The sequence below is a fragment of the Ostrea edulis genome, chromosome 9, assembly GCF_947568905.1.
Source record: "Ostrea edulis chromosome 9, xbOstEdul1.1, whole genome shotgun sequence".
NCBI lineage: Eukaryota > Metazoa > Mollusca > Bivalvia > Ostreida > Ostreidae > Ostrea > Ostrea edulis.
Genome location: NC_079172.1, coordinates 64,727,414 through 64,799,502, shown reverse-complemented (window position 1 = coordinate 64,799,502; position 72,089 = coordinate 64,727,414). Strand labels below are relative to the sequence as shown.

General features: G+C 36.0%; 2 protein-coding genes and 1 non-coding gene across 11 annotated transcripts in view; all 3 read right to left on the bottom strand.

Annotated features, from left to right (window-relative positions):
* The window catches only part of LOC125657524 (attractin-like protein 1), a 60,316-nt gene extending 47,381 nt beyond the window's left edge, over window positions 1-12,935 (bottom strand). For both annotated transcript variants that reach the window (XM_056149920.1, XM_056149921.1), the window contains exons 1-3: window positions 12,713-12,935; window positions 7,300-7,503; window positions 3,361-3,489 (exon numbers count right to left, since the gene is read on the bottom strand). In XM_056149920.1, the coding sequence (XP_056005895.1) occupies window positions 3,361-3,489; window positions 7,300-7,503; window positions 12,713-12,915 (536 nt within the window). In that variant the 5' untranslated portion in view covers window positions 12,916-12,935. The remainder of the gene's footprint in view (window positions 1-3,360; window positions 3,490-7,299; window positions 7,504-12,712) is intronic.
* An 8,466-nt stretch (window positions 12,936-21,401) lies between these two features.
* Trnaf-aaa (transfer RNA phenylalanine (anticodon AAA)) lies at window positions 21,402-21,474 on the bottom strand. The gene has a single exon. It is a non-coding gene; the product is annotated as a tRNA-Phe (tRNA).
* A 5,638-nt stretch (window positions 21,475-27,112) lies between these two features.
* LOC125657722 (uncharacterized protein ZK1073.1-like) lies at window positions 27,113-69,291 on the bottom strand. Of its 8 annotated transcripts, XM_056149917.1 has the most exons (16): window positions 69,198-69,232; window positions 68,993-69,043; window positions 67,810-67,867; window positions 62,693-62,810; window positions 58,324-58,359; window positions 53,199-53,261; window positions 52,888-52,948; window positions 48,540-48,626; window positions 46,137-46,214; window positions 37,316-37,431; window positions 36,808-36,843; window positions 35,577-35,641; window positions 35,415-35,494; window positions 34,455-34,506; window positions 32,464-32,541; window positions 28,836-28,927 (listed from the first exon to the last, which is right to left on the bottom strand). In XM_056149917.1, exons 1-15 carry the CDS (start codon window positions 69,222-69,224, stop codon window positions 32,492-32,494), a joined length of 978 nt encoding a protein of 325 aa, XP_056005892.1. In that variant the 5' UTR covers window positions 69,225-69,232; the 3' UTR covers window positions 28,836-28,927; window positions 32,464-32,491. The 8 variants fall into 8 exon arrangements, with proteins under 8 accessions (XP_056005887.1, XP_056005888.1, XP_056005886.1 ...); XM_056149912.1 differs by lacking the exon at window positions 32,464-32,541 and having other exon boundaries at window positions 27,113-28,927; XM_056149913.1 differs by lacking the exons at window positions 32,464-32,541; window positions 35,577-35,641 and having other exon boundaries at window positions 27,113-28,927; window positions 35,415-35,559; window positions 69,219-69,290.
* Between the last annotated feature and the right edge of the window lie 2,798 nt (window positions 69,292-72,089).

The following is a 72,089-nucleotide window of genomic DNA, read 5'->3' as shown; positions in this document are numbered from 1 at the left end:
TGTGTGTAATATTAAATACTGACATGTTGTGCAGTAATAATCTGTATGTAATATTAAATCCTGACATGTACAGTAATAATCTGTATGTAATATTAAATCCTGACATGTACAGTAATAATCTGTATGTAATATTAAATCCTGACATGTATAGTAATAATCTGTATGTAATATTAAATCCTGACATGTACAGTAATAATCTGTATGTAATATTAAATCCTGATATGTACAGTAATAATCTGTATGTAATATTAAATCCTGACATGTACAGTAATAATCTGTATGTAATATTAAATCCTGTCATGTTGTACAGTAATAATCTGTATGTAATATTAGATCCTGACATGTTGTACAGTAATAATCTGTGTGTAATATTAGATCCTGACATGTTGTACAGTAATAATCTGTATGTAATATTAAATCCTGACATGTACAGTAATAATCTATATGTAATATTAAATCCTGACATGTTGTACAGTAATAATCTGTATGTAATATTAGATCCTGACATGTATAGTAATCTGTATGTAATATTAAATCCTGACATGTACAGTAATAATCTGTATGTAATATCAAATCCTGACATGTTGTACAGTAATAATCTGTGTGTAATATTAGATCCTGACATGTTGTACAGTAATAATCTGTATGTAATATTAAATCCTGACATGTACAGTAATAATCTGTATGTAATATTAAATCCTGACATGTTGTACAGTAATAATCTGTATGTAATATTAGATCCTGACATGTATAGTAATCTGTATGTAATATTAAATCCTGACATGTACAGTAATAATCTGTATGTAATATCAAATCCTGACATGTTGTACAGTAATAATCTGTGTGTAATATTAGATCCTGACATGTTGTACAGTAATAATCTGTATGTAATATTAAATCCTGACATGTACAGTAATAATCTGTATGTAATATTAAATCCTGACATGTTGTACAGTAATAATCTGTATGTAATATTAGATCCTGACATGTATAGTAATCTGTATGTAATATTAAATCCTGACATGTACAGTAATAATCTGTATGTAATATTAAATCCTGACATGTTGTACAGTAATAATCTGTATGTAATATTAAATCCTGACATGTACAGTAACTAACCTGTATGTAATATTAGATTCTGACATGTTGTACAGTAATACCCTGTGTGTAATATTAGATTCTGACATGTTGTACAGTAATACCCTGTGTGTAATATTAGATTCTGACATGTTGTACAGTAATACCCTGTGTGTAATATTAAATCCTGACATGTTGTACAGTAATACCCTGTGTGTAATATTAGATCCTGACATGTTGTACAGTAATACCCTGTGTGTAATATTAAATCCTGACATGTTGTACAGTAATACCCTGTGTGTAATATTAAATCCTGACATGTTGTACAGTAATACCCTGTGTGTAATATTAAATCCTGACATGTTGTACAGTAATAATCTGTATGTAATATTAAATCCTGCCATGTTGTACAGTAATACCCTGTGTGTAATATTAGATTCTGACATGTTGTACAGTAATACCCTGTGTGTAATATTAAATCCTGACATGTTGTACAGTAATACCCTGTGTGTAATATTAGATCCTGACATGTTGTACAGTAATACCCTGTGTGTAATATTAGATCCTGACATGTTGTACAGTAATACCCTGTGTGTAATATTAGATCCTGACATGTTGTACAGTAATAATCTGTGTGTAATATTAGATCCTGACATGTACAGTAATAATCTGTATGTAATATTAAATCCTGACATGTACAGTAATAATCTGTATGTAATATTAGATCCTGACATGTTGTACAGTAATAATCTGTGTGTAATATTAAATCCTGACATGTACAGTAATAATCTGTATGTAATATTAGATCCTGACATGTTGTACAGTAATAATCTGTATGTAATATTAGATCCTGACATGTACAGTAATAATCTGTATGTAATATTAAATCCTGACATGTACAGTAATAATCTGTATGTAATATTAAATCCTGCCATGTTGTACAGTAATAATCTGTATGTAATATTAAATCCTGACCTGTACAGTAACTAACCTGTATGTAATATTAGATTCCGACATGTTGTACAGTAATACCCTGTGTGTAATATTAGATTCTGACATGTTGTACAGTAATACCCTGTGTGTAATATTACATTCTGACATGTTGTACAGTTATACCCTGTGTGTAATATTAGATTCTGACATGTTGTACAGTAATACCCTGTGTGTAATATTAGATTCTGACATGTTGTACAGTAATACCCTGTGTGTAATATTAAATCCTGACATGTTGTACAGTAATACCCTGTGTGTAATATTAGATCCTGACATGTTGTACAGTAATACCCTGTGTGTAATATTAAATCCTGACATGTTGTACAGTAATACCCTGTGTGTAATATTAAATCCTGACATGTTGTACAGTAATACCCTGTGTGTAATATTAAATCCTGACATGTTGTACAGTAATAATCTGTATGTAATATTAAATCCTGCCATGTTGTACAGTAATACCCTGTGTGTAATATTAGATCCTGACATGTTGTACAGTAATACCCTGTGTGTAATATTAGATCCTGACATGTTGTACAGTAATAATCTGTATGTAATATTAGATCCTGACATGTACAGTAATAATCTGTATGTAATATTAAATCCTGACATGTACAGTAATAATCTGTATGTAATATTAAATCCTGCCATGTTGTACAGTAATAATCTGTATGTAATATTAAATCCTGACCTGTACAGTAACTAACCTGTATGTAATATTAGATTCCGACATGTTGTACAGTAATACCCTGTGTGTAATATTAGATTCTGACATGTTGTACAGTAATACCCTGTGTGTAATATTACATTCTGACATGTTGTACAGTTATACCCTGTGTGTAATATTAGATTCTGACATGTTGTACAGTAATACCCTGTGTGTAATATTAGATTCTGACATGTTGTACAGTAATACCCTGTGTGTAATATTAAATCCTGACATGTTGTACAGTAATACCCTGTGTGTAATATTAGATCCTGACATGTTGTACAGTAATACCCTGTGTGTAATATTAAATCCTGACATGTTGTACAGTAATACCCTGTGTGTAATATTAAATCCTGACATGTTGTACAGTAATACCCTGTGTGTAATATTAAATCCTGACATGTTGTACAGTAATAATCTGTATGTAATATTAAATCCTGCCATGTTGTACAGTAATACCCTGTGTGTAATATTAGATCCTGACATGTTGTACAGTAATACCCTGTGTGTAATATTAGATCCTGACATGTTGTACAGTAATACCCTGTGTGTAATATTAGATCCTGACATGTACAATAACTAACCTGTAGGTAATATTAAATCCTGACATGTTGTAAGCTGCATCGCTGTAGAAATATAGGTAGGCTTTCCCTGAGCTGGTGCGAATCTCCTGGAGATCATTGGTTGAGGTGTAATCTTTGTGTATCAAACCACTACAATAAAAAAAAAAAAAAATTCATGACAATATGCACCATCAATTTCATGTCATTTATTTGGAATCAGATATGACACATTTTCTAATTCCTTTTTGACAACACTTATTGTACGTAACCTTCTCTTCCATTCATAGCAGTGTTCTCGGATGTGATCTGAAGATCTCCCTTACGTCTGTCATTAAGTACAGAATTCTGAACAGTTTGTGTATGACATGATTTACCGATTTACACCACCTAAATCAGTTCATTCAAGAAGGCTTAAACTTTCATGACTGATGAAATTTTGGCAAAGTCATATACATCTTAATCTTAACATTTTTATCATGAATTTTTATCCACAAATTGGAATAATTGGGGCTATGTTTGATCGGAAATAGGACTGAATATCAGCTACAGAGAAGGTACCGATAAATTCTTGACAAAGTAGGATGGCACATTTCAGAAGGATTTAATTTTGGAGGAGGGGGGGATGAGTGATGGCTCATGGTTGGTATTTTCTGTACTCCATGCTTTGGATGCACTGAATTCTCAAACATAATCAATATTCCATTGTTTTAAACAGTTATAATTTCTACATCTCCCTTATCAAGTGCTCTAAAGATTAGGATAGAGGAAATTCAAATCTGTACATTCATCCAACAATTTTTCCACGTTGAGTAACAAGTTAACAACACACATGATCCTATTGACCGGCCTTTTCAATCATGCAGACACAACTCTTTGTTCTGATGTTATGAACTTTTATGTAGATTTTCTCAAATTTCTTCCTCATCTCTACTCTTGTGATCCCCTGCACAATGCATGGCCTCATGTTTATTGGAAATGAGTACACCTAACGAAATGCAATATCGATCACGACCTAGACAAGATGACAGATGAGAAGTCAAGGTCTTTGTTTTCATAACACAATACAAATGATGATGAAGCAAATCTGATTGAAGAAATTGTTTTGTGTATCAGAAGAAAATAAACTTTCTAGTTTTTCTACCTCTAAAAATAGTAATTGCTCACGGCGTATTTCTGGTTTCAATTCCTTGATAAGTTGATAAACTCAGTACAAATAGTAACAGCTCACAACATATTCCCTGTTTCAATTCCTGGATAAGTTGATAAGGACACATTAATGTGACACATGGAAACAGTCCCCTCAATATTGCTTTAGGGTTAGTGTAGCTTGCACACACATGATGAAGATTAACTGTGCCATCTTACTTACTATAACAGGAAAATTCTACTATGTCTATAGTATCTTACTTACTATAACAGGAAAATTCTACTATGTCTATATATATAATTACTATGTCTGTATAGATATTTACTATGTCTATATAGATAATTACTACGTCTATATAGATAATTACTACGTCTATATAGATAATTACTATGTCTTATAGATAATTACTATGTCTATATAGATAATTACTATGTCTATATAGATAATTACTATGTCTATATAGATAATTACTATGTCTATATAGATAATTACTACGTCTATATAGATAATTACTATGTCTATATATTATTACTATGTCTATATAGATAATTACTATGTCTATATAGATAATTACTATGTCTATATAGATAATTACTATGTCTATATATATAATTACTATGTCTATATAGATATTTACTATGTCTATATAGATAATTACTATGTCTATATAGATAATTACTATGTCTATATAGATAATTACTACGTCTATATAGATAATTACTATGTCTATATATATAATTACTACGTCTATATATTATTACTACGTCTATATAGATAATTACTATGTCTATATATATAATTACTATGTCTATATAGATAATTACTACGTCTATATAGATAATTACTACGTCTATATAGATAATTACTATGTCTATATATATAATTACTATGTCTATATATATAATTACTACGTCTATATAGATAATTACTATTACTATGTCTATATAGATAATTACTATGTCTATATAGATAATTACTATTACTATGTCTATATAGATAATTACTATGTCTATATAGATAATTACTACGTCTATATAGATAATTACTATGTCTATATAGATAATTACTATGTCTATATATATAATTACTATGTCTATATATATAATTACTACGTCTATATAGATAATTACTATTACTATGTCTATATAGATAATTACTATGTCTATATAGATAATTACTATTACTATGTCTATATAGATAATTACTATGTCTATATAGATAATTACTACGTCTATATAGATAATTACTATGTCTATATAGATAATTACTATGTCTATATATAATTACTATGTCTATATATATAATTACTACGTCTATATAGATAATTACTATTACTATGTCTATATAGATAATTACTATGTCTATATAGATAATTACTACGTCTATATAGATAATTACTACGTCTATATAGATATTTACTATGTCTATATAGATAATTACTACGTCTATATAGATAATTACTACGTCTATATAGATAATTACTATGTCTATATATTATTACTATGTCTATATATTATTACTATGTCTATATAGATAATTACTACGTCTATATAGATAATTACTATGTCTATATAGATAATTACTATGTCTATATATATGTAACTGGAAGTTTGACATCCAATGATTATACATATGTAATTAGCTTGATCATTTCTAGACTTCTGGTTAGATCTCAATGCTGGCAGCAAACTTGAATATATATTACTTTATGCGAGTTCTGAAATATTCATTCACTTTGTTTCAGATTAAGATTCTGTACCATTACACATCTTTTGCATGATAGTGAGGATGATATGAAGATCTATTCACCCAAGAAACATCATATTCCTCGAGGGAAACGCCCAAGGGGAATATGATCTTTCTTGGATAAATAAATCTTCATATCTCCCGAACATTCATGCAATAAATTGTTTATCATACCGAAACAAAGCAAGGCTACAAAAATGCATTTGAAAAATTGGAGTCCGCTCATCTATACATTGTATGTAGCTGAGATCGCCCTAATGGTAACACCACATGGGAAGGTACAAAAAACAAAATACAGTGATATGATAACCATTTCTTGTATTTCCTTCCTTAAATGCTGATTACTTGCATAGTTTTTGTATCAACAAAAATCAGGTGGTATAACTGTGTATCAGAAAACCGTGTGTAAACAAATATTCCTCTTGTGCCTTACGAACTATGGAAGTGAAGACTTGGACTTATTGTGACGTCACAATAAACTATGTTTATAGAAAATGCACGAGGCTGCTGAAGGGGTGTAATATGATGGAAAGGTGTAATGTTTGAGGGAGGTATGAAGTTTTGTCCTCCCTTGCACGTGACTGTCTAGACCAATCAGATTACATGTTGCATAGAATTTTCATGCTGAGGTATAATAAACAATGTTGTTCTAATTTACCCTTTATAAAATTCATCAATGCTATAAGAGGATTATTACAAGAAAAATTTACAATGTAGCAATTAAATAGAGATGTAGCAATTAAATAGAGATGTTTTTCTTTTTGTGCGATTTTCATTACACTAGAGATATAAACTTTTAGCATTCTTTTTTTTTTCGTTGTTGTTAATTCTCTATTCATTCAGCTATCGCTATAGGATATTTTACATCAAGATTGATTGATATGAACCTAACCTAACAAAAAGCTCTATTCCAATGTGAAATATGGTTTGGTCAGTCTGGTTCTATGAACTATTATCATGTAGCACGTCATGTGGATATTTTCTTGCACATGATCAAATGTTTGATTACTGATACTGATGATCAGAATTTCCATGAAATCAGTAAACAACAGGGTCAGACTAATCACCTGAAAGCTGCCAATAAAGGAGCGAAGGCAGAGTCTCCGTCGTAGATGTACAGATGATCCCAGCCACACTCGGTGGAAAACTGATGAAACTGGAACCACAAGGAGCTGTTACTATGGTTACTGGTATCCACCAACCAGGTGCACTTGTTGTCTTCTGAGTAATTCCCATGTCCATCAGAAATAATCCCTTCTGTATTCTGTAACCTGTAAACACACGAGACTAGTCATTAACTCTGTAACCTGTAAACACACAAGACTAGTCATTAACTCTGTAACCTGTAAACACACAAGACTAGTCATTAACTCTGTAACCTGTAAACACACAAGACTAGTCATTAACTCTGTAACCTGTGAACACACAAGACTAGTGTAAATAGACAAGACTGTAACCTGTAAACAGACAAGAATGTAACCTGTAAACACACAAGACTTAACCTGTAAACACACAAGACTGTAACCTGTAAACAGACAAGACTGTAACCTGTACACAGACAAGAATGTAACCTGTAAACAGACAAGACTGTAACCTGTACACAGACAAGACTGTAACCTGTAAACAGACAAGACTGTAACTTGTGAACAGACAAGACTGTAACCTGTAAACAGACAAGACTGTAACCTATAAACAGACAAGACTGTAACCTGTATACAGACAAGACTGTAGCATGTATTCACACAAGACTGTAACCTGTAAATAGACAAGACTGTAACCTGTAAATAGACAAGACTGTAACCTGTAAATAGACAAGACTGTAACCTGTGAACAGACAAGACTGTAACCTGTAAACACACAAGACTGTAACCTGTAAACACACAAGACCGTAACCTGTAAACAGACAATACTAGTGTAAACAGACAAGACGGTAACCTGTAAACACACAAGACTGTAACCTGTACACAGACAAGACTGTAACCTGTAAACAGATAAGACTGTAACCTGTACACAGACAAGACTAGCTGTTAACTCTGTATTCTGTAAACAGACAAAACTAGCCATTAACTCGAATGGAAACTGCATCCTAATAAAACACAATATACCACTATGCCATAACTAAGCTAAGGAAGCTGTTTGGTGCCAGATAAGAAAAATATTTTATCCCATAGCCACCAAATAAGTTTCTGATGGCCACCATATAATGATATGGTGGTTGCCGCATAAATTTCTGGAGGAGATCACCAAATAAATTTTAAGGAAGCTGCCAAATAAAATTATTCTGACAGCCACCATATGATTATCTGGTGGCCACCACATAAATACCAGGTGGTCACTGAATATTTACATGATGGTCCCCAATGAATTTTTTTTTCACCAATCAGCTTTCATAATAATCTAATACATCAAACAAAAATAAATGCTTCCCTTTCTTTTCTCAGACACTGAAATGATAAAGCTATGAGCTAAATGCTTCATTGCTCTAGACAATTAAACTGGCACGAATAGCTGATGGACGTCAATATCTATTACATCACTTCAATTGACTAGGACTATAAAATTTCCATTAAAGCTATTCATTTTTACACATCTGTGGAGCTCAGTACAATTACAGGAGGACATTTCCTACATTATAATGATCTCTAAAGGACATACAAATTCTATTGAAATAGCAAAGTTACATAACTGCTCTGGGAAGTTAACAGCTGTGTCATATTTCATGTGTTGAACAAAAAGTGTTTGTGAAACACCATGCCTCTCAGCAAGTTCAATTGTGGTAAATCTGATGCTGACCTTGATACATAACCTTGACCGTGTTGACCTTGACCAGTCACAAAGCTTTAACCTTGACTTTTTAATGCTGCTATCTTGTATTGTTCAAAGGTTATGACAATGGTTTATGCTGCAGATAGACAAACAGACAACCTTCATTTACGCTAAAATAAATTTAAGCAGGGAGGGATCTTTATTGTGCCACATCTGCTGTGACATGGGACCTCGGTTTATGCGGTCTCATCCAAAGACAACAAGCAAGGGGTACTAAGGACCTATTCTAACCCAGTACGGGACTCAGCAATATATACAAAGTATAAACTTTGGTCCAGTTGATAGAGGGGTCCCACATACTGAAGGTAAACTCATAAACATGTCAAAAATCAATAAGGAAATGATGTCCAATAAAAGTCTGAAGAACGATTACTCTGAATAATTCATTCTCGTTATTAAGTCCTGCATCCATGTTTAGTCAATTGTTTTATGTTGACAGATTCACTGCTGACTAACATCATGGGAAAGTATTCTGAGGAAATCTAGAGAGGCTTTCACCTGAAAATTTACAGCTTTATGGCTCTCAACACAATTTACACAACCCAATATAAAGTGACTATCATTAGCCATCATTACCCTACACAATACAAAATTAAAATAATCTCACGAAAATTAAATCTTTGATTCCTAACAATGAATATACCACAATGAAAGAAGAGGAACAAATGAAGTGAGAATAATGGGGGTAGGGGGGGGGGGGGTATCTATCATTATGAATTCTCAAATCCTTTATTGAAATATTGTTGACTGGTGGGTCAAAATTCCAATTCCCTTCAGAAGAATACACTCAGGTACTGCTGCATCAAAACCTGTCATTGGTCATTAGTTGTTAGCCAAGTAGGAAATTACTTTTTCCAGTTTTCTTTCCCCCCAATTTACTAGTACCTTTTTTTTTTTTTTACCACATTTCATGTGTTTCATCCTCTAGTATATGTACACAAAATATGCATATAAAAATGAAAAATGTTTGTATTTGGTATTCCTATTTCTTATCTCATTCAAAAAATGAATAGAGGGTCAGGTAAAATATTAAACCAGAGAAAATAAAGAATTAAACCTGTAATCGGTGGTTGGTATCTAGACACCTTGTACAATGTAAATAGAAACAGATAAATGTAAAATCATCAACATTGTATAAAGTTGTAATGGACCTTGGCCAAATTCTGTAAAAATTTGTGTTTGTGACTATTTGAAACATTTTTATTTCTGTTGGCCAAATTTCTCTGATGGCAGTGATAAAACTAAAAGCATCAGCTGTTCTGTTAACTAGATAAAATCAGTGTAACGACAACCAACAAGGTCACAACAGGTCACCCATATTTAATGATACATACCGAGACAAGATATACCTCCACCACATAAAGCATTCTAAATCAGGGCAGTTCTTCCTGCTTCTATCTAGGAGGGTCACTATTCTAAATCAGGGCAGTTCTTCCTGCTTCTATCTAGGTGGGTCACTATTCTAAATCAGGGCAGTTCTTGATACTTCTATCTAGGAGGGTCCCTATTCTAAATCAGGGCAGTTCTTCATACTTCTATCTAGGAGGGTCCCTATTCTAAATCAGGGCAGTTCTTCCTACTTCTATCAAGGAGGGTCCCTATTCTAAATCAGGGCAGTTCTTCCTACTTCTATCTAGGAGGGTCCCTATTCTAAATCAGGGCAGTTCTTCCTACTTCTATCTAGGAGGGTCTCTATTCTAAATCAGGGCAGTTCTTCCTACTTCTATCTAGGAGGGTCCCTATTCTAAATCAGGGCAGTTCTTCCTACTTCTATCTAGGAGGGTCACTATTCTAAATCAGGGCAGTTCTTCCTGCTTCTACCTAGGAGGGTCCCTATTCTAAATCAGGGCAGTTCTTCCTACTTCTATCTAGGAGGGTCTCTATCGCTATTACATTGAAATCTACACCAGAGTGTTAAACTAGATAACTCCTTGACCAAATGTAATTAAAATTCAAACTTTCTAGATCTATATGTACATTCTTTCTACTTGGGACATATGCAATCTTTCTCAATAATATACAATTTTTTGGTGACAATTCCGAATCACTTGCATTCTACCTCGTTTCTACAAAAAGTCTTGGCAAGGGTATATTTCAAAGTAAGTTGTGTATATGGTTATTACTGTAGCAAAGAAGGAAAGAAAAATCTTTTGGAACAATCGGGTATCGAATCCAGGACCTTTGTTTGACTAGTTACATGATCTGACCACTGAGCTACCCAGACCAATATGCAAAGTCTGGTAATATTACTACAATATAGAAATTAAACGTATGATGGAAATCATACAAGAATTCTTGATATCAAGGCATCTATATTGAAGAGATGGAATTTTTTTTTTTTAGAGAAAATGTCAGAAGCACACTCAATTCTAACTCTCTGCTTTCATTTGAAGATTATTACTTGTAATTCAAACTCTCTTGCACTAATTTCATTTGTATATATTGTTATTTGTAATTCAAATTCTCCTGCACAAGTGTATATTGTTATTTGTAATTCGAATTCTCTTAGACTTATCACAATGCGAAATTAATAGTGGAACAAAAGACAAAATTCGTTTTTAAAAAATTTCATATCCAGTCTATAGCGAGATGAAAATTTTAAGACTAATTTGTCTATAGAATGAATTAATGCAGCCTTTATAGAATATAATAGATTTTCTGACAAGACAGAAATAGATTTTCTGACATTCTGCACAGTATTTCAACTATCATTTGCCTCTATTATTTACATGAATTAGGCTTTAGATAACATCAACAACAAATGAACAGTAAATGATCTATGTACTACAGATCAAAATTTAAGTGATAAATCTGTCTCTCATTTTGAAAAATAATTAAACACAGGTACAATAAATACGGGTATTTGTTACTTTGTTGTTGGTCGATGCAGTCTGCAGAATTTGAAATTGTCTCTAGTACAGAAATGTAAATTTCACACGCTTCTAATTCTATGTCAGATGGTTTGTATTTTAATTCGTATAATTCTTACTAATTATCATGAATAAAGATAAACTGAAACTTTTATTTTCATGATAACAAAACATTTACTTGGAACAAATTTCAATTAGTCTCAGTTTTTGAATTACAAATTTCTTATTTCAAACATGTGTTTACTTATCTTATTCAAACTGAGTAGCAAAATGCAAACAATCAACTTTATAATTGTGATGTCTAAATGTCAAACTTAAATAAATAGAATTGTCATAATCTTTAAATAAAAGTAGAGAGTTCAAACTAGAAGTAAGAATAAAAAAAATAATAATTAGATCTAAATACCACATGACTGTAAGAACCTAAAAATAGAATTATATTATCTGATAATTGCTTCTAGGTAATATTTTTAAAATGTTTAAGTCTTCAGCTTTCGGAAATGAGTTAAATAAGAATTTTTTCATGGACAGCCCCAACAGTGATTCCACGTCCATGGTTGTTCGCATTTTCAAGCGACATATCTTGGTGCTGATTGTGTATAATGAAGAGACTTTCGTTTCGTTGAATCCATGTTCCACAAGTGCATGAATGGACAAACAGCACGTTTGGTGATCGTTTACTTCTTTAAAGTGTACTTTACAATTCAGCTAATAAGGTGACAGCAGCATAAACTAAAGAGAAGCCACACAGACTATATGAAGCCCAGACATAAACATGGTTTACCTGATTCTCCCCGTACAGTGTACACATTTTGGAGGGGCCCAACCAGCGTCACACACACAAGACCCGTTAACACATCGTCCCTCCACACAATTAAGTAACGAACAAGTGTTTACTTCTGTATATATCGTCTGAACAATTAAAATCAGTAAGAAAAAACATAAAAATGAAATATGTGTCAGTTTTCCTTTCTCCCTGTCCGCCATCTTGTCATCATATATAAACGGGAAGTGCCTAAGTCAAGCTAGCGGACAATAAGCTAGCGGCCAATAAGGATTTTCCCTAATATTTATCGCTTAGAAAATGTACGTATAACGAACCCGACAAAAAAGTACTCTCAATATACGGCGCCTAGCGCCTAAACTAGGACTTGTGCCACTTAGGTGACCACAGGACATTTTAGGGCATTGACCCCTCTAATAGATTCTGACCCCAAAAGGGTAAGTATAGGCACCGATTTGGGGCACGGCGGCGCCAAACATACCCTATTTTTACTATCTAACTATATGCGGTAGGGGTCTAGGTACGGCGCCTAGCGCCTAAACTAGGACTTGTGCCACTTAGGTATACTTGACACGTTTCCCTAAATTATTTCATAAATTTTTACACATGTAATATCCCTTCAAATATGAGATATTTTTATTTTTTGAGAAAGTTGACCGGGTCTATAGTGCGAAACTATCCCTTTCACACCGTGCCAAATCTGATGTACATTAATTCGTACGAATATTTGTCGTGTATCAATGAATACTCGATAGACCAGTGTTTGATGTTTGAAATGAAATGGGCCCTGTTTGAGGACCCACATGTTTGGCGCAGACACGTGTCTTTGTTATGACTTACGTAAAAATCATAAATATGTTCAATTATACAATGAGAGAAAAATTAATCAGGTCTAATAATGTAAAATAAATTTGGATTTTTTCAGTAATGCCGTATTAATTCTATGTATAAACACCAAAGTAGTTTTATGCAAAGTACCACGTTTTACAATCACTTTATTAGCATGACCAGGGGTGGATCCAGAAATTGGGGTTAGAAGGCGCAACTTCATGATGCAGGGGTCGGGGGGGGGGGGAGGGGGGTGCACCTTGAGACCCCCAGTGGGTCCAGGGCTAAGCCCTGGTGGAGGCTCCCGGAACCTCCTAGATTTTACGGATTTTACAGATTTTATTGGGCTTCAAATATGTCTTCTATGTGGAAATGTTTACTATTTTCTGTCATTTTTGATATCAACAAAATGACGCAAATTTTAAGGGGTTTTGGAAAAAATGTAAGTTCTCCCAATAAAAGTAATTCAATAAATCAAAAGATTTTGTCATTTATTGCTCTGAGAGAGGAATGAATTATTGCTTTTTTTATCGTTTATATTTTTCTAAACAAGAGACCACGATTTACCTTAAATCCGCCACTAATGACCCCCTCCCCAACGTACTAGATTTTTATTTCTAAATCATTGGAGGATGTTCTATTTCAGAACGGAATTGTTTAAATTCTTGATACTCCATTTGAAAATTTAGCAGAACGTAGTATTCATCATTCCACGGAATTTTGTGACATGTGCACTTCCAGCATATGTAGATATTGATATAAAAATAACAGATTTATATGAAGTAAACCTAATTATAAGTAAATTTTGAAAGATGATGGACATAATGTATTTAGATATGTATTTAGGAATTTCATCGCACAATATTCGTTTTTTTTTTCAATACTGCTGTTCTATGGAGCGCCAAATTAACATACACTCAAATAATTGAAGATATCTTATTCAATTATTGCTCTCTTTAATTGAATTAATGCGCGCATTAAATCAATTATTGCTTTCATCAAATGAATTAATGCACGCTTCAATTCAATTATTGCTCTCCTCAAATGAATTAATGCGCGCATCCATTGAATTAATGAGAGCAATAATTGATTTAATGTGCACATTAATTCAATTATTTCTCTCTTCAATTCAATTGATGCGCGCATCAATGCAATTGAATTAATAAGAGCAATAATGGAATTCAATTATTGTTCTCTTCAATTCAATTGATGAGGGCATCAATTTCGTAGAAATATTGCTCGCAATAATTAATTTAGAGCTCGATATAAATAATTTGATGATCTCTTTAATTCAATTGAAGATATCTTTAATTATTTACAATGCTTTTGTACAAGGAATTAATGCGCGCATCAATTCTTTAAAAGAGAGCAACGATTCAATTAAAGAGATCATTAATTCAATTTTGGATATGTTGAGTTGAAGATATCTTTAATTATATAGTTGCTCTCTCTAAAAGAATTATTGCTCTCTTCAAATAAATTAAAGATATTAATTCAATTGAAGAGAGCCATATTAGAATTAATGCGCGCATTAAATCAATTATTGCTCTTATCAAATGATTTAATGCGCACAATATATCAATTATTGCTCTCTTCAATGAAATTGTAGCGCATCAATTCAATTGTCGATAGCATTAATTCATTTGAAGAGATCATTAATTAAATCAAAGTGCGCATCAATTCAGCTGAAGAATTATTGCTATCATCAATTCAATTAATGCGAGCAATAATTCAGAATTGAAGATATCATTAATTATTTGAAGAGATCTTTTAATTAAATTGTTGCGCGCATCAAATGAATTGATGATATCTTCAAATAATTGAAGATATCTTCCATTATTTCAGTTTATGTTAATATGGCGCTCCATACTGTTCAGACCTATCAATATCAAAAGAGTAGTGTGACTCATGTCATATTAATAAATGTTATATCAGCAAAACTATGCCAGTAAACACGCTCAAAATCAACGTTATTTTCTATAAAGGATACTGACACAAATATTTGCAAGGTTTGAAAATTTAGGAAATTGTAAAACATTTATTTCAATTTCAAAACATTATTGTATGTCACTTTGCAATTATTAAGAGATAAGTATATTTTAATAAAAGTAAATGAAAAGTTAACCAGAGGATTCTTAAGAGCTACTTACTCAGACCTACATTTTTGCAGTTACTCCCCTTACACCGGAAGTTGGTGGCGCGCTTACCATTGCGGTCCTAAATAGTAAAGCTTACGTTACCAAATTCTTCATTATGCTTAGTTTTAACAGGTTGTATTATATCTATGATAAAAACAAGGTTTACTTTCTCCATTTTTATGGAGAAAACTTTTGAAAATGTGCACTTCGTATCACTCAATCACTGCCACGCAGGAGCGTAACTTCAATTGATGATGATGATGATGACGATGATGATAATTATATATATATATATATATATATATATATATATATATATATTCTACATGGCATCAAGATGATAGAAAATTATAGGAACATGTCTGAATTACTTCAGTGTACATTTCAGATATGATAGATTATTTTTGTTGGCTTTCATATGAAACTGGAGAAGGGTCCATTAACCCCTTACGTGGCAGATACGCAATTTTACGCATCTCTGATAGAGTATGTGGAAGATTTATTTAAAGTCTAAAATTAAGGGTTCTCGGAGATGGTCCCCCGAAACACCCCTCCCGCACCTAACCCTCGCCACCTTCGGCGCTTCAGTGAAACTTTCGGTTCTACACATTTTAACAGTCCTAGCTACGACTCGGCTGAAGTTAGCAGCCACAAACCAGCATCCAATAAGACCATAAAAGCTATCAGCCAATAAGAAAGTTCAACAAAGTACTTCGAGTACTCAGACGGAATACTAAAAGGTAACACATCATAAATCAGAATTGATAATTTTTCAAACAATTAATTAACAAATTTTTAATTACCAAGTTTCATACTTGAAGGCTATTGAGCTCACCTGAAAGTTCCTGACGTTACATCACATGAACGTTAATAAGAAAATAATGATTGAAGAGTCCACAAAAGGAGTATGCAGACAAGGAAGTGGACCCCTACGACTATCATTTTTCGCCCTCGGTTTGGGGTTGTAGGGGTACCTCCTGGGGCCACCAAACGGTGAGACCACTTAAGACCTCTCTAATAAATGACTATATGGTGTTGGAATAAAACAAAAATGACAAAAGACTAGAGAACAATGAAGTCAAACATATAGAACCTTTAAAAGGGGTCACATAGGCCTCTGAGGGTAAATAATCTCACCTTAAAGTTCCTAGTTTTACTTTATGTAGGGTCTTAATGATGGCTAATAACAACTTAATCTTTGAAGAGTCCACAAAAAGATTATGCAGACAAGAAAGGGGACCCCTCCCCTAGGCTATTATCTTCCACCCTCAGTTTGGGGCGGTAGGGGTACCACCTTGGTCCTACCAGGAGCAGGGCCCCTATTCAGACTTCCCTAATAATTGAATATTGGGCGATTAAAGAATAGAAAGCTGATAGACGGGTAGAAAACAACAGTCAAACATATAGAACGCTTAAAAGGGTCACATAGGGTATAAAGTACAATTGAGCTCACCTGAAAGTTCCTAATTTTACGTCATGTAGGGTCATAATGAAGGTTAATAACAACTTAATGTTTGAAGAGTCCGCTAAAAGGGTATACAGGCAAGAAAAGGGACCCCCTGGGGTAACATTTTCCGCCCTCAATTTGGGGCTGTTGGGGTCGCACCATGTGCCTTCCGAGTCTCGGTCCATTTTCAGACCTCTTTAATCATTGACTGTGGTGTACTTTATCGACGCCAAACTCCAGGCCATGGACGTATATCTATGGGTGATTGCAAAGTTGTAGTTTCCATGCAGTGCGCTGGTCCGCCGCATAATCCAGGAATTGAAACTTAATTGTACAGATTCTACATGTAGTAACAAAGAAAGAGATCGACGGGTATATCGAATAATGAAACTGTTGGCATGTATTCTATATACACTGAATTTACATTTGTTTAAAACAAGTAAAGAATTACCCATAATTCTCAATAAAACCAATTAAATAAAGACTAAGAGGAATACATTCTCAAAATGAAATATGAACAACCAGAAACTTCTTTAGGTCATAGAGATAATTTCCATAAAAATTATTGAAATAATGTATATTTGGAGCCTCCGTGCCCCAAAATGGTGCCTCTATTAACCTTTTGAGGTAAGTTCCTATTAAAAAGGCCAATACCCTGAATGCCCTGTGGTCATCTGAGTGGCACAAGTCCTAGTTTGGGCGCTAGGCTCCCAACTTAAAGCTCTATCGTATTGTTTGAAAGTGCACAATAACTTGTTTCAATCCCTCATATCTAGTAAATGGAATCTGAATTGAGTAATCATTTGTGATACTCTGGTAGCTGATAAATTGCCTTTTGTATCTAATAAATCATGTACATGTATTTTATGAAACCCTTTGTCATATCTTGTGGAATCTTTGTGAGAATGTCAACAAATCAACTGAATATGAACGATACAACACTGGCATCCTCATTGCATTTCACAAGCTAACATGCAGAACACAATGCTTTTTCCATACAATGTCATATTTATTATCAAAATGAATACTCATTGTATCTGAAATACACGAGGAAATTTAATGAAGAACTTAATAATATTAAATGATACAGTTTTTCTCCTTTACGCCATTCGAGTAAATTTTGACTTAGTTAATTAACTACCTTAGCAATACAACGACGTCAAAATGACGTTACAATGTAAATGCATTCATTTCATTGCTATATTTAGAAGCCCGTAGAAAGAAAGCGCGTAGAGGAAATTGGATAAAATTAATTGTTTTAGAAAGCAGATTTTGAAGCCTTTTGACCCCCAAAAGATTTTAAATTTTGGAAACAGGGCCATTTTTCATGATTTCTGGCTTTAGTTTTTATAAGTTGCTATATCCACTGTAAACTTGGTTTGGGAATTTTGATAGAAATAAACTTTTCACCATTGTAATTTATCCTATGGGAGAAATATATCTTTTTGACCATTGGGTTATTTCTTACTAAATAGCTGTAAGCCTGTTATCAAAATTAAGCTTTATTATACCTCGAACTGTGAATGGTTCTCTTCTCTATTGTAATCCAGTATGACTACAGAAAGTATCTTCAGTATTAATTATAGAGCCAATCCAAACAGATTTGGTTTTGGAAACATTGGGTTTTAAACCTGAAAATTTAGAAAATTGAAATAGTAGATCAAGAGCACTTTTTAGACTTTTTTCTAATCCATCCAAAAATAAAACTGTGTCATTTGCATATTGTATTAAACAAATTCTTTCTTTATTTTAATGCCCCTGATATTTTTGTTTTGTAGTATCATATGGCCTAAATTTCGACACAAAGGTTGAATAAATAAGGAGATATTGGATCACCTTGACGACAACCGCTGCCAATTTTAAAGAATTATGAAAAAACACCGTTTTGAATAACACATAATTTACCTTTATTGTATAACACTGATACCCATTTGATAAGATCACGGTCAAAATTTTAAAAACAATATGGTTTTGTACATAAAAAAAATATATTTACGGTGCCTTTGCTTACCCTTTTCAGGTCAGATCATATTAGGGAGTTGAATACCTAAATTGGGCTGTAATCACATGTGTGGCACAAGTCCAAGTTTAGGCGGTTCATCTAGGCACCCTAACTAAACATCTATTGCATAGAGTCATATAGTGCAAATAGGATATATTTGGCGTCTCCCTACCCCAAAATGGTGCCAATACTTACCCTTTTGAGGCCAGATCCTATTAGAGGGGTCAAAGCCCTAAAACACCCTGTGGTCACTTGAGTGGCACAAGTCCTAGTCCTAGATCCCTATCGCATATAGTTAAATAGTAAAAATAGGGTATATTTGGCGCCGCCGTGCCCCAAATCGGTGCCTATACTTACCCTTTTGGGGTCAGAATCTATTAGAGGGGTCAATACCCTAAAATGCCCTGTGGTCACCTAAGTGGCACAAGTCCTAGTTTAGGCGCTAGGCGCCGTACCTAGACCCCTACCGCATATAGTTAGATAGTAAAAATAGGGTATATTTGGCGCCGCCGTGCCCCAAATCGGTGCCTATACTTACCCTTTTGGGGTCAGAATCTATTAAAGGGGTCAATGCCCTAAAATGCCCTGTGGTCACCTAAGTGGCACAAGTCCTAGTTTAGGCGCTAGGCGCCGTACCTAGACCCCTACCGCATATAGTTAGATAGGGTATATTTGGCGCCGCCGTGCCCCAAATCGGTGCCTATACTTACCCTTTTGGGGTCAGAATCTATTAAAGGGGTCAATGCCCTAAAATGCCCTGTGGTCACCTAAGTGGCACAAGTCCTAGTTTAGGCGCTAGGCGCCGTACCTAGACCCCTACCGCATATAGTTAGATAGGGTATATTTGGCGCCGCCGTGCCCCAAATCGGTGCCTATACTTACCCTTTTGGGGTCAGAATCTATTAAAGGGGTCAATACCCTAAAATGCTCTATGGTCACCTAAGTGGCACAAGTCCTAGTTTAGGCGCTAGGCGCCGTACCTAGACCCCTACCGCATATAGTTAGATAGTAAAAATAGGGTATGTTTGGCGCCGCCGTGCCCCAAATCGGTGCCTATACTTACCCTTTTGGGGTCAGAATCTATTAGAGGGGTCAATGCCCTAAAATGTCCTGTGGTCACCTAAGTGGCACAAGTCCTAGTTTAGGCGCTAGGCGCCGTACCGAGACCCCTACCGCATATAGTTAGATAGGGTATATTTGGCGCCGCCGTGCCCCAAATCGGTGCCTATACTTACCCTTTTGGGGTCAGAATCTATTAGAGGGGTCAATGCCCTAAAATGCCCTGTGGTCACCTAAGTGGCACAAGTCCTAGTTTAGGCGCTAGGCGCCGTACCGAGACCCCTACCGCATATAGTTAGATAGGGTATATTTGGCGCCGCAGTGCCCCAAATCGGTGCCTATACTTACCCTTTTGGGGTCAGAATCTATTAGAGGGGTCAATGCCCTAAAATGTCCTGTGGTCACCTAAGTGGCACAAGTCCTAGTTTAGGCGCTAGGCGCCGTACCGAGACCCCTACCGCATATAGTTAGATAGTAAAAATAGGTTATAATTGGCGCCGACGTGCCCCAAATCGGTGCCTATACTTACCCTTTTGGGGTCAGAATCTATTAGAGGGGTCAATGCCCTAAAATGTCCTGTGGTCACCTGAGTGACACATGCCCTAGTTTAGGCGCTAGGCGCCGTATATTGAGAGTACTTTTTTGTCGGGTTCGTTATACGTACATTTTCTAAGCGATAAATATTAGGAAAAATCCTTATTGGCCGCTAGCTTATTGTCCGCTAGCTTGACTTTAGTACGGGAAGTAGACAAACCGGAAGTTGAATGTTTCAGTGACATAAGCTCGGAACATCGCTCGGCCGTTTCCGTCAAGTTTATTCTCGACTAGACAGACAGAACTCTGTAAATTACCCTTCCCCTACCCCTTCTACTGTACTATTCTCTCCACCACCCTGTTCCTTAATGTAACCCATCGATTCTCCTGCAACTTCTCCCCCTCCCCTGTTGACACCCCCCCCCCCCCCTTCATCCCAAGGGCGAGAATGGTCCAGTAAGGACAAAAGAACAGAGATGAGTTGGGAGGGGAAAGTGACCCCCTCCACTCAGCTAACCCACACGAGTTAGACTTTCTATGCGTCTATGTTGGTGGGTTGGGGTTTTTTGGGTTTTTTTTTTTATTATTATTTTTTTTTTTTTTTTTTTTAAACCTTGGTTGTGAAACAAATTGCTCTCATTTTTATGATAATGTAACGTACAGGACGGGAGAAAATGCAACGGACCAGACCGGGATTTGAACCCAGGCCCCCTGAATCTTTAGTCAGGTGCTCTACCAACTGATCTATCTGACCACCGGCGATCGAACCTGACTGACTGCTACACTCCTCCCTCCTTAAATGTCTTCACACTTGAAGACCTCAACCCAGGATCTTTATCCCCTGGCAGGCATTTTCACCTGTCAGTTCCAGGGGTTGGTCTACGGCACCAAATGTAACAGGAGGGGAGAAAATGCAACGGACCAGACCGGGATTCGAACTCGGCCCCCCTGAATCTCAAGTCAGGTGCTCTACCAACTGGCCACCGGCGATCGAACCCGGCTGACCGCTACAATAATCTTCAAAGGGGCTAGCTCCCAACAGAGACAAATGATATGTACATGTCTGTTCCCAACTTGTGAAATTAAGTTTGAAAATAAAAAAAGTCAACATCAGTCTGTCTGGAAGGAAGGAGGGTGAGTGGGAGAGAGAACAGATAGAAAGATAGTGAGAGGGGGAGGAGGTGAGTGGGTGGGGCGGACCTCTTCTTAACGGATAAGGGAGCAATATGTGCTTAGTTTCCCTGTGTCAAAAACGTGAGCGCGCGCGTGTGTGTGTGCAGTGGTTTGTCTCTAGTATATCATCATCCCCATTTTAAAAGTACTACGTACGCACTGTAAGAAATGTATTTGTACATGTCTTTTAAGGCATTGCTGAAATTTTATCTCACTTAATTTAACTCTTACAATAAGGCAAATCAATGTTCAATTTTTCACAATAAAAGAATACATTAGAATAACAAAAATCAATACAGCTTATTTGTTTTGTTTGCTTTTACACTGATACGTCAGACGAAATGTGATCGAACCAGCGCAAGACTACGTACGTCAAGTTCATAGTCAATAGAATATAGACGTACTAAAGGGATTTCTGACTGTGTTCTTTTCAGATCACTTCCATTTCAAATAAAGTTGGCCATGACATTTTCATTGTTGGTAACCAAGCTGCAATTTGCCAGTCTTCTCTAAAGAATGCTGTTCAAGGGGAACAAATCACAAACCAGTATATTAAGGAAACATTTAACTTGTAGTATTTAATCCATACCAGGTTTTTAATTATGCAATTCTAATAGCTGTCAAGATTTCTTTGGCGTTGTAAACTTCTCATAAAAATACAAATGTAAATTGATATCTAAAAGATGAATTTGCAAACAAACTATTGTAACAAGAAATCCAATCCATGAAAGTTTTATATTTAAAGAAGTACTGAAATGACCAGCAATTATAACAATTATAGTGTTAGATCGGGACAACCTGTCCTTCCTTAGGACGAACGGCATTTTTTTTTTCTTACAAAGGTATATGCACAAAAATAGGCTAGCACCAAATCTACAACCGTACAGGTATAAATACGTGGCTCTGCCTTGTTACTCTGTGGGTCTGTTTATACTTTGTGGGTCAATTGACTTCAATTTGTGCATCTTGAATTTTTTCCTCTTGCTTTCTCTGGGTACCTGAGCAATTTGGATCATGATCAACAACCACTATTGTCATGTCCTCCTACCGGTGATTATTGCCATTGAAATGAGTAGCTACTGACAAATCTTTCTTGGTTGTGACAGGGGACCGGTGGTTGTGACAGAGGACCGGTGGTTGTGACAGGGGACCGGTGGTTGTGACAGAGGACCGGTGGTTGTGACAGGGGACCGGTGGTTGTGACAGAGGACAGGTGGTTGTGACCCGTTTTCGGAGGTCTGTTGTTTCCCCTGCGTACTGTTTCTGTCAGACATTGCAACTGAATAATGCAGTAATTAATTCTACAGAAAAAAATTCTCAATATTTTGTAATTGGGATCCGACTGCTAAAATTCTAGTTGTCTGGGCTATTTATGCTTAATTGACATCTGAGGTCTGAGCATGCTTTGAACCCTCCGTTTAGGTAAAGGGTTGTCCAGTCTAGTCCTTACTATCATATCCTTCAGGTTTCTGGGGCGTCTGAAGGATGACTTCGGGGATTCAGCCATTCGTTTGTTGGCATACGGAATGGGCAGGTGTTTTCTCAGAATACCGTTGTGGTTCTTGAGGGCGGGGTGATACTGTAGAGGGCAGGATGAAACTGTAGAAGGCGGAATGATACTGTAGAGGGCGGGATGATACTGTAGAAGGCGGAATGATACTGTAGAGGGCGGGGTGATACTGTAGAGGGCGGGATGATACTGTAGCGGTCGGTATATACAGTATAGGAACCTGTCAAATATTTACAGTGATTTTCTTTTGTTGTTCAGGAATTGTATCTGGTTATCATCAACAGGTTATTTTTGTTATCGCATATGTGATAAAACGAGCTCCTCCCACCTTATTATCGCTTGGGCGGTACTAACATCAGAATTACACAATAGAAACAAGACAGAGATAATTTAGTTTTCATGAAGTTACTTTTGCTGTTTCACGGGTAAAGCGTGCGCCGATCGATGTCTGGGGCGTTGAAACAGACGAGAAGTGTTATGTAACAAATACATGTATACACATACCTGTGACCGTTTTTGCAGTCCGTAAGTAATGGTTATCTTCTAGCATCCGAGTAATATTCACGTTATCAAATAGATGGGCGGTCCTTCTGTCACGAGTGCGCGGAGAAGGACCGCCCATCTCTTTGATAATGCGAATTTTACGAGGATGCTAGAAGATGACCGACTTGTCACATATTTCAAAAGCTTCTCATTTTACATTTATTGAACCATACATTCAATACAATGGTAGACTGCCATATACCATCGTCGGACGATGCATGGGTATATAAAATTTAATACGCTTTACCCGTAAAACAGCAAAACCAACTCAACGAAAATTGCTTATCCCTGTCAATGCAAGGTGAAGATAACGAACAGTGATCAATCTCATAACTCCTACATGTAATACAAATAGATAGTTGGGCAAACACGGACCCCTGGACACACCAGAGGTGGGATCAGGTGCCTAGGAGGAGTAAGCATCCCCTGTTGACCGGTCACACCCGCCGTGAGCCCTATATCCTGATCAGGTAAACGCAGTCAAAATCAGTGTGCCAAGAACGGCTTAACAATCGGTATGAAACACGTCAGACAGCATTTGACCCAATGCGAGGTTGTATTGACGAACTAGATCGTTATAACGACCATAGAATTTGGAATTGCTTACTTTAAACGAGACTGTTGGAACCCCTGCACCATCAGCTTGTTTGTCAGTGGCTTGCCTCGATTTAAAAACTAACTATACGCAGAACAAGCTCTTGCGTATCGAATCAGTTGAGAGACATAATAAACACCATATGCAAGTGATAATGGAATATTGCTACATAAATATGGGAAGTTGACGATGGAGAAGCTGAATCATCTTCTTTGCCATCATGTCGAGTTGTTAGTTTACCGTTAATATCTATTTTCAATAACATATCGAAGTACGGAGCAGAAGTGGACGACTCTGTGGTGTCTCTTATTTCGGAACCACTGGAATGTATAGAATCGTTATATGATAGAAAAAAATTGTTAGTCGATAAAACGTCAATAAATCTAAATGTCGATGTGAAGTCGACAGCAAGATATTTTTTTGTTATGTAGAAGCTGTTGAAAAAAACCTGCATCATAAAAATATAAAAATGAAAAGGTGAAGATAACGAACAGTGATCAATCTCATAACTCCTGCAAGAAATACAAAATAAAGAGTTGGGCAAACACGGATCCTTGGATATGGTAGAGGTGGTATCAGGTGCTTAGAAGGAGTTTGCATTTCGTGTCGACCGGTCATAGCCGCCATGAGCCCCATATCTTGATAAGGTAAACGGAGTAATCCGTAGTCAAAATCAGTGTGCCAAGAACTGCCCAACAATTGGAATGAAACACGTCAGACAGCAATTTTGCCAATGGCAAGTTGTATTGAAAAATAGATCATAATAACGACCACATAATTTGCAAAATGCTTACTGTAAACGAAACTGTTGAAAACCCTATAACTTTAGCTTATTTGCCGGTAGCCTGCCTCGATTTAAAAAATGATCATATGCAGTACAAGCTCTTATGTATCGAATCAGTTGAGAGACATATACACCATATGCAGGTGATACTGGATTGATTGAATGTTGTTTAACGTGCCTCTCGAGAATATTTCACTCCTATGGAGACGTCACCACTGTCGGTGAAGGGCTGCAAAATTTAGGCCAATGCTCGGCGGGTATGGCCTTTGAGCAGGGAGGGATCTTTATTGTGCCACACCTGCTGTGACACGGGACCTCGGTTTTTGCGGTCTCAATCGAAGGACTGCCCAATTTAGTCGCCTTCTATGACAAGCAAGGGGTACTGAGGACCTATTCTAACCCAGATCCCCACGGGAATGATAATGGAATATTGCTATATGAATATGGGTAGTTGTCGATAGAGAAGCTGAAATCATCCCGTTTTTTCCATAAAATTGAGTTGTTAGTTTGCAGTTAACATCTGTTTTCAATAACATACCCGAGTATGAAGCAGATTTGGACTCTGTGGTGTCTTTCATTTTGAATTCACTTTGATATATTGAATTGACACATGAATGAAAATGATTATAATTGTTAATAGATGAAAATACCAACACATCTAAATGTCAAGTTGAAGGCCACAACAAAAGATTTTGAATAAATTCTGCCTCATAAGAATATTCAAACAGGTCAGCAAATAAAGGAGCACAATTCGTGTCCATGGGAATTCCAACAGATTGTTGGATGAGTACAAAGATATTGTCAATGACTGTTCATCATGTCATATAATTCATTATTTTGGGAATTAACTGAATATTAACTGAATTTATCCATGTTTAATTATCAGTACCAGTCAGCAGATATCTGAACTGATGAACTTATCAGATTAGAGACTTTGAAAACAGTACAAGAAATTAAACAGACCATCATCGAAAATCCTGTGTTGATCTCACTTATTGCAACATTGACTGTGGGTTTCTGATGATCAAAATAACAAAACATCCGACATTTCTGAAAGTTCATGATTGGAATAACAAAATATCCGACATCTCTGTAAGTTCATGATTAGAACAAAACATTCGACATCTCTGAAAGTTCATGATTGGAATAACAAAACATCCGACATCTCTCGTCCACACTGACTTTCCATTCTGTGTCGTTAACTATGGAACTACAGCGCTGATCCGTCCAGTATCATACTTCCACTTACCATACATTCAGCTTACTAGACTTTCAACCCAACATGAATTTCCACCCCATTTAAACCGGGTCCGTATGACAATCATCATTTTAACGACAGAACATTCTATGTAATCGCTGCTATCAAGACAGCGTCATATACCGGGCCTGTGAAACAGGAGCTTCTCTCCCCAATAGTTATTTGGTTGTAAGAGATCGCTGTCACCCGTTGGTATGGCAACGACTCCTTTACCATGTTGTTACGGTGCAGTATCTTGCCTTTGTTTATATGTGTTCATTTTCTGGGCATCTTGATTTACTTCCGATATATGCAATCCCAATCTTGCTCCAGTGTAGATAATTTCTCTGTCTCAGAGAATCTCGCTCCAGTGTAGAAAATTTCTCTGTCTCAGAGAATCTCGCTTCAGTGTAGATAATTTCTCTGTCTCAGAGAATCTCGCTCCAGTGTAGATAATTCCTTTGTCTCAGATAATAAAATCATTCATACATGTGCATTTAGAAGTTTTTTTTCTGAATTTCTAACTCACTTGACAAGAAAATACAAGAGATCCAATACTTTAAACCTTTATTTATTAAACATCTACATTACTAAACCTGTCGGTCGAACTCTTAAGTGTAGTTGCCATTGTAACACATTAAATTCATCAACAGTTAAACACAATCTAAACTATCAAAGTATGCAAATATTCCCTGCAGATACAAACTCTTAACACTGAGTAGAAATTTCATAGCGTACTAGTAATGTCAGATTGATACATGTATATATGAGAGTAGTCTTACAAATTGATGCCTTTCAATATAAATTTTATCTCTATAGAGAGTGGTCTTACAAATTGATGCCTTTCAGTATGAATATAATCTCTATCGAGAGTGGTCTTAGATAGTATTGGGATTCCCCAGTACTGTATTGCAATTTTGAATGCTAATCATGATCAACTACAAATATATAGTAATAATTAAAATGACCAGAAATCACACAAAATTACATAGATATAATAATGTGTTATTATTGAAACAAGCTAAAACTACAAGCAAAGGAAGAGTTCCGAATACAGAGAAGAAAATTCCCACAACCTTCTAAAAATAAACAAAATCTTTCATCATTCTCTATCTTATGAATGCGCTATATTAAGCTCTGACCACCCTGTGATAAATTATGGCCTGGTTAAATGTTTTAATTGTCTTTAATTCACAGATAATGACCGTCACCCATTTAACATGTAAAAGCAGTCGGTGGAACAGCCAATGCAGATTTATACAGGGGTGGGGTATGGATACATCAAACGGCTTACACACATTGCACTGGTGGAATATTGCATATGTCACTGGTAATCGGATTCAGGTGTAAAAAATATGAAAATGTTAAGAACACAATCTCAGTACAAAAATAAAAACATGGATGTCAACACCGAAGTCCTGCATAGTACTTAGAGAATACAACATATCTAACACAAAAACAACTCACATCTCCAAAAGTCTCTAACACTGTCGCTAAACATGTTAGCAAGGCTAAATGAAACACAAAAGTATTTTACATAACTGACTGCAGATAGGTGACTAGCACAGGGGGGAAAAAATGCTTAAATTTTAGAAATAAAAAAAAACTTTGGTAATTAGATAATACTAGTAAGGTTTTCCATATTGATTACAAACTTAACTTGTAAGTATGACTGTAGACCACTATATTATAAATACATAACACTTACTGTAAAACAAACGATTCTAAATGCTCTATACACAATGGAGGGATATGTTAAAAAAATCTCAATTTACAGTAATGAGTAATATGCTTTTACAATATTTCTTGAAGGTGCCTAAAAAGATCTACCATAATTTACAACTCTGCAAATATTCTACATTTCAGAAGATTTCAATCACTCACTCCTCTGTTAAACTATAAATTCAATTTTTTGTTATGGAATCCGTAAAGGGAAATCATGAATTAAAACACCATTCACAATGATTTAAGTGCATTATACTGCAGAGTTATCTAACTTTGTTAAATGACATACATCTCTACAAAACATGAAGTTATTCAACACACAAAAAATAAAAAAGCAATTTTTTTCCTATGTCTTAGGAGAAAATAACAGGACCAATACATAAAACACGGCTTTATCTGCTTGGGAGTTCCGTGAGATTCATGGTGATGCAAGCTTATTTGGGTGGGCTCGTGGACAGGGTTCCTTGACATGGGCTGGTGCCTAGCTTGGGTGGGCTTCCCACACGAGCTGGGCTTGAGGAGTAGATACCCAGGGGTTTATCGGCTTCTTCCATTGACATGCTGCGCGTCCTCCTGGTTACAATCTCGGTGTTTTCTGACGAGTTGGCTCTCGTCATGCGTGGCATTGGCACCCCTCCAACTGTAAACACAGGAAATTATCATTATATTTGTATACAGGACCAATTTCACTCCCCCTTTTATTTTTGGCCCAGAAATGAATTCCTTCATTACTTTATAGCAGCAAAAAATTATATATAATGGTTAACCTATAAATCTGTGGATCTTGCAGAATTAGATTTTTTTTAATGTAACAATAAAATGTACTTTTGCAAGAGTTTATGCAAAATCGATTACATCAGCTCAATATTATATGAATGTAACACTTTCCTTTTATTATGAATTTCTTGGGTTCTCAAACCTCCTTAAACCTCCCTCAACAATACATCCATATATTGAGAATCAAAATCCTTGCAATTAGCTCATCTTCAAGTTGTTTACAAAGGTCCTAGCTTTAAAACTGTAAGAGGAATTATAAGGACAAACCATGCACTAACTTTATAAAATTTCCTCAAAACTGACTAAGTTCAACAACTAAGTTCAACAATGTGTAATTTTCTCAAAAAATCAAAATCCTTGCCAAATGCACATCTTTAATACCCATATAAACACTTTGTAAAATAATAAGCTCCTCACTAAGAAACTGTGGGAGGAATTTGCCCCACAAATTATGTACCCTCCATATACCATACATTTTCAAATAAAGGGGCAAAACTCCTGTAAGAGAGGTTGAAATGGATCAAACTTACAACATGATCTACAGTGACCCACAAAGAAGCTACACAGCAAGTTTTGGCTTCATATGACAGAGAGATGGAAATAGAAACAGAAACCCCTTAACAGACGGACAGACATCACTGTACCATAATATGTCCTGTATGACAAATAACAAAAAACTTTACCATACATAATAGAACCTAGACATACTTAACATACACTATAGACCCCAGCCATACTTAACATACACTATAGACCCCAGCCATACACAATAAACACTACAGGCCAAGCCATACATGAGCACACACATCCTACAACAGCCTAGGTCAAAAGATATCCTACAACAGCCTAGGTGAAGATATCCTACAACAGCCTAGGTCAAAAGATATCCTACAATAGCCTAGGTGAAGATATCCTACAACAGCCTAGGTCAAAAGATATCCTACAATAGCCTAGGTGAAGATATCCTACAACAGCCTTGGTGAAGATATCCTATAACAGCCTAGGTCAAAAGATACCCTACAACAGCCTAGGTGAAGATATCCTACAACAGTCTAGGTGAAAAGATACCCTACAACAGCCTAGGTGAAGATATCCTACAAAAGCCTAGGTGAAAAGATACCCTACAACAGCCTAGGTGAAGATATCCTACAAAAGCCTAGGTCAAAAGCACAGAATCTAACCCACCTTTAGTTTCCTCAGACGGAGAAGAAGAGGATGAACAAACGTTGATCAGAAAAGGTCACTTAACTGTTCAGCTCAGGCGTGTTAAGAATCAGGTATTTCTTATGAACAAATAGGCAGACATAGATGGTGATTACTAAAGGGCAATTCTAGTTTAAAGGGGCATGGACAGGATTGTTAATTGGTTGAAATTGACAAAATATTGTTATAGAAACAAAAGATCTTTTATGAATATTAAAATGGATTACAATCATTTCTACAAAAGCGTGTTGCGTGTTTATGAGACAAATGTGTGCACGTGTAAACAAACTCTTGTCTTTAGTCAGAAACCAAGGGCGGAGGTGAGAACACCAAGATTTCTAAAACAAATGTAAAAAATAAATAAATAAAATAAAAAATATCAACATTTTATCATAGGATAATGATAAATCAAAATTTAGGGTGCATGCACAGAAAAAAAAAATGAATGGAAAGTTTCATTGTAAAAACCTTTTCCCCTGAAGTTGTGAACTTTGGCACTATGTTAATAGTTAATCATGTAAACATGAACATGCATAACTCATGCCTTGTTTTGAAAATGGAAAGTTTAGATTTCTCAAATACATCTTGGCATCAATTTTTGAAATTTAGGTTTGTTACCATGTCTTACAGGTATGAAATACTTTGATATTATTAATCATATATCTGAGTAATTCTTTTTTACCAGAATTGTGTCCATGCCCCTTTAAACAGTATTTCACTGTCAGGAAAATTTTATGGAAATATCTGTGTATTGACACATTAATATTCGCATCCTTTTTCATCACTAAATATACATTAGTCACTGATAGAGACAATGCTTTGATCTCCAATTCCTTGTGTGCCGTGAATAAGTTTAATGGAGCATTAGTGGAGGTTCTGATGTTGAGACGTGATGGTCTGGGAACTGTTTTCATGGTGCTTTAACATGGCCATCTGTAAGTGCATGTGAAAAATGGGGATTGATATTTACGAAGGGGTAAGCTTGTGAATGGAACTAGTTAATCTTATATTACATAGGATTTTCTAGATACTCCCGCACTCTGAAAAATGGAACTAATTCACCGTGTTAGCTAAATTTCCCGTCCCATATTAGTGACTACTACCGAAAATGTTCCCATATTAGTGTCTACTACCAAAAATGTTTGCTAAACATCATTACTACATATACAAATGTATTTTTTTTTTTCATTTCTCTACAAATCTAATTACAGCAACAGCTATTAGACTCAGAATTCAATAAGGCCAATGCTTCTAGATTTTCAGTGACAGTGATCCACAAGCAGAGAGAGAGAGAGAGAGAGAGAGAGAGAACTGACTTTATTGAATGCTGATATGCTATGAGAATAGATTTAAGATTCTCCCTGGACTTTCTTTTCAGATATAGATACTTGAATGATAAATTCCTAGCCTCTGTTTTTCTCATAGACCTTTTAAGTTGGTTGTCCTGAATCAATATACAAATGTAAAGATGGTAATGGTATTCTTTGCCACTAGGAGATTTTAAGTAACATAACATTTATCAAATTTGTGATTGCAAAAAAATTAAGAAACTGAACTCTTGCAAAGATCTCATTCTAAAAACAGCACTTTAAAAATATATTTCTGTTGAATTTGATCAATGAAATGGAAATCTTCAAAACTTCTTGCTTGATTGCAATGTATAACCAATGGTAATTTAGTTTACAAGAAATATGCCACTAACTGAAATTCATACTGATATGAATGCAACATGCGTGATGAGCAGAGAAATGAAAAAAAATTTTAGAATATAAAGAAAGCATGCCAACCCTTCCAGTGGCTTTCATACCATACGAATTGCATATTGTATCTAGACTAAGTTCATATTCATTCTACTTAATATATAATTATATATTTGATGTTTTAAAAGCGTCCTTGTAATGTTAGAAATTTGAATAATTTTTCATTCATGTCAATCAACATGATGCAAAAGCGATGGCTGTATATTTATTAAATATGTTTGTTTTTAAAAAATAAAATTGATTTGGAAATTCTGACGCTGCACATCACTTGTGGTCCTATTTGCCCACTAACCGTGTGTCACGAGGATTAAACATGCTTGTAGAAAGTCCAGAGAATTATAGATTACAATCCTACACCCAGACACCCGTTACAGCGGCCCGGACTATTAGCAGCAGTGCTGAGTATATACTGTGGGAATGCGCACACATAGCTTACCCCGGAAACAGAAAGAACCCTGTAACCGTCACTCCGCGTGGGGCTCCAGGGTCGAACGGAAGCTCACCCGCCTTGGCTCTGTGATGAGTCATGCTTATATGTCAGATTGCCTCATATATATGCTAATCTTAATAGTTTTTTTGGTTTTCATTTCAAGAATTTTCAAAGCATGCTTTTGTTTGTTTTGAAAAGAGTGGGGGTAATTAAGCTTTTAAAGAAGAGTTCATCACAATTTAGATGCCACATGTATAAATAAATCAGCGTAACATGACAGTATTTCTCTGATCAGGAATGGGGTCCAGTATGCCTTAAACACTTTGATGTGTTAATGTGAGTAGAAGCATCGTTTTAGAGTTGCATTTCTCGTGTTGAATACTACTTTTTAGATAAAAAATTATCTTTTCATTTCCCCTTAATTGACTAACTTTTGTCTAATTAAAAAAGAAAACGGTCCCATTTCCTACTTTCTAGACTCTACATTGGAAGCATATTATTGGGGTCATTTGCTTTTTGACAAGATTTGAAATCCATTTCTAAATTTTGCAAAGTTCATAAACCTAAAATTCTACTCCACTTGCAAAATAAGATTTTATCAAAGCAGGCATTCAGTCTCACTCTAAACAGACAATTCACTTCAGGAAATTTCAACAGAATTTTGCCCTTTAGTAACTATGCACATGTCTGACCTAGATTTCAAACTGAATACCTAACAAATGGACAAGGTTCTCTATTTTGCAGGATGGGACATTTACAAAGCATTTCTGTGTTTAGCACACCACCAAGTATTTCATAGGATATAAAACACAACACGCAAATGTTGATCAGGCTTTCTTATCACCAACATACCTGTCTGATTTGGTAGTTGTGATGATCACATTCCTCTACTCCTATACTTGGGTATTATTATAACCCCACCCCCATACATAGGTATTATTGTAATCCCACCCCCATACATAGGTATTATAATCCCACCCCCATACATAGGTATTATTATAATCCCACCCCCATACATAGGTATTATTATAATCCCACCCCCATACATAGGTAATGTTATAACTCCCACCCCCATATATAGGCATTATTATAACCCCACCCTTATACATAGGCATTGTTATAACCCCTCTCCCTCACCCCTATACATAGGCATTGTTACAACCCCTCTTCCCCACCCCTATACATAGGCATTGTTACAACCCCTCTTCCCCACCCCTATACAGAGGCATTGTTACAACCCCTCTTCCCCACCCCTATACAGAGGCATTGTTACAACCCCTCTTCCCCACCCCTATACAGAGGCATTGTTACAACCCCTCTTCCCCACCCCTATACAGAGGCATTGTTACAACCCCACCCCTATACATAGGCATTGTTACTACCCCTCTTCCCCACCCCTATACAGAGGCATTGTTACAACCCCACCCCTATACAGAGGCATTGTTACAACCCCTCTTCCCCACCCCTATACAGAGGCATTGTTACAACCCCTCTTCCCCACCCCTATACAGAGGCATTGTTACAACCCCACCCCTATACAGAGGCATTGTTACAACCCCTCTTCCCCACCCCTATACAGAGGCATTGTTACTACCCCTCTTCCCCACCCCTATACAGAGGCATTGTTACTACCCCTCTTCCCCACCCCTATACATAGGCATTGTTACTACCCCTCTTCCCCACCCCTATACATAGGCATTGTTACAACCCCACCCCTATACAGAGGCATTGTTACTACCCCTCTTCCCCACCCCTATACATAGGCATTGTTACTACCCCTCTTCCCCACCCCTATACAGAGGCATTGTTACAACCCCTCTTCCCCACCCCTATACAGAGGCATTGTTACAACCCCTCTTCCCCACCCCTATACATAGGCATTGTTACTACCCCTCTTCCCCACCCCTATAATAAGTATTGTTATGATTCTATCGTCCAAACTAGAGCAGATTGACAAGGACTGTTTTCCACAAATAAAGAATAAGAAAAGTACTCACTGACGCCTAGTCCCTGACAGAAATACAGGAAGGCTTCTGCAAGGCGGTCCGGCTGAAAAATATCAAGTCATTGTTAGACTCTTTAGCTGCAAAACCACAGGAGTCCAGATTTAAAAAGAATTGGAATGGTAGTTATCAAGAGCTTGGCCAATTGCATTAAGTCACCAGCGTGACTCAGGTGACCTAAACATTTTGTATCCGAGGAACTGTAAATGGTGTTCCCCACTAAACATCAATGTTCCAGACTGGTGTAGCATAGGAGAGGAGAAAGTTTTGAGCTGGTCAGGGAATTGAACTTGTGACCCTGCATTACTAGTCAGGTGCTCTAACCACTGAGCTATCCAGGCCAATATCCACGGTCCATATAGCTTGAACAACATTTTCCTCCCTTCTTAAATCGTCTTTGCCTTCGAAGACACACAACCCAGATTCTGTTTGTCCCTGGGGTGGTCACGACACCTAATGCAGTATAACAGAGGAGGAAAATTTTGGGGCTGGTCCAGGAATTGACCCTGGGACCCTGCATTACTAGTCAGGTGAGCTATCCTGGCCAATATCCCTAACCATGACACTGGCAAGAAAAAATTCTGCAGCAAATTAAATTTTTACATGGAGGGTCAGGCATGCAAGATATCAAATGAAGATGCAAAGATCAGACATTTTGATGGAATGTTTATAGCTGTTCATTAGATTATGTATGTGCAAACGACTTCATGAACTAAAATCTACGGGTGTTAACCAGATTTATAAGCACCTGACAGACTAAAATCTACAGGTGGTTACCATATCTAAACACACCTGTAATAGACTGAAATAACAGGTGCTTGTTAAGTGTGTTGTTATGTACACACCTATAATGGACTGAAATAACAGGTGCTTGTTAAGTGTGATTGGTTGTTATTTACACACCTATAATGGACTGAAATAACAGGTGCTTGCTAAATCTATCTATATACACACCTTTTCTTCTATGACGTTGGCTACACCCTCCACTTCTATGATCTCCACTTTGCTCTTGTCCATCTTGGATAACATAAAACCTGCCAGTGTGTGGACCGTATGGTTAAAGGAAGCGAGTGATCCTGTCACTAACAGAACCTGACATCTGTAAATATATAAAACCTGCCAGTGTGTGGACCGTATGGTTAAAGGAGGCGAGTGATCCTGTCACTAGCAGAACCTGACATCTGTAAATATATAAAACCTGCCAGTGTGTGGACCGTAGGGTTAAAGGAGTCTAGTGATCCTGTCACTAGCAGAACCTGACATCTGTAAATATATAAAACCTGCCAGTGTGTGGACCGTAGGGTTAAAGGAGGCGAGTGATCTTGTCACTAGCAGAACCTGACATCTGTAAATATATAAAACCTGCCAGTGTGTGGACCGTAGGGTTAAAGGAGGCTAGTGATCCTGTCACTAGCAGAACTTAACCCTAACCCAAACCATGTAAAACTTGATCCCCTATTGAGGTCCCTTCCTAACCCCAGGGGTCTTGATTTCTACAAACTTGAATCCCTACTTCAATTCTTCTGGCCCAGTGGTTCTTGAGAAGATTTTTAAACAACTCCGCCCTATTTTTGCATTTTTGTTAATTATTTCCCCTTTGGAAGGGGCATGGTCCTTCATCTGAACAAACTTGAATCCCCTTCACCTAAGGATGATTTGTTCCACTTTTGATTGAAATTGGCCTGGTGGTTCTGGAGAAGATTTTCTTATATATCAGGATGTAAAACTTTGACCCCCTTATGTGGTCCCACCCAATCCTCGGGGGCCATGATCTGAACAAATTTGAATCTACTCTAAATTAGAAAGCTTTCACTTAAATCTCTACTCATATGGCCTGGTGGTTCTTAGGAAGATTTTTAAAGATTTTTTCCCTATATATTCACATGTAAAATTTGATCCCTTATTGTGGCCCCATCCTACCCCTAGGGCCATGATTTAAACAAACTTGAATCTCCAATATGTCAGGAAACTTTCATGTAAATTTCAGCTTTTCTGGCCCATTGGTTCTTGAGAAGATTTTTAAATGATCCCACCCTAATTTTGCATTTTTGTGATTATCTCCCCTTTGAAGGGAGCATGGCCCTTCATTTCAACAAACTTGAATTCCCTTCACCCAAGGATAATTTGTTCCAAGTTTGATTGAAATTGGCCAGGTGGTTATGGAGAAGAAGATGAAAACATGGAAAGTTTACGCCAACGGAGAAATTTTTATCAGAAAAGCTCACTCGAGCCTTCGGCTCAGGTGAGCTAAAAACATAAATTTCGTTTTCATTATCATCATTTTGGTTAAAGAGTTTATAAGTAGCCGCTAAGTCGGGTCTGGATTAATCGTCCTAGCAACACTTACTTCATCTTCCCGATGTTGTCTGCGATGTTAGTTCTCCTGCAAAAGAAAAATTCCATCAAAACAGAAGGTACCGGGGACTGCAGTCATTTTGATAAATTTAACCGCACCCATTAAAATCAAGCAGTCAAAGGAGCACCAAGCCTGGCATGAATTTCTCAACAACAAAAAAAAAGAAAAAAAAAAGAAAGAAATAAAAAGTCTGAAAATTTACCCAATTTAAAAAATCAAATATAAAAAAAAACCCAACTTAAGTTTGAAATTTTTTTTCGCAAAAAACCAGTTTATATAATTTGCTATAATATTCAGAGCATTGTAAAGTACCCCATTAAGGGGAGATAATTAATAGGAAACGTATCACATACAGCCCATTAGTTTTCAATCTGATGTACATGAAACACCTCAAAGTTAAGTTTATACCTCCATTTTAATCTCTTGTCAACAGTAAACACAATATACAACAAACTTATACAGGCCTGGTAATGGTTTCTATATTTGGCCTTTGACTTACTTCATGAAAGACTTGACGAATCGTTTGAGGTTTTGAGGGTTGATGTTTTTGCGAAGCGAGTGTTGGAATGAAGAAATGGCCTTATTTAACTCCTCCTGATCTGAAGCTTTTTCAAACTGCAATGAAAAAAAAAATTCCATTCAACACACTCAATGATTGGAGGACAGTTTTTTTATATACATGTTCTGAAATTTAAAAAAATCAACACCCCCCCCCTCCTCTACACACACACACATTCTTATTCTCATTCCTAGATAAAAACATATCTTTATAACATTGTAGACACAGTTACTACACTTTACATAGAGTCTAGTAGTGCTACCTGTGAATTCTTAAATGGAATTATGTTAAAATCATAAAGTCTTTTATAAAACCCATTTACAGCTTAAAAATATCGATGACTTAATATCTAGCTATAATGAATTCATTGGATGAGAGTGGGTTTTTCTCTCCAGCAAAGAGATGAGCAGCACACACTCTGACATATTCACATAAAATGGCAATCAATATTACTATCCTAACACAATTAATCAGCCACACAGTCAATGGCCTCATGTTCTAGAGGTCCAGATTAATCGTATCAGAGGCAGGGGCCAGTGTCCTGACTGACTAAAGGATAGAACTATCATAGATAATAATATAGATCTGTACTGTAGTCAGATTGTGCACACTACAAAGGACATTGTAGCAGTTCAAAGGAACACTCTTTTGACTTGGATCCTCATGTAGAAAATGAGGCCATGTTTTGTTCAAATTGGGACCCCCCCCCCCCCCCCCCCTGCACATATTGTTGCAATACAGACAGTCAAGGCTAAATTTGGGCCAAATTCTTAAATAAAAAAAATGTATTAATAATTCCCTACAAGTGATTAATATTCCTAAATAATGTTAGGAAATACTGATTTGTATGCCACACACGGTCAGAGATCAATCTAACCAGAGACCTAGAGTCCACAACGCTCATCCGAGTTACCCTCCCACACAGGGATAATGGTGTAAGCCACAACGCTCACCCGAGTTACCCTCCCACACAGGGATAATGGTGTAAGCCCCCTACCGTGACCCTGCTATGGCCCGGGGTCATTGCAAAAGTAAAACAGAATCCAGACTATGAGAGGATTCTTGTAAAAATTAATTTGAATAATTGTACTCTAGCAATTCATGAGAAGGGTTTTAGGGATTTTATTTCCTTTCTTAAAAAGATTTTTCTTATACATTCCCATGTGAAATATCTATGAAACCTGGGGTCATAGGTTGAGAAAAATGAGAAATGTTTCAGAAACATATATCCCCTCCTCCCTCGGATTCAATGACCGGAGACTAATAAGGAGTTTGTTTTTATAATATCCAGAGTGAATTGATTTTGACCTTGTGAAATTCAAAATTAAAAGGAGTCATAATCAGTGTACTAAATTTGTCATGCAGAGGATTAAGCAGACAGTATCTTACTATCTTCAGAATAGACTAACCCTTTACCTTTGACCTTGTTACCTTACAATCAATAGGGCTTATCTACTTTTAAGGGGAAAACCTGTACAGTATAACAAGTATGCTGTTTGTCAACCAAAGGGTTCTTAAGATATTGAACAGACAACATTTGTTCTACTGACAAATTTACAAACTTATCAACAGACAGGTGCAAATCAATATTTTTTTCGAGGGAGGGGGGGGGATAATAAATAAACAAAAACTTGGATCCACACTACATCAGAATGCTTGCATTTCAATTACAGAAATTGTATCCTTGTAATTCTATACCAAAAAAAAAATTCAAAAAGTTCCCCCCCCCCTCCCAATATACTCATTCCAGTTTAAATTTCAAAATTGCAAATTTTACAAAGAAGAAGAAAATGAAACATTGAAAAATCCTGATGACCATGATGGCGACAAATTTTCATCATAAAAGCTCACTTGAGCCTACGGTCTAAAAACACCAGAAACCTTGTTCATTATTTCATTAGGTTCCCAAGATTCTGCAGATCCGATTTAAAAACCCTGAAAAACTACAACAGTGTTGAATATGACTAAATTACCGGAGGTTATACAATACTACAGTACAGCTAAATGTTAGAAAACTACTTTCCTCGTCACAGATTACACAAGGCATAAGGGGTTACATAGAAGTTACATAGAAGTTTCTGAGTGATGCTGGTATGATGATGCAATTTCTGTTGCACTCCAGATTACAATGAATTAAATACATTCCCATACAAAGCATTCTAGACAGCTAAATCAGCTAGACTTTGATTAATGACAAAATCTGTGAATTAGTTCACAATATTCACCATCACTCGATTGTAAAGATTAAACATTCCTGTAGTTTGTTAAATGATACGAAAACAATTAGATTTTCTGTCATTCTTGGGATGTAAATTTCATTTTCATTTCTATGACACATTATATCCCCTGGCATGCAGTTCAAACTAGTGGGTCAATATCATTTCATATCGCACTACAAGTAACGCAAACTCATTCTGTGACATACTATATCCCTGGCATGCAGTTCAAACTAGCGGGTCAATGTCATTTCATATCACACTACAAGTAACACAGAATCCGTGGATTAACGTAGCAAGAAATTTGATGAATTTTGTAGCCTTAAGGTGGCTCATACATTACACTAAAATGGCTCGTTTAAGCACCTTGTATGAAGCATGATTTCACCAGTGAAAGTGTGATACACGCTTCCAGTTATCTCAAATGAATTTTCTATGATTTTTTTTCTTCAAAAATGACAAAAAAGATGTTAAACAAAAGCCGTTTTTGTCGTGTTTTTTCTTTCACAAGTTGCAAAATCATTATCAGCAATTTGTTTAATCAGCTGGACCCGTCTGACAATCTACCGTGAGCATAATATTCAATCTTGTATTGACCCACTGTTTTGTACATGTTTTGTACGGTGTCTGGTGTTTTGTTTTTGACAATACCTTACATTTTTGTATTTGTGTTTTTAACCCCAGTGTTTTACATATTTCCTACAGTAAATTATTTTTGTGTTGCAGCTCATGTATATTTGAAGATTTCTGTTGACTTTTATTTGCGATGAATCAGATAATCAAAATCATTTTTGTTATTCCGCCTCTGAATATATTGTGAGTCTGACTTCGAACCTTCACTCTCGAGATTTCCATGGTTAACCCGGCTTGTTTCTCTTTGGTTCCACTATATATAGTGAAGGTTTTCATAACAGCTTATTTTTTCCACTTGGGCTGGTTCAATGTCACCCTGAATGTCAGACTGTATCTAAACCCTGTCTGGACCTGACAATTTCTGTTACACTTCTCCGAACACGGCCTCAACACATCTCCTATTCACGGAGATATTTATAGCATTAGACTAGAGATTACCCTGCACGAATTCATTTTCAGGTCTTGTGATAATTTCAGGCATGGATAATTGAAAGTATATCTACATCTTCAAAACAAGCTTATGCATGTTCTTTCCTCTTTGATAATGGAACAATTAAATCAATACAACCCATACCACCATGCAGTCTGTGGAAGAAAATTCAGAAAGGTGACACATTCAGCCTGGGGACTAATAAAATCCATCAACTCTCTCTGTACAGAACTGTGAACTTCATCTAAATTCCTACCACATTTTTGGATGAGTTATAATGGGAACTGAATTAATTAGGCATCTGAGTATAAATAATGGAAATGGTTTTTGTGTTTTCAAGTTCATGCAATTCAAATGTGTTAGGAACTTTTCACGTCCTCTGGTGAACTTGTTTGCACATTGTGTATATGCAGTGTTAGTGAAAGCTGGATAATAATAAAAAATCATGAAAAAGAAATTCACAGTGAATAAATAGAAAGATCATAATCAAAGTTTTAAATACAAGAAAAAAAAGACATGTGAAAACTCCAAGCTGTTAATTATAACTCACCATAGCCTGAAATGCCAAAAAGAAAGAATACAGCATTATTACATAGCAATTTAATTATTTCTTCTGTCAGCAAAGTATGTACATTCTGCGCAAACTGATATATTTCAAGCCAAAGTTGCCATCACACATTTAATGGACAGCTGTACAAGACCTCTTACCTGTACTTACACACAAAATGTATTTAAATACTTCGTTACTCTGGGGTTAAAGGTTAACAGTGAGAGGAGAAAGGGAGATAAAAGTGTTACACAGAGTCAATTAGTTTAGAGAGATTATTAAAGGCCTTCCAACTCTAAACACCCCATTAACTTTATTTATCTTTCAAAAAAACATCATTGTGTCTGGTGAAATAATTAGTACATTATCACTTAAAACATTGTCGTTATTGGGGATATGATTACACTCGGAGGCCATTGTAGGAAAAGTAATTAAATGACGTTCAAAAAGTACATTAAGCAAGTTATCCTACGAGGCTGGAAAACATGGTCTTTCCCTGATAATGTCAACAAAACTTCCCTGTTAACATCTACATCCACAATGGAACTGACCATAGAACACATTTTTTGGTCCCTAATATTGGTAAATGTAAAGTAAGAGCACTAAATGGAACAGCAAAGTCTGGTGGTCATATGATATTTTTTGATTGGTGTAAAATTCTGAAGGTTGTTTCTTTTGGAATTGTGTCATAATTCTAGGATATATATTTAAGAAAACTGACAGTTTTTATTTTTCATACATATCTTACATAGAAAAGACAAATATTCGAAATCAAGGAATGTTTTCAATGTTTCATGACTTATGTGACATTATACATGCATTTAGCTTTACCGTTATCCACAACACAGTGTATGAAGAGTCAAACAATAATCTAATTTTACTTGTTACACGCAATATGATTGGTTCATTACACTTTATCAACATGCTTGATAACGTATAAACAAAGTTGCCCTTTAGTTCCGCTATATGACGTTATAGGAATGATGTCACAATACGTTTGGCCGTTCAGTTTCCATTTTGTTGCTATGGTGATATTGGCCCGCATCATATAAAATTGATATTTTCTTTAGAATTATCCATCAAATAATATCAAGCGCGGTTTACTAAATTAAATTTTAAGGAATGAAAGTAATTTTCATTTGTTTTATATGATATAAAGTAAGTTGGGACAGTTTACGCATTTCCGGTTTATAATGTGTAAACTGCCCCAACTTACTTTATATCGTATAAAACAAATAAAAATTACTTTCATTCCATTACTGTGTTCAATGTAAGTGATTGTGAACTGAATAAAATTCAGCAATATAGTTGTTACTGTTATAAAGTCTTTTTTCTTTCTTTTTTGTCAGCATGAACAACTGAATAGTTTGGGTTTTTCCAAATGTATTGGTTGAAACAGGGTCTGTAAGACATTATCACTTTAATGAATTTTATCTAGGGTTAAAGTAATGAATGTATAATATGTTTGGACCAATGAAATCAGTATTGTAGGTGCTACAGTTATAACATCCTGCACAGTTGTGCTCAGAAGCTGAGGACATAAATCAGTCTTAAATTTTCCCGAATTCCGTAACTCGTCAACAGAGGCCAGCATTTTCTTTCACTTTTCAAAGAGATGTTTTTTTTAAAAGCCAAGATGTTGTCCAGCCATGTTTTATTAATGATTTATTGGGTTTTGTAGTGTTTAAAGTTTATTTTTTGGTTTGAACAAATGTGTTAAATGGCTGCAAAGGCTTTCTTTAATGAGAAAAACTTAAAAATCAATATTAATCATTTGTGACAGCGAAAGTATTAATCAAGTACATTTCAGTAAATTTTATAAAAAATATTTGATAGTATACAGGAATGGTTTTAAATTTAGCTTTGAACAAGTTAATACGATGCTCTTGTGTCTTTTCATTAAAAACTCAAATTCTATGAAGTGGAGTGGAAGACCTTGGAAAAAAGTAGTCAAATATAAGTGATTGATAGTATCTGTGAAAAATCAATAAAATGCATGGTTCATTTGTTCTGCAATTAAATTAACGTTTAATCTGTTCCAGTTTCAGACCCCGATCAATAGAAAAATCATTACGAGTAAAAAAAACACCTTTATAAACAGTATATAGCCTGGGTATGTTACAAAACACCCAGTCCACAAGAAGATCGCTAGCTATGAAGTTTTACTCCTACGGTTCTTTTCTGATGCAGAGCAGGTATTTTCCCCCACCTGTAGTATAACCCATAGAACATCTGCTTCAGTTTTTGTTCTCACTAAGTTTCAATTTCAAGAACCTGAATGTGAGCAAAATATCCTAGAATCTGGACTCAAAAGCCCTTGGGATTAATTTGACCACATTCCAAGCTACACAAGTTCCTAAAATAAACTGTCCCAAGAGTACTTGTTGTTCTTTTAATCAGATGCTCTATCAAGACATAAAATATAATCCCTAGATACACGATACCATGTTCAGATCCCCTCTCAGGAAACGGCATCCAAGCCACTGTGTTATACAAAAAATGCCTCACAAATCCGGGATTAATGCTGCTTGCCGGGCACTTCCTGAATATTGATTCGGTTGTCTACTGGTCATCAGAAGTGTTTTGTCCTATCAATTTAAGCTATTTTTAGCTGTGGTTTTTTCCCCATTATGGATAGAAAATGCTACAATCCTTGATCTATACGAGGAAATGACTACATGTATACCCTTACATAGCTGACAGGTGCTCTTGGTGCCCCCTATTTATCAATTTGCGGTATGGTTTTTACACTATGAATGAAACAACAGAGCATTTCTACAAAATTAGATCTGTCCAGAAATCCTAGTCAAGAAAGAGTGGGTCTTTTTGACAATCTTGCTTAATTCCTTATTTGTGAATTGACAACAAATTCTGACTCTTTTCATTTAATACATATTCTGCACACCAATGTCCTTATTGATTTGATTTTTATCATGGATATAAAAAGGTTTGACATTTCCTTTTAAGATGTCTATTTTTGTATTTATTGCACAAGTCTGTCAATATGATTATAGCAATCTTTCAGTAACTGTTTCCATGGCAATTTTTCCATTACTAGATTTTTATTTCTAAGAACATGCTTTGTAAATCTAGATTCTAATTTCCATAGAGATGTCAATGTAGTTCCTATGAAGATAAAATTCACTTTAGTTGAAGAAAAACATATTCAAATATCCCTTAGAATTTGCATGCAGAAAAAAGGTTAATGGGCCACAATGCTCACCAAAGTAGCCTTAGTCCTGCTGATCTTCAGAAAATTTTAAAAAGAATCCCCTGTGGGGAACCAAGTTAGAATAGGTCCTCAGTACCCCTTGCTTGTCGTAAGAGGCGACTAAAAGGGGGCGGTCCTTCGGATGAGACTGTAAAAACCGGGGCCCCGTGTCACAGCAGGTGTGGCACGATAAAGATCCCTCCCTGCTCAATGGTCATAAGCACTGAGCATAGGTCTAAATTTTGCACAATTAATCACCCCCCCCCCCTTTAGAAGCTTCTATATTCCCATGTAAAACTGTGACCTCATATTGAAAGGTGAAGATAAAGAACAGAGATCAATCTCATAACTCCTATAACACCGGATAAAATGTTACAAGTTTACAGAACCGGATAAAATGTTATAAGTTTACAGAACTGGATAAAATGTTATAAGTTTACAGAACCGGATAAAATGTAAGTTTACAGAACCGGATAAAATGTTATAAGTTTACAGATGGACACCGGATAAAATGTTATAAGTTTACAGAACCAGATAAAATGTTGTAAATTTAATGATGGACACTGGATAAAATGTTATAAGTTTACAGATGGACACCAGATAAAATGTTATAAGTTTACAGATGGACACTGGATAAAATGTTACAAGTTTACAGAACCGGATAAAATGTTGTAAATTTACAGATGGACACCAGATAAAATGTTATAAGTTTACAGAACCGGATAAAATGTTATAAGTTTACAGATAGACACCGGATGAAATGTTATAAGTTTACAGAGCCGGATAAAATGTTATAAGTTTACAGAACCGGATAAAATGTTATAAGTTTACAGATGGACACCGGATAAAATGTATCAGAACAGTTCACTTCAGGTTTCTCCTCACGTTGAAAATCAAACAAACAAAGCATACTAACAGAAGTTGGAAGTTCCTTTAGACCACAATACATGCATTATATAAAAACTACGATAAACTATCACAAGGCTATTAGTTCAATAAATGTCCCAGACCTCCATGCTCCGTGCATCACAAATGTAAACTTTTCTGTTTCACAATGCAAACATATTCAAATAAGGCCGTCCAAGTAGCGATATGAGAATATCAACGTTTACATAGAACCTGAATCATAATGAAAAAACAAAACAAACAATCCACCTTCAAACTCTGTGTGGGAGTGTCATAAAAAAACGGAAGGCTAAAAGATACTCCATGACTCTCCAATAAAAACAATGATCCAATGACCCATCAGTATACATGTATCTGTGTGTGCTGGGCCACAGGAGACTGGAAGTCTACGTATCAGAATTCTGTTATTTCAGCTTAAAAGCTATCCACTTTTGTTCACTATCATGCTTGATAGAGGGTACATTTTAGAAATGCATATGTTTGGTGCAAAAGTCTCACTTAGTTGGATAATGCAGAGAATTTAAAGATAAAGAAGGGGGAGAAATTGGACAAAGTTTGTTAGCAACAACGGGAGTTACAGAGAGATTTGTGTCTAAACCACTGGATATACAGTGCCACTTATACCACACCTTCTACAGAACTAGGACAGGGCTCTCAGCGAGCTGAAATAAAGAGGCACTTAGTTGGCAAAACTTAACAAGGCATCTATAATCACTCAGTACTACAAGAGAGACTAACTCTCTCACATAAAAGCAGTAAAACAAGATTTGCCTATTTTGCATCCATATAACAGAGACAATTCACTGGTTTGTACGTACTGAACCGAATCTGTGCATCATCAAATAGGCTTCAGCAGTGGGGTTCATTCCTAGGTTATCCAACTTCCAACCAATCAGCTGTCAAAATACAAAAACATTCTGATCAATTCAACCAATCAGCTGACAAAATACAAAAACATTCTGATCAACTCGACCAATCAGCTGACAAAATACAAAAACATTCTGATCTACTCAATCAATCAGCTGACAAAATACAAAAACATTCTGATCAACTCAACCAATCAGCCGACATTTTTATGAACTCAACTTATATCCTCCCAAGTTCATCATTATGTTTAATACATTCTTAATCTCTGCTATGGACTACTTTGATTTCAATAGGTTTGACTGAGTGACATACATATTTTTGGTAATGATCAAGCAGTGGCATAAGTTTCCCAGTGCATGGTGTTCTACAAATTAATTCAGTGCTTGTGCCTTTCACCCTTGTGTGTATCTCTGTTACTGTTACTTGTTTGAGTTGTCTTACTCTGTGTGTATCCCTGTTACTGTTACTTGTCTGAGCTGTCTTACTCTGTGTGTATCTCTGTTACTTGTCTGAGCTGTCTTACTCTGTGTGTATCTCTGTTACTGTTACTTGTCTGAGCTGTCTTACTCTGTGTGTATCTCTGTTACTTGTCTGAGCTGTCTTACTCTGTGTGTATCTCTGTTACTTGTCTGAGATGTCTTACTCTGTGTGTATCTCTGTTGCTGTTACTTGTCTGAGTTGTCTTACTCTGTGTGTATCTCTGTTACTTGTCTGAGCTGTCTTACTCTGTGTGTATCTCTGTTACTGTTACTTGTCTGAGCTGTCTTACTCTGTGTGTATCTCTGTTACTGGTCTGAGTTGTCTTACTCTGTGTGTATCTCTGTTGCTGTTACTTGTCTGAGTTGTCTTACTCTGTGTGTATCTCTGTTACTTGTCTGAGTTGTCTTACTCTGTGTGTATCTCTGTTGCTGTTACTTGTCTGAGTTGTCTTACTCTGTGTGTATCTCTGTTACTTGTCTGAGCTGTCTTACTCTGTGTGTATCTCTGTTACTGTTACTTGTCTGAGTTGTCTTACTCTGTGTGTATCTCTGTTACTTGTCTGAGCTGTCTTACTCTGTGTGTATCTCTGTTACTTGTCTGAGTTGTCTTACTCTGTGTGTATCTCTGTTGCTGTTACTTGTCTGAGCTGTCTTACTCTGTGTGTATCTCTGTTACTTGTCTGAGTTGTCTTACTCTGTGTGTATCTCTGTTACTTGTCTGAGCTGTCTTACTCTGTGTGTATCTCTGTTACTGTTACTTGTCTGAGTTGTCTTACTCTGTGTGTATCTCTGTTACTTGTCTGAGCTGTCTTACTCTGTGTGTATCTCTGTTACTTGTCTGAGCTGTCTTACTCTGTGTGTATCTCTGTTGCTGTTACTTGTCTGAGCTGTCTTACTCTGTGTGTATCTCTGTTACTTGTCTGAGCTGTCTTACTCTGTGTGTATCTCTGTTACTTGTCTGAGCTGTCTTACTCTGTGTGTATCTCTGTTACTTGTCTGAGCTGTCTTACTCTGTGTGTATCTCTGTTGCTGTTACTTGTCTGAGCTGTCTTACTCTGTGTGTATCTCTGTTACTTGTCTGAGCTGTCTTACTCTGTGTGTATCTCTGTTGCTGTTACTTGTCTGAGCTGTCTTACTCTGTGTGTATCTCTGTTACTTGTCTGAGCTGTCTTACTCTGTGTGTATCTCTGTTACTTGTCTGAGCTGTCTTACTCTGTGTGTATCTCTGTTACTTGTCTGAGCTGTCTTACTCTGTGTGTATCTCTGTTACTGTTACTTGTCTGAGTTGTCTTACTCTGTGTGTATCTCTGTTACTTGTCTGAGCTGTCTTACTCTGTGTGTATCTCTGTTACTTGTCTGAGCTGTCTTACTCTGTGTGTATCCCTGTTACTGTTACTTGTCTGAGCTGTCTTACTCAGTGTGTATCTCTGTTACTTGTCTGAGCTGTCTTACTCTGTGTGTATCTCTGTTGCTGTTACTTGTCTGAGCTGTCTTACTCTGTGTGTATCTCTGTTACTTGTCTGAGCTGTCTTACTCTGTGTGTATCTCTGTTGCTGTTATTTGTCTGAGCTGTCTTACTCTGTCTGTTTGGGTATTTTAACTGTGTTACCTATCTTTATCAACTCAACCATTTGTTACCACTCTATGTCCTTCTTTCTATCATGTTACCTATGTGGAAAAGTTTCTGTTGTTTGACTTTCTACTAAATGGTGTATCCTTGATGTTGCCAAATGTTTTATATCAACGTTAGATGATCGATGTTAGAGATTACTTTCATTTTATGTACACAAGTCTACTTTCACTTTACAACCAAATTTCACTTTCTGTTTACACAACTCTACTTTCACTTTTTCTCTGTGTTGACTAGTGTCTAACCTTGTCCTTCAGTCCTTCCATGATGCCAGCAGTTGTCCCGGTGCAGTGGATTAGACAGACACCCAACACTCGTGTGGGATGGGCCATCTGTAAATTCACAACAAAATTAAATTAGACACACACCCAAAAATTTGTGTGAAATACTAGGCCATGTGTAACATCATTGTGGACTGGCCACACCCCTAATACTCATGTGCTCGGTCTAGGCCATTTGTAAAATTTCACAAAAATGGATTAAACACTGCAAAAATTATTCTGATCAGGGTCATCTGCAACACATTAAAAGCATTGGAGTGGTCACATACATCTTATAAAGCGCTGGATCAAACAACCATTTAGACAAAGTTTCAATAACATCTTATATGCCAATTTTTAGAGTATCTGTCTCCTGCCTCAACTTATATCCATTTGATTTGTACTTTTACAAAAGGGAAAGACACTCAACAGACTCTTGTTGCAAAGTTTCACTGCTAAAACACAATATTAAAGATATCAAAGTTTCACTGCTAAAACACAATATTAAAGATATCAAAGTTTCACTGCTAAAACACAATATTAAAGATATCAAAGTTTCACTGCTAAAACACAATATTAAAGATATCAAAGTTTCACTGCTAAAACACAATATTAAAGATATCAAAGTTTCACTGTTAAAACACAACATTAAAGATATCAAAGTTTCACTGTTAAAACACAATATTAAAGATATCAAAGTTTCACTGCTAAAACACAATATTAAAGATATCAAAGTTTCACTGTTAAAACACAACATTAAAGATATCAAAGTTTCACTGCTAAAACACAATATTAAAGATATCAAAGTTTCACTGCTAAAACACAATATTAAAGATATCAAAGTTTCACTGCTAAAACACAATATTAAAGATATCAAAGTTTCACTCTAAAACACATTAAAGATATCAAAGTTTCACTGCTAAAACACAATATTAAAGACACCATGCAGAGATCATTTCTTTTAACTTGTGCAAGTTGATAAAATTGACCTTTGACCTAAAAAATATATTAGGGGTCATCCCCTTGTGATGGATCAAGGGTTCATTGATTTCTTTGTTATAGTTGATATAGTATTAAAGTAAATATGCAGATCATTTCTATTCCAAGGTATTTTTCCTTTTAAACTACATTGCAAGCTTTATGCTCTAATCTATAGTAAAACAGAGTACTCCTGTCCTCTCCCTCCACCACAAATAAAGGAGTATTAATTAGAACCAGTCAAAACCAGTATTGAGTAGACTGAACCAGTTCTTACTGGTCTACCAATTTTACATGCATGTACAGTGCAGAGCAATTGTCAAACATGAATGAAAGCATTTCTTGAGAAAATGTAAATATAAGCATTAAATGATTTAGCATCATAATATATATATTTTTAAATTTATTGTGCAAATAACATGAATGACTATGCATGATATGCAGACATGTTATATACAGTGCTGTGTTATTAGCGCAACAAATACCAAAATGACAATCATTCGGTCTCTAATGTACCCTGGTGACCTTGGTCTTTAAAAACCAATGAGGTCCTCTATTTCAGTGAGCAAGTGAGGTTTCATTGTTTAAGCTTACAAGTATTGGAGATAACAATGAGGTCCTTTATTTCAGTGAGCAATTGGGGTTTCATTGCTTAAGCTTACAAGTATTGGAGATAACAATGAGGTCCTCTATTTCAGTGAGCAAGTGAGGTTTCATTGTTTAAGTTTACAAGTATTGGAGATAACAATGAGGTCCTCTATTTCAGTGAGCAAGTGAGGTTTCATTGTTTAAGCTTATAAGTATTGGAGATAACAATGAAGTCCTCAATTTCAGTCAGCAAGTGAGGTTTCATTGTTTAAGCTTATAAGTATTGGAGATAACAATGAAGTCCTCAATTTCAGTCAGCATATGAAGTTTCATTACTTAAGCATAAGTATTGGAGATATTGGCCACTGACCATTAGTTACCATATGTGACAGGGTGACCTTGAATTTGACCTCTGGACCTAAAAAAATTGAGGTTATTTATAAATCATCTCAAGACAGTACACAACTCTGCCTTATCTAACCTTTCTAAATTTGGTTGGCATTTTACAAGTGGGAAATGAAACCAACAGACCTTTACATTACAAATGGTTATTAATGAGGAGAATCAAATTATATCCCTCTGGTGAATTTAACAGGAACATCAGAGTACAAAAATTACACAATAATGTTTAATGAAACAAAAAAAAAAAAAAAACCAAAAAACTAAACCGCTGTCAAAATCCTATAAAGTAGCCTTTCTCACGACTATTAACTTCTACAGGCAGAGCAGATAAATCGTCATTAAGTAAACCATTGACATAGAAATCCTATATCAGGTAATGTCTCCATAATTAATTACCACTGGAAAGCTGAAAATCAATGAAAAATGACTGGGAATAGATTCTGAAGCTTCTTGTTCAAACGTCATATCATCTGACAGCCCCATTCAGTACAGAGCAGATAATGAGATAATTATGCGTAAATATCACGACTTCATTACTAAGTCAGTTACCCTGTGTACTATGGTGCTATATGCCTTTTCATCCATTGCCATTACGGGAGACAATATGGTTATTTATATACGTAGTTTATTAGACTAGACAGGAAAAACTGTGAAATCTAATTAACAATGTATTCTTTACACACTTGGGATCTTATTCCTTACATCTTTAGTCAACTAGTGAACAGCACATCAGTAATTCTCATTAGGGAGTATAGAAGCCTGCAGTTTGTAAGTCCTTCTGCCATCACGGTCATCATCTTGAATTTATTCCAGCTTGCCCGACGTTTTCTGATGCATGCCTACATGGAAACTTCACTGAACAATTTGACACCATCCTTATTGTGTGTTGTGTGCCATCATAGGGGACGGTGTCGTTATTGACTGTTTGGAATCAGCCCCATGATGCAAGTTCTCATGTCGTGGACTATGCCATGATAACATCATGAAGACTTTCACAGAGGTCAAATATCAATGAATCTGGTTATCATTCACAAGGCCAACCTTTCATAAAAATCCCATTCAAAAACAAACTACAGGAAAAAAATACCACACTAACAAACAAATGGACATAGAGAAAAATAGAACAAGAGACAAACACAGTGACAGACAGACACACTGACAGACAGACACACTGCCAGACAAACACACTGTCAGACAGACTGCCAGACAAACACTAAGAGACAAACACACTGACAGACAGACACACTGACAAACACATTGATAAACACACTGCCAGACAGACAGACATACACAATGACAGACAAACACACTGACAGACAAACACACTAACAGATGAACACACTGACAAACGGACACACTGCCAGACAAACACACTGACAGACAGACACACTAACAAACACACTGCCAGACAAACACACTGCCAGACAAACACACTGACAGACAAACACACTGACAGACAGACACAGTGACAGACAGACACAGTGACAGACAAACACACTGCCAGACAAACACACTAACAAACACACTGCCAGACAAACACACTGCCAGACAAACACACTGACAGACAGACACAGTGACAGACAGACACAGTGACAGACAAACACACTGCCAGACAAACACACTAACAAACACACTGCCAGACAAACACACTGCCAGACAAACACACTGCCAGACAAAAACACTAACAGACAGACACACTGACAGATGAACACACTGACAAACGGACACACTGATAGACAAACACATTGACAGACAGACACACTGCCAGACAGACACACTGCCAGACAAAAACACTAACAGACAGACAGACTGACAGATGAACACACTGACAAACGGACACAGTGACAGACAGACACACTGATAGACAAACACATTGACAGACAGACTGACAGACAAACACTAAGAGACAGACACACTGACAGACAGACACACACACTGACAAACACATTGATAGATAAACACACTGACAGACAGACAGACATACACAATGACAGACAGACACACTGACAGACGAACACACTGACAGATGAACACAATGACAAACGGAGCAAGAGAAAACCAGAACAAGAGACAACCAAACACACATTACTAAACAAACAGCAGAGCCTGAGTTTATACGTATAAATCACGCTGTTACAAGAAATTAAGTGTATATATTTACAGTGGAACTTTGGTATCTATAACACTGATATCTCGAATACCATGGATATGTCGAAGTGATTCAGAAGTCCCAACCACTTATTCTTTAAGTATTTCACCCTTGATATCTCAAATCCTCGGATATCTCGACATTTTTTTCTCAGTCCCATTGAGATAACGAGGTTTGACTGTATATATAAACTAAAGCTGTGATGAATATACATACGGCAAATCTGGCGAGAACATTGGCTCCAGCCCCCTCTCCAAGTCCAACCACCTGCTTAATACTGTAAAACAGTCAAAAGGAATCGCTGTATCATATTGATGATTAGAATCTTTTTTAATAAATATCAATGAATCTGGTTATCATCATAAATTCAATAATCTTTATATTTTTCACTGTAAACCAACTCGTATTCACGCGTGAAAGAAACACTTTCTGCACTCATTTGTGAATATAACTAGACATGAACTTATTAACCATTAATATTTGTTTTACAGTCCTTCAAGCACAGATTAAATTCAGTGCATACGTACTCAAGTCGATCCAGTACACATACAAGATCTTCTCCCAGACTCTGCATACTGGGAAAGCTGTAACTAAAATAAAATTCACAAAGTTAATCCAGCTATACTAAAAATATCCGACTCAATCATTTGTCAGTCATCACAGTAGATTGAAGATATACAGATTTTCTGTATATTAGAAATATCAAACCATTATCTTCACTTCATCTCATAATTATAAATGATAATTAGCCTTCCAAAGTAGTGTGGTTCAGATCTTTAAAATAACCAAAATGTTTCTCGAGATTTCTCCTGCTCTGTATCATGTAGTAGTGACATCAGCAAGAGAAAGAGGGTTCTATTTTCATTTTCATTTTAATGAACGAGTATTGTGGTTTGGCTTTAAGAGCACAAGAACAAAGACCTATCTCGAGTCCTTATTTCATCAGATCTTTCAAAGTCTTTAGAATTTATCGATGACTGAAGCATTTGTGAGGAGAGAGAGAGAGAGAGAGAGAGAGAGAGAGTGTGAGTGTGTGTGTGTTTGTGTTATATTCTGCATTTTGCTATGAAAATATTTAATTTAAAAAAGGGCTAAAACAACAGCTGCAGTCCCCCTTTTCAGGCATTTTGTTTCTAGGTATTGAAAATTAAAATCTAACAGATTAAATTTGAGATAGATGGGGAAGGGGGGTGTTCAGCAAACTTGGTTGACTGTCAGACATAGCTTAAGCAAACACAGTAATATTGACTGCCATTACAATAATGGCTTAGTCTGTGGTTATAATCCGAGTTCATATCCATACCTTAACCCCCCCCCCCCCCAGGCCCCTGCAAAAAGAAAATCCTGCAGTCAAAAGCATATTTTGATAAACATAAAACAAATCCGATTTCTTTATATTTATTATATAATATCTAATGATATTATTTCTACACATCTTGTCTTTTAATCACAATTTTGAATATTACTTTTTGTGATTGGTTTTGTGATATGTGCTCGGTGTTAATGCTTTTGAGATTGTTTTAAATGATTATTTGTGTACATATAATTGTACGTATCAACTGGCAGAATAGTGCCTGCACTGACCAGGTCACCTTGAAATATCCCAAGATTCCCAGTGCTAGCCTGGATTGTAGCTAGAATCAACTCAGATATCAGGGAAATTAATTCCTGACAACACACGAGGGAAATCAATCCCTGAAAAGCATGAAGGGGGAATAATCCCCGAGAAACAAGTTTAAAAACATAATCCCCTGTCATACATAAGGGGAGGTAATCCTTGTAAAGCACATTGAAGAGTTGCTATTGATTCTGCAGTCATAAACCGTATTGCTGAATTGTTTTAAATGGAAGTTGTATTCCACCATTTTAATGAGTTTACAATGATTAAGTATGATCTATAAATTTATCATATGATAATATGTGCTTTATCATATTGTAGTATAATATATATAAATGTAGTATATATAGGAAAGAGGAGAAAATCTTTGGCTGGACTGGGAATCGAACCTGGGACCCCTGCATTACTAGTCAGGTGCTCTAACCACTGAGCTATCCAGGCCAATATCCACAGTCTGTATAGCCCTCATTACTACATTCCTACCTCCCTAATCAGTCTTCGCCCTCGAAGACACACAACCCAGATTCTTTTTGCCCCTGACAGGACTTTCACCTGCAAGACCAGGGGTGGTCAATGGCACCAAATGTAGAATATATAGGAGAGAGGAGAAAATCTTTGGCTGGACCGGGAATCGAACCCGGGACCCCTGCATTACTAGTCAGGTGCTCTAACCACTGAGCTATCCAGGCTGATATCCACAGTCCTTATAAGCCCAAATTACTACAATATCAATACAAAAATAAAAGGCTCTCATAATATAAATGACTGGTGGTTGTAAGTCTGTAGCGCTTAGGGTGTTATCTTCACAACCGAGAGGCCCGGATTAATGCCAGCATCATGTCAAAACCCAGACGTTTAACGTTGGTAGTGCCTGTTCCTTCACCAAGAGCCCAACATTAAAAGTGAAAGTGAAAGTAACATATCTCTCAGATATGACCTTATAACTGGAGGTCCCATGTCACAGAGAAAGAAGAAAACCAAGCTCACGGCTACATACCAGCTTTGTGGAACTTCACCTATAATAGCTGATGATGTCTTCACACGTGTGAAGAATTCTCCAATGGGACACAATAAAACATATAAATAAATGTAAGCATACACTCATTTAGCTCAATGATGGCAATTCTAAAATTAGATTGCTTCAAAAAAATATCACTTATGGTGACTGTGTTTGCCGTCATTCTGGAGAAAAATAAATTTGTTTACAGACATGTTGACAAAAAATATATTTGTTTCCAGACATGATGACAAAATATATATTTGTTTCCAAAGGTAATGACAGACACAGGATATATACCACAACAGCTCACAATGGCTGTCCAGGAGAGCTGGATGTGTTAAGTGAATCGTAGTATTAGATAGTCATTGGGGTTTTCACTTGTGCCGTAAAACACCAAGTTCCATTAGACATAAGTTCAAGATTTAATTATTCAATATCATTTTTCTTGTCTGAAATTCCAATGTAATTCCTACTAGGAGATATAAGAGAACATTTACTAAGAAATAAAGAAAACACTTGAAGTTTCATGTAAATCGTGACCTTGAATGTGAAGTTCATCAGCAGTCTTTAATAAAACTTTGTAATCAAGCCGTATATGATTTAGGGATTTAAATTATTCCAACCTCGGAAGGCGTTAGTCAAGATAAATTACATAAATTATCATTTTGGACAGTCATCAATCATGTAAAATCCATGCATAAAGTTTCAACAACAAACTTGCGATGCATAGACTACACAGTAAATGTTCCGTAGGGTACAGATAGCCAGAATATTCATCTTGCAGTTTTGATGCAATTAATCGTCACACACGATGCACATGCATTATACAAGCAGACATTTTTTTTTAAATAAGCAAGTACAAACAAGAATAATGCTGCCAGTTTCCGAGTCAATATTCACCACCAAAAACCAAAGTAATCAAGACGATTGGATATGGATCAGGTCGTAGCAGAACAAATCAATGTATTGCGCAAGACGTGTCATATGGTTTATCAATTGCTGCACGAGAATTCTATTTTCTTATGTCAATAATGAAAGGTTCAGGCTTTAACCTTGAGTTCCTTAGGTCTTTAAACATTTTTTAAAAATCACTATTTCAGTCTTTTGTGCAGTATGCTATCATGATTCTGCTTGAATTACCAGTGCTTGCAGTTTTTGTATAAGGCGATTCCACTCGGTATAGCCAGTCTTCTGTAGGAACCAAAAGCTGGTCAGACTTATTATAACAGGGTCTCCTTTGTCTTTGAACTGTTGTTGTTAATCACAGAAATTCTAAATTTAAATGAGAAATGAGAAGTGCTACATCAGGAAAAAGAACCGGTATGTGAACTTAATGTAAAGCCCCCTGCAGGTGTTATTGTAAAGAGCTCCGATCTCATTAAGAATGCCATTACATCCACGTGATAATGAATGAGCTAAAACATTATACACCTATAGAAGTGAAGCTGTCCTAAAATTACAATACTCAGTGGGGCTTAATAAGCCACATGCTTACATTCACTGAGAATTAATATTCTAATATATTTCCCCAATTACAACAAGGTGTACTCCCCTCCCCCCAATGATAAAATATTTCCTGGAGAAGTCGCGATCCTGTCAGTGAATGTGCAATGAGTGTACACCTTTTTACTATCATAATGGAGGCTATTTAACACTGAAAGAACTGAGCTCATTAAGTAGTCTAAATTGCATTCTGACACCCTAATTTTAAATTAGTACATATCAGAAGATATAGGAATTTGTTCATTTACACTGTAGCGGGTTGTAATTTTTATGTGAAATTTTTATATGCATCATAATTTCATGTGTTTCTCATCATTGTCTTTCAAACATCCAAAATTTGTCATTATTTTAAGTTATCTTGCTTTAGATTGGCCAGTGTTGGTCAACACATGTGGCCCAAAATTTCAATTTAAAAAATTGCAAAATTGAAATTTTAATAGTTTTCAAACAAAACGTATCATGTCACCAACACTATGAAAACATCATGTTCAAATAAAGCAGCGGTGAAAAAAAATGTTACTTCTCATTTTTGTTTCACTTTATTTCAACATGGAAATGACTAAATTCCAGAGAAACCAGAGGATATAAAATCCAGGGTTGCAAATAACTGTTATTGCACTATAGTCTTTTCTTGTCCAGCCACATTGCGGTGAACAAGGACCGAAACCGAGACTAACCATGCACAAGGACAACAGTCACATGACATAGATAAACACCCCAGAGTAAAGCACAGAAACAAGAATACACAAACAGCGTTACAAGACTGACAAAAACGGCTCCTGTACACCGCGGTACTTAACAGTGTGGTATACAGACATACTATTAAACTTTCATTCCGTTTCATAAGAAATGCCGACAATTTCTGTGGAAGAGTAGGATGACGACTTTTAAAGTTAATCAGATTTAATTCACATCATCCCTGATCTGTATCAATTCTATAACAAATTGTTCTGTACATTGCAAATAAGAATTTTCACTTTGACTTCTTTTCTCTCCTCATCTCTCTTGTTTAGCAGGAAAGGGGGGTGGGGGGGTGGTGGTGTTGTGTTACTATTTTTGAACGAGAATTAAAAACATCCACATCGTAAAGAACTTCACTGAAACAATGCCACAACTGCACACAACATGAATCACAAAATAAGATAGACACAACCAGAGATTAAATAAGTACAGATAATCATAACAGCTACTATTATCTAGGACGCTTGTAGCAGATGCACTATATTTAGATTGACAGTCAGGGGTGGATTTATATATACTTGACTGCTGTTAATCGACTTTGTCGCTAAAATCTATTCAAAGGCAACAACATAGAAGACATCGCCTTAAGCAGAATCTATCACAGGGCACCTACATCCTGAAAACAACGTGTGACTTCCTCTCAGGTGTGTTATGTGTTTACGACTGAAATGTTAATGCTGTTAACAGTACCAATAGTACATGCCCTACAAACTGAGATCCACCCCTGCAAAATGACAATATTGATCATGGCAAGCATACTGACAATATTCCCCTCACTTGTGGGTATTACCAAATAGAAATCCCTGAGCCTCGTTTTGGAGGGCGCCTATTTATAAAGAGAAAAATGTAATAAAATATAAAGTCTTAAACAACATCTCAAAATGAACTCCGACACAGAAATATGCATTTCAACTTTCACAAAAATTACTTTTAAAAACAATGTGAAACTCTAAAAAAAAAAATGTGATTTAACTTTCACAAAAATTATCACATCTTCCAAAATCACATCAAATACTGAAATACATGTGATTTAAAAGTTTGCCAACAGTGAAATATTTATGATCCCATAAATCAAGTCCTAAAAGAAAATTCACCACTATCATACATCTTAAAACAGAGACGAATTCTGAAATATGTGATAAACTGAAGTTGAACTCTGAAATATGTGATAAAATGAGGTATGTGATAAACTGAATTTGAACTCTGAAATATGTGATAAACTAAAGTCGAACTTTGAAATATGTGTAATATACAGAAGTTTAATTTAGCGAGATTCAGAAATAAAATGACTCGTTTTTATTTTTATGTTGCTGAAATGCATGTAATTTAAAAGTCTCTTAATAATCAACAGTCCACTCACAAATTGATGTTCTCGCGGTTTAACATCCACGAATCATTTTGTGATATTTAACACTGGTGTAAAGTAAAGGATCAACTGTATGTAATAGGCCTATGTTGGGAAATAATAATTTAATCCTCCTAGACTATGCATGATGGTAAAATAAGAACAAATTAAAGTATCCCTCATTTATGTTTCCAGATGAATGACAAAGTGGGGGAAAAAACTTGGCTTTCGGGGGGTGGGAGGTGGAGATGGGGGGGGGGGGGGGGGGGGGGGTCTCAAAATAAAGTTTTTCCCCTTGCTGTTAATAAAACAAGATGACATTAATAATAGAACCTGACTTATGATATTTGATAAATGGCTACACAGTGCATATATTTTATGAGTCTCATCCATCAGTTTCTACTTGTGAATGATTCAAAATCCTAACACAAGGGACTCAGGTTTCTTCATCAAACTTATTGAATTAATCGTAAATACCTCTGGTTACAAATGGTAGCCATCTCCAGCGTGTTTATGGAGATATATAGCCACCATATTGATTCTTCAATCATTCTCCCATAAAGAAAAACAAATTAAGATGAGATGAATCATGCTTCCAATCCAGGAAAAGCGAGCTCCTGGTCTTTGACTTTGAAAATTAATGATAATTTACAAATTGATGATGATTAAATATCAAAAAATGGATTTTCTATAATGATATAGCAGATCGAGATTATAAATCAGAAACACAAAATGGTGTCATCAGATCAGAAAAGGTTTCAACTTTTTTTTCGTTTGCTTTGTATTCACGTTTTTCACATTTCATTCTGCGTAACGTTCGTTAAGTTCAATGCAATGTTGATCTCAGTCTACATTAAAATCAACAAGATTTTAAACTGCAGTGAAAATACCACTACATATGCAGCAAGAATGCAGTATCTTGGGCTTTGGAATTAAATAGTAATGAAAATATACTACGGCCAGAAATTCATTTTAAAATCAATGTGTTCAATAAACTTTAAAGCACAAACTAGGACGGTTCCTAGGAATGTTTCAAGGAACATGTGTGACCGGCAGAACCAGAGTTCTCACAAGTCACCTGGTTACAACTTTTTGTATAATTGCCCATTTTATTTTTTTTTAATTCACGATAATCTATAAATTACAACAAAAGAATACAGTCTATAAAACCATTCATGGTTCAAAAAGCAAAGGGAAGTTTCCTGCATATAACTTCCCACAAACACATAATCAATTTCCTGTTAAACTGTTTTTTTTTACTGGTACGGTAGTTTCTACTAGAACAGGCTTTTTTAAATGAATAATTCTGTGATATTTCCTTCTATGACATTGCTACATAGAGCACTGGTATTAAACTGATGATAGTAACGATCATTACTATCATCCCAAGATGGTGGAAGGAAATTCCAGAAAGACCACATTTACTTATTATATCTATTTGTATTGTTTATTTGCGAATGATATGTAGGTAAGAAATATACACTAGCAATAATTACGATCAGGTGTTATTTTATCTTTTATACGGCTCATATGAACAGAAAATTCATCGTTGAAAAAACAGCGAGGATGATAGTAACGGAAGTTTTACGTTACTATCATCACTAATTTTCGTTACTATCATCCCCGCTGTTTTTTCAACGACGAATTTTCTGTTCATTTGATCCGTATAAAAGATAAAATAACACCTGATCGTAATTATTGCTAGTGTATGATATTTCTTACCTACATATCATTCGCAAATAAACAATACAAATAGATATAATAAGTAAACGTGATCTTTCCGGAATTTCCTTCCGACATCTTGGGATGATAGTAACAATCGTTACTATCATCAGTTTAATACCAGTGATAGAGGCAATCTCAGCCATTTCAGCTCACTGTTTAATGTGACATATTGATCTATTTATAACTGAACCTCAGGTACCCAGAGAATAATGTTGATCTATTTATAACTGTACCTCAGGTACCCCAGAGAATGATAAGAACCATACACTTATCAATAGCTCATTTTATTACAGAACAGGTTTCTAAACTATCTTGCCATATGTTCAACAGATCATAGGAAATATATGTTCTCTTTCTTAGAAATTTTGAAACATAACTTTTTGTCATACATGTATTAGCTTTATTCTGCAATGAATTGGAAAGGAAGATGAAATATTCTGCTGTGAATTACAAAACAAGATGAATATATTCTGGTATGAATTGCAAAGTACGATAAATGAAATATGCATGTCTAATGTTGGACCTTCTTGCTTGCGGACATCAAGTAAAATGATTAAATCACAAATTTGACAGTACACAGCTTATTTCCTTAAACAACATTTGTGCTATTCAGAGCATGAGGGCCCCTAGAGAGACCAGGAGAGCCACCACTGACAAAAATGACCTAATTATCTGTCATCACACTTCCTCTCCCCTGCCATCAAACACAGTGTTTAGTTTTATGTTTTACTGACACATTGAGATCAGCTACAGGTGATGACATGGAGGATTCTTTATCAGGCCATCACCTACCAGTAACACATAATGCATGGAGGATTCTTTATCAGGCCATCACCTACCAGTAACATGTAATTTGGTTTATATATGTTCTCAACGTAAAGACCAAAGCTTTTACTGCAAGTGTAGAGTGTTTTACGAATAATTAGACATTATCTATTACATAGACGTAGGACTAATTTAGCTGACATTTCTCCTTACACTTCCCTTGATGAGGTAAATGTTGTATATATACTGGTCCACTGTAATAGTTTAGTATGTAAACAAGTAATTCATTCTTTGTCTCTTTGTCATCCCTCTTTCTCTCCATTCTACTATTTACCTACTCCTCTTTCCCTCCATTTTCCCACCTATTTTCCTACTCCTCTTTCCCTCCTACCCCCTTCTTTCCCTCCATTTTCCTACCTATTTCCGTAATCCTCTTTCCCATCTATTTCCATACTCCTTTTCCCTCCATTTTCCTTACTCCTTTCCCCTTCCATTTCCACTACTATTTTCCTATTCCTTTTCCCCCATCTTTCCTTACTCCTCCCTCTCTCCATTTCCCCTTCTATTTTCCTACTCCAATTCTCCTCCTATTTCCCTACTCCTCTTTCCCTCCATTCTACCTCCTCTTTTCTTACACCTATTTCCCTCCATTTTCCCTCCTCTGTCCTTTAACTCTACCCCTCTTTCCATCCTTCCTAAGCAGACAGAATTAGGCTACAAAATATATCCACCACTACCACTATATTCTGATTTATTCAATTTTTATGAAAACTGATTAATGTTGTTTTTGTTCTTCTGTCGTACAAATAAACGCTTGTAAACTTAATACAATTTTTGCTCAAAAAGGAAGTAATCAGATTAGCTTTCCATGAAATTATATATCAATATAACTGTATTCTACAGCAAATCCACGAAATTTGATTCATGTAAAAATACAACGAAAACAAAGAAACTTTAACCTGCAGCAAAACTTCCCTAAACAAGCATAAAAATGATTCTGATACTGAAAGGGCACAAGGCTAGGCTTCTTAACATGATAATAGTTCACACTCTCTAACCACTAAAAGGGCACAAGGCTAGGCTTCTTAACATGATAATAGTTCACATTCTCTCTAACCACTGATATATATATATAAGTAATTCTTATCTCTCTCTCTCTCTCTCTATATATATATATATACACACACACACACACGCCCACACCCACAGGAGTATTATTAGAACTGTATGTAAATTTTGTTCCATCACACATTCTGGCGGGAGAATAACATTGTGTTTACATTGTGTTGTTATATTTGTCCGATATCTGGGTTATTGTACATACTCTGGCGGGAGATCGACTGCATTATCCTCCTGTCCGGGAAAATCCACATGGACAAACGCTGCTCTCTTGTTGATCTCCGCCATGGAGGGGTGCTGCAGGTAGTTGGACCACATTGTGTCTAAAATACACAAAGTACAAAAGAAAGACTTTTGTCCAATTTACTGGGAACCAGTTCTTATTCCAGAGAACTTTATTTTTGCATAAATTTGTACCAATTTTGATAACCCCACCTCCAAGGCCAATAATAAACTGTACATTGCTGACTGTCGATGTTGGTAAATTGAATTAACGAGTTGCTGGCGATATTGCCGAAAATGCAACACTTATGGAGAGCCAGTACTAGTGACAGTAACTTGAATACATTGAACATTAACCAAAATTATGTCGCATTGATAAATCCTAAGTCGATACAAAATCTCAGATATATATTCTAAAAATGCTTTTTTAAAAAAACATTCAAAATTCTAGAACTGCATGTAATCAAAAACATCAGAAAATGCTGCATCTACATATATGATAAACTTCATCGCTTTAATTTCATCTCTCGAGATTGTCAGACATTTACGTAATTTGATGGAATGTTTGAATTGGTAATACAGGTGATTGGCTCTCCTGTACTTTCAAAAAATCAATGTGACCATAGAAAAACTCAGAGATTGCAAGCTTTCATATTCAAAGGGGCATGGACACGATCTGAGCTGAAATTTTTCAAAGTTTATTTTTCCATTTTTAATGTTTAGAATGCTTAACTAAGGTATCTTTAATGGTCAGCAAAAATTTTAATGTCAGGTGTCTAGGTATATGGGAGATACGGAGCTCACATTTCTCTGTTATGTAAACAAGGCTCGTGCCCTGTTTCTGTTTATATAGGTTAAATATACTAGTAAAAGTTTGTTTAAAGTAGATTTTCAATTTTTAAGTTAATTCTTAACAGAATTAAATAGTTTCTAGCGTGTGGCAAATCTCATTTTGTTTTAAATCTGCTATTTTCTATTAAGCAATCTACATGTAAACAAAAACAAGGCATAACAAAGAATTGTGAGTACTGTATCTCACTTGTAACTCAACAACTAATAATCAAATGTTTGCTGACCATTAGAAATACTTAATAAGCTAAACATTGTAAACAATAAAAATTGGATAAATAAAATTTGATGAAAAATTTCAGCTCAAATTGGTCAAGCAATTGGCATGCTGCTACTTTGATAAGTACTGCACAATAATCTTCATTGTTGTGAGCACCTAAACATCTTCAGAGTGATATTCCAGTCTATGAAGCAAGAGAATTTTAGAAAAGTAATTTGTTTTCATGTTTTGTATTTTGTTTCATTGCTAAGAAAATGAAAGTAGAATGATGGCTTGTGGCAGTATCTAGTCACAAGTGTAATCAGTGTCATTTATTTCAAAGTAATTAAAAAAAAAGTACTCTACATCCCAACATCTAATTAATATTAAGATGTGACTATTTGTTTACCACTCACTCACAATTTCGTGTCACGTTTCCAAATCATAGCGTATGTTAATTAAAAAATTTATCTTAATTGTTGATTCCAATCCTACAGGACAATTAATTTTCTATGTACGAGATACTGTCACTTGATCTGCTCAAACATCCAATTTACAAGATGTGCATTCACTACACAAGCCATTAAATTTCCCAGGTATCGGTCATATGTCACTAAGAAAGAAACACCTGACAGACTCCTAGTGATAACAAACAGCATTCAAGTTTTATTTTACAGTGAAATTAATTTACAGAAATAGGCACAAGACATTGATTTCAGTTTGATACTGATCAAGAGTTTCGAAAAATCTGGATTTTGAGAAGAAAAATTCGGCTTAGTTTACTAAGTGAAAACAAGATGTGTGTGTAAAACACTGATACTCCCACAGCAGAGTAATTCTGGTACCCAAAGAAAGGTCACAAGGAATACACTGGTACCCAAAGAAAGGTCACAAGGAATACACTGGTACCCAAAGAAAGGTCACAAGGAATACACTGGTACCCAAAGAAAGGTCACAAGGAATACACTAATCTCGGCCGAGATTCAGCTTGGCTGAATATTTGGACTGACACTTTCTTCAATTTCGGAGCAGTCCTTCATAACTGATGTCTGGAAATTTACTTTCAGTTTCGACCGGTTCTAGCAAATGTAGCGGTCAACCAGGTTTGATCACCAGTTGCCAGATAGCTCAATTAGTAGAGCACCTGACTAGAGAAATTCAGGTGCCTGGGTTTGAATCCCGGTTTGGTCTGTTGCATTTTCTCCATTCCCATTACATTTGGTGCCATAGACCACCCCTGCATTTGCAAGTGAAAATCCTGCCAGGGGCAAAAAGAATCTGGGTTGATGTCTTCAAGTGTGAAGACATTTAAGGAGGAATGTAGCAGTTAACGGGTCGATAGCCGGAATGGCCAGTTAGCTCAGTAGGTAGAGCACCTGACTAGAGATTCAGGGGCCCAGGTTTGAATCCTGGTCTGGTCCGTTGCATTTTCTCCCTTCCTGTTACACATGTAATGTGTACTTAGGTGACACTGCTGTTCATTTCAAATACGTGATTTGACTGTTAAACTATATATAGCTCTCTATCACTAGTAATTTTGCATCGCTTGCTGTCTTGGTATGAAAATCCAAAAATGAGAACAGTCATTAAATTTTTCGTTCAAATGAAGACTTCCATGGCACAATACTTTATCACCTGAAATTGAAGAGTTTCTATAGACTGTTTTATTCAATCACTGATCCATATTGTCTCCAGATACCTACTTGCATATTGCTAAATTAAAAAACAAACTATACAAACTCTTCAATTTCAGAAGATAAAATATTGCACCATATAGAAGTTATAATTTGAATGGAAAATTTAGTGATAGTTTATTTTATGGAACGATAAGTAATGCTGCATTAATAGTGATATCGAGTTGGTTTCTAACTTATTTGAAGCGAACAGCAGAGTCACATGATTTGATGGAAGTGACGCTTCACGTCTCCTTTGATCTGATGATCAGTGCCTGTCAACTCGATGTGATCAAACTCTTCAAATCAAGTTACTGTAGTAATAATATATACAGTATTACCATGATTACATAGTTTTAATTAAGGACATTTTCAAGGTTCCCTATCTAAATCTTTTTTATACAGTATTTATGTCGTATTAATTCTTGTTATGGCAGTATATTCTATAGTCAATGCAGTTTTAATTTCACGGTGAAACAGTACAGAAGGAGAACAAATTTTTCAATTGTCTGCATAAATTTCATCTTGCACTGAAGAATAACATTTGAAGATACGATTTTCAATTCAGACAACAGAACACAAGGAATAATGCATAAAATAGAGGGTCAGTTAGATTGCCAAGTTTATACACCCATTAGAAAAAAATTCTTCCTCGTTTTCATACTGCATAACTTTAAGAATTTTGCTAAATTAAATTTGACCTTAGGCGTTGTTTTTTTTTAATGAAGAGGTGACTGACTTCCAAGTTTTACTGTCTTCTGTATAATAAGCAAACAGTCATAAATAATATGTGGCAAATGAACGAACTGCCAAATTACTACAGTGTTGGTCAAAAGTTATGGCATCTACTAGTCTACCCAACTTCAGGCACTTAAATCTCTTAATACCCGTATAAATTAATTGATAAAAATATCTAAAGCAACTTGAGAAACAACTCAAGTACCAAAACCCGTTATTATAATTACAGCAGTTGCAATTGTTCAATTTTAGCTAGAAGTGCATGAAGCTTGTGTGGTAAAACACCCATAGATATAATTTCATCATTCAGAAGTGCTTGTCTAGCTATACAAAACAAGTTACAAGTGTGCATAGAGTGAGGAATATGTCCCTGTTTCACCCTATTCCTCATGTTAAGCTTTAATAACTCTCTAAGTACATACAACTAGTGACACAGAACAAACAAATCAGCACCCATCAACTCCATAAAAATAGCAGCTGTGCCTATAGATATGTTTAAGTCCTGGGGAAAATGACCTAAAAATAACTAGGTATGATAACATCCCCCTTTCTTTCTTTTTTTTTTGTTTGCACCACCCCCTTCCCCACAAACTTGAAACTTTAAAGAGACAAATTCTTAATTTACTTCATTACAGACCATGTCCAATACAGATATTTAAAAATCAGCCATTTTTTTATTTCAAGATACTGAAAATGACAGAAAAGTGTTATCTTTGTGATTGCTGATCAAGGTAATTTTGATCAAACTGAGCTGCATGGGATTCTTAAAGTGCAAAACACAATACTCTTGAAACAAAAGCACAACTGTCAATTTTGATGGGTAAATAGGACCCTTATCTTAGTTCTTTAACTCCTTTTGTCAATCTCGTGTTGACAGGTCATGTGGTTATTAGTGAGTTTCCTGTTACGTGTCAAAGGTCAACAAGAAAGGAATTCAGATCTACTAAGTCAGATTTCCTTCAGTAAGACCCCCCTCTCTTTCTCCCTCCCCCTCTCTTTCTCTCTCCCCACTCTTTCTTTCTCTCCACTCTTTCTTTCTCCCCCCTCTCTCTCCCTCCCCATCTCTTTCTCCCTCCCCCTCTCTTTCTCTCTCCCCACTCTTTCTTTCTCTCCACTCTTTCTTTCTCCGCCTCTCTCTCCCCCTCTTTCCCTCCACCCTCTTTCTCCTCTCTCTCCCCTTTTCTTTCTCCCCCCCCCCCCCCCACTCTCTCTTTTTCCCTCCCCCTTTCTCTTTCCCCTTCCCTCCTCACTTTCTCTTCCCTCCTCTATTTTTCCTTCCCCCTTTCTCTCTCTTTCTCCCTCCCCCTCCTCCTTTCTCTCTTTCCCCCTCCCCTTCTCTCTCTCTTTCCCCCTCCCCCTCTCTCTCTTTTTCCTCTCTCTTGAGCTTATGTTTATCTGTATAAGCATATAACATTGACATTTGTTGTGACATGGTTCATCATCTGTTTACACTGTGTTTACATGATGTTGGAGAGCAGCCAATTTGCCAGGAGTGTGTCCTAGTTTAACCTAACAACAAATCTACAAACATAAACAATTCTCAATGAAGAGGATGCTTGGTATGCAAGACAGATTACAACAAATCATTTAATAACCACCCCAAGATCCTGAGTATAATTCTAGTCCCATATATATACTTACGATTGCATCCTAAATCATGTAACGTAAGTATTACAAAGTGCTTGTGCTTTAAGTCTCCCTGAAAATAAAAATAAAAATCAGAATTAGGAAGTAGAAGTTTTCTTGACCTCAAACTTGTAGGGAGTGGGGTTGGGGTTGGGCGGGGGTTGTTTGGATATTTACATTCAGTATTGACATTTCAAATTATTTATGACATTTTGTTTACCTGTAAACAGTATGGAGAAAACAATGGAATTTAAAGACGAGATACCCACCTCATACTCAAAAAAAAAGTTATTATATAGAACTTTGCAAGACTATTTGCATATTTTTTGTTTTAATTTTGGCTTAAAATTCAATATTTATCACAAATTTTTCTATGAAACCACCTTTATTATTGCATTATTAAAAAAAAAATTTACTCAATAATATTGCTGCAAAATTGAAATCCTTCAAATATACCTTTTTATTATGCATTGAAATGAATAAATGACCGATTTACATTGTTGTTATCAAATTGTAAACACGGTGTTTAAAAGCCTTACTCCAAAATATTGGGTATCCTATGACCTTAAGTTTATTTATAGACCTATACCTACGAAAACAAATCCTAATGTCACAGAAAATAGACGCAAATGACACACGCCAGCAAGTATTGAGGTCACTCTGGCGTAAACAAAACCATGTGGAAGTGTTTACATCCACGTTTGCCAGGTCACGTGATCTATTTTACTAGCCCACTTAATCTGTAGGCGTACTCGCGTCTTTAAAATGATAATTTAATACACTTACTAATTAATGCAATTCTTACATTAGGTGTATATCTTTGTTTAAGCATGTTGAAAATGTTACGCCATGGCGCTTTTAACGCCTTTTTTCCAGCCGTACAGATAACGCGGTGTTGCGCGTCTGTGACCTTGTATGGCCCCGTACTATAAGGCTGTTTTAGCCGTCAGCTTTGTTTTTATGCAAAAATTCAAACATGCACGAAGTTTAAGAAGAACACACTTTCCATATGTTAAATTATTAATTGCAAGCTACCTAAGTATGTTATCAAATCCCAAATTAGATCTGCCCAAAACAAACGTTTTGCGCGGTTGTGTACGTAGATGTAATCGAATTTTGTGAAGTGAAAAGCAGATCTTTATCATTAAAAATTGTGCAATTTTAAAGATTTTTTCCCTTCTATGAAATCTTGTCTTACCTCAATATATACATTAAATTTCTCCACTCTTGGGCTCGATATTTCCCTGTGCTGCAAAACAAAAATTCAAAAATTCTTTGAAGAGTACATCACAAAATACTATTCCCGTCTATGACACTACGCCTAACACACAACATTTTAATAGGACTCCAAAATACTCAAAAAGATCAAAAATGCAATTTTTTAAAATCATTTCACATTCCACGCTTTGTGAATCCTCTCCTACCTCCATCTTGCAAAACTAGCAAACAATCAATGAATTCAGAGAGTAAGCTCCCTTGCTATTGACCGATTTTTGTATGCAAATTACATCTTTCGGAAACATTCGGAATCTTTCTGTGTGAAACCTTCTAGGAATCAACATTCGTTTCATGTTTATAAATAATCATTGATAAAATCTGGTAGATAGGTTTAGAAACGACTTCACAATGAACATTTAAGAACAGGTTGGGGATAAAAAAAATGTCAATAATTTAAATTTAAAACGGCGTATATAGGGGCGGATCTAGAAGGGGTTAGGTGGGTTGCAACCCTCCCCCCTCCCCTCAAGATTGAAAACAAAATGGCAATTTTTGTCATTTTGGGTCAGCCCTCCAGCAAAATATATTTCTTTGTATGAGAAAATAACGGAAAATGAAAAGTTGTCAAAACCACGCAAGGGGTGGGGTGGGGTGGGGGGTTGATTCTATGCGTAGGACTCACTTACTCCAGCACGCTAGAGGTTAATCACGGCAAGATGCTTCTGACTTGGCGCCGCGTAACGGGACGTTAACAGAGGCTCTAACTTGTTGGAGTAGGGCTCACTACACTGTGCATCATCTTAAATAAGCTGGGGAAAAGAAGAAAAAAAAACACACCCACAAAACTTGAGTCGTCGTAACCTTCTCTTTTGAAACAGTGACACATAATATAATTATTCATGCCTTTCTGTTATTTAAATGAACTAAGAATCTCAATAATCGCCATTTGCTTTCATGCAGTTATTTCCAAATTTTGTACGTTATTTTTCATGTCAAAATTTCGAATTTTCCTATCAGATGTTCAGTGAGAAAACTCCGATTTTATACAAACTTTATTCAAACATGGCCAGATTCTGTTTTTCTTTAAAACAAAGAAATCTTGTCATATTCGTGAATAAAATAGATTTATAAATGTGTTTTACAAATAAAAAAATTTAATTGTGTTTTTATCACACGTATAAAAAGACTTAAAAGTGTATAAATGGTAAAAGAGAAATAAATAGATTAAATTGAAAAATATTCCTAGTTTTATTTTTGGTGCAAATCGTGTGCATCCGTTTTAATGTGCTGATTTAAATCAGCGGTATAACATCGGAAACTTTTCATTTCAATTTAAAAAGCATAGTTGTGGGCAGGCAATTTTAAGATTTCATTACATTCATATAAAACATGTTCGCATGTTAGTATTGTCGTGATTTTGTCACTATTCTGAGTGTCAGTTTCAGCTGGCGGTGGAACTATTTCACGTGTGTTATGGACGGCGATTGTCTCAGCAGGGTTACAAGAAGCTGGACCACAAATTTGGGCAACATTGTCATCCACGTGCAATTCAGGTGATCAAAATGCCTCTGCAGGAATTGCACTGGGACCTAAAGAATACAAACCTGTAGCTTTAAATCCAGACACAACATTGGATGGACCAAGCCCTTTAAAACATTTTCAAAAAATGCCCATGCCCAACCGCAACCCCCCCCCCGAACTGTGTATGAACGTATCTACTTCTTTGTTCCATGTCGATTTAAAAGGTTTGAAAATGGTTAGGTCCAGTTGCTGGTATGACAGGTTAGCTCCATGACTAAAAGTTTGTTTGAATGTGCTATTTCCATGACCTTGTGTGACCCTTGTTCCTCGTATATAAGAAATTGTGGCCTTTCACCTCCAGTGTTTGGCAGAAAACACTGCTCAAACCAAAGACGGGCAATTCCATCCGTTGTCCGGCCACTCTCCGACACTAAAAATTTGGCATCTTTCAGCGCCCTATCTTTCGGGATATTTTCTATGCCATACCCTTGTAGTGCGTCTTGTCTCCCCTGGCATCGTGAAATGGGGAGGAATATCCGTTCCGCTTATGTTTGCAGCTGCAATACTCGTGATCATTTCTCAAGATCCCGCCTTACGATGGATGGTTTTGGCTCCTTTCTGGGCTACTACTTTACCAGGTTTGTCATTGTGACCCCTGTTTCATCCATATTCCATATAGATGTGGGTGTGAATTGGTGTTTTGTGTAAACCTTACTGAATACCCATTCTTTCTCTGGCCATGCCTTGGTGATGGAGAATACTTGTGGATTCAGCTAGCGTTCTTAATGTGAATTGACGGTGACGTCGTTTCAGTCGTGTCAACCACATCTCTGAAGGCAGAGAACCCTTAAAGTGTTTCCCTCTTTTTTGGCAATTTAAGATGTACGTCTATGGTGATTAGAATACCCTACGCCAAGTTTGGCTTTCTTTTTCGCGTTCTCCAATTTAATAGCCCTCCCTCGTCTTTTCTGACAACAAAGGGACACCACTCCACCTTACTGAATTATCTCGGTGGTGCTTTTATTAAAAGTTGTCTCTGGTGAAAAGCTGAAGATAACGAACAGTGATACGACTCTTAACTCCTATAAGGAATACAAAATTAAAAGCTGGGCAAATACGGACCCCTGGATGTACCAGAGGTGAGATTAGGTGTCTAGGAAGAGTAAGCATCACCTGTCGACCGGTCACACCCGCCGTGAGCCCTATATCAGATAAACGGAGTAATCCGTAGTCAACATGCATCAGTGTATGAAGAGTGGTATGAAACATGTCAGACGGCATTTAACCCAATAACAGGTTGTATTGGCAAACTAGATCGTTATAACGACCACAGAATTTGTGAAATTTCAGTTAAAATTAGTTCAAGTGTGATACTGCTCATTCTGATTAACAATTCTCTTTCCTCGTGGCGGTGCATTCCAACAGCAAGTATATGTTTAATAACAACGTTCTTCATCCTGTGGAATAGTATTAAGTGGAATAGTATTAAGAGATTCTAATGGATGAAAAAGTGAAGATACCGAACAGTGATCAATCCCATAAAGAACACAAAATTA

Coding starts and splice junctions, on each gene's coding strand:
- LOC125657722 (XM_056149912.1), bottom strand. CDS start 69,224: ATGGAGGTAGGAGAGGATTCACAAAGC. Junction 62,811..67,809: donor ACATGATTTAGGATGCAATC/GTAAGTATATAT, acceptor TGTGTATTTTAG/ACACAATGTGGTCCAACTAC. Junction 48,627..52,887: donor ATGTTCTCGCCAGATTTGCC/GTATGTATATTC, acceptor GTGAATTTACAG/ATGGCCCATCCCACACGAGT.